Source organism: Rhincodon typus, chromosome 9, assembly GCF_021869965.1.
Source record: "Rhincodon typus isolate 14 chromosome 9, sRhiTyp1.1, whole genome shotgun sequence".
Lineage (NCBI taxonomy): Eukaryota > Metazoa > Chordata > Chondrichthyes > Orectolobiformes > Rhincodontidae > Rhincodon > Rhincodon typus.
In genome coordinates, this window is record NC_063340.1 from 51,169,581 (window position 1) to 51,222,521 (window position 52,941).

General features: G+C 41.1%; 2 protein-coding genes across 3 annotated transcripts in view; both read right to left on the minus strand.

Annotated features, from left to right (window-relative positions):
• Positions 1-11,470: 11,470 nt before the first annotated feature.
• Positions 11,471-42,390, minus strand: batf3 (basic leucine zipper transcription factor, ATF-like 3). Its single transcript, XM_020529865.2, has 3 exons — positions 41,773-42,390; positions 41,558-41,662; positions 11,471-13,929 (listed from the first exon to the last, which is right to left on the minus strand). The coding sequence occupies exons 1-3, from the start codon at positions 41,845-41,847 to the stop codon at positions 13,717-13,719; spliced, it is 393 nt and encodes a 130-aa protein (XP_020385454.1). The 5' UTR covers positions 41,848-42,390; the 3' UTR covers positions 11,471-13,716.
• An 8,993-nt stretch (positions 42,391-51,383) lies between these two features.
• The window catches only part of nsl1 (NSL1 component of MIS12 kinetochore complex), a 21,811-nt gene continuing 20,253 nt past the window's right edge, over positions 51,384-52,941 (minus strand). For both annotated transcript variants that reach the window (XM_048600777.1, XM_020529869.2), the window contains exon 7: positions 51,384-52,440. In XM_048600777.1, the coding sequence (XP_048456734.1) occupies positions 52,159-52,440 (282 nt within the window). In that variant the 3' untranslated portion in view covers positions 51,384-52,158. The remainder of the gene's footprint in view (positions 52,441-52,941) is intronic.

Consider the following 52,941-nt stretch of genomic DNA (forward strand, 5'->3'; position numbering starts at 1 on the left):
ACCTGCTCCCAACTTTGAACAATTATATGCTTTTTGTTTAAGTTTGATGTTTTTTCTTAATTTCTTTAGTTAATGACAGGTGATAGGATCCTACCATATAATTTTTCTTTGTAATTGAAATATATTTATTTTGAGTATTCTGAAATTAACCTCCATGTCTGCCACTGCTTCTTAATTGATCTATCCCCTAGCCTAGTTCGCCAGTTCACTCATGCTATCTTGACCTTCATGCCCATGTAGTTTCCCCCGTTTAAGTTTAAAATACTAATTTTAAGCCCAATTTCTCCTTTTCAAGCTGGATGTAAAATTAAAGCATATTATGGTTGATGCCACCTAGGGGTGTCTTTAGTCTGAGGTCATTAATAAATTAATCAATCCTGTCACATTGCACAATGCCAATTGTAATAACATAGAATCACTATGCATTCAGTCCACATGGCCCCTTCGAAGACCATCCTGCCCAGACACACCCCCCTCACTTATCCCTGTAACCCCGCAATTCCCTGGACACTATGGGCAATTTAGAATAGCCAACCTACCTAACCTGCACATCCTCCAACTGAGGGAGAAAACCCACATAGACATGGGGAGGATGTGCAAACTCTACACACAGTCACCCAAGGCTGGGATTGAACCCAGGTCCCTGGTGCTCTGAGGCAGCAGTGCTAACCACTGTATCACCATGCGATCTGCTTTTTCCAGAATGTGCTGCTTGAAGGAATTGTATTGAAAGCATCCTATGAACTCCTGTCCCAAGCCGCCTTTGCCAATCTGATTTATCCAATTTATACATAGATTAAATTGTGCATGATTATTGTCATATCTTTATCACAAGCACCCAAAATTCCTTCTTCTATACTTCAGCCTACATTGAGGTTACAAACTCTTCATTATTCCTCATCTCCACCAATTCTACATACTGATCACCTGAACCAAGGTCAGCTCTAACTGCTACACAGAAACTATCTCTGATTAACAATGATACCACTCCACTCCATCTTTACCTGACTTCTTCTTCATCTTGAATGTCATATATTCCTCAATATTTAGGACTCAATCCCTGTCAGTTGCATCAACACCTCTGCAATGTCTATCAGATCATATTTACTTAGTTCAAGATGATTACTTTGTTATACATGTTTGATGCATTCAGATACATAGCTTTTAGTTTTGTCTTTTTGTCATCTTTGCAACTTCAGTTTTGATTGTTGGTGTCCCAATAGGAGCTTGTTTAGCCTGACTGCAGTACGTTATGGCTGTGGAGAGTTGATATTCCTTCCAGGTGATGGGTGAGAAGTCTGAACATAGAACATAGAACATAGAACAATACAGCACAGTACAGGCCCTTTGGCCCACAATGTTGTGCCAACCTATTATCCTACTAAGATCAATCTACCGTGCATACCCTATATTTTACTATCCTCCATGTGCCTATCCAAGAGTCGCTTAAAAGTCTCTAAAGTCTCTAACTCCACTACCACTGCCGGCAGCACATTCCACACGCCCACCACTCTCTGTGTAAAGAACCTACCTCTGACATCTCCCTTATACCTTCCTCCAATCACCTTAAAATTATGCCCCCTCGTAATAGTCATTTCTGCCCTGGGAAAAAGTCTCTGACTATCCACTCTATCTATGCCTCTCATCATCTTGTGCACCTCTATCAAGTCACCTCTCATTCTTCTTCGCTCCAATGAAAAAAGCCCTAGCTCCCTCAACCTTTCCTCATAAGACTTGCTCTCCCAGGCAGCATCCTGGTAAATCTCCTCTGCACCCTCTCTAAAGCTTCCACGTCTTTCCTATAATGAGGTAACCCGAACTGAACGCAATATTCCAAGTGTGGTCTAACCAGAGTTTTATAGAGCTGCAGCATAACCCCATGGCTCTTAAACTCAATTCCCCTGCCAATGAAAGCCAACACACCATATGCCTTCTTTACAACCCTATCAACTTGGGTAGCAACTTTGAGGGAGCATTGGACGTGGACCCCGAGATTGAGAATCCTGCCACTAACCCTGTATTCTGCATTCAAATTCGACCTTCCAAAATCAATCACCTCACACTTTTCTGGGTTGAATTCCATCTGCCACTTCTTTGCCCAGCTCTGCATCCTGTCAATGTCCTGTTGCAACCTACAACAGCCCTCCACGCTGTCCACAACTCCACCAACCTTCGTGTCATCAGCAAACTTACTAACCCACCCTTCCACTTCCTCATCCAAGTCATTTATAAAGATCATAAAGAGCAGAGGTGCCAGAACAGATCCCTGTGGAACACCACTGGTCACCGAGCTCCAGGCTGAATACTTGCCATCTACCACCACCCTCTGTCTTCTATTGGACAGCCAGTTTTGTATCCAGACAGCCAAATTTCCCTGAATCCCATGCATCCTTACTTTCTGAATGAGCCTACCATGTGGAACCTTATCAAATGCCTTGCTAAACTCCATATACACCACATCCACTGCTCTATCTTCATCAACGTGTTTTGTCACATCCTCAAAGAATTCAATAACACTTGTGAGGTATGACCTGCCCCTCACAAAGCCATGCTGACTATTTCTAATCAAACTGTGTTTTCCCAAATAATCATAAATACTATCTCTCAGAATCCGCTCCAATAATTTGCCCACCACGGAAGTAAGACTGACCTGTCTGTAATTTCTAGGATTATCCCTATTCCCTTTCTTGAGCAAGGGAATGAATTTGCCACCCTCCAATCATCTGGTGCTACTCCAGTGGTTAGTGAGGACGCAAAGATCATTGCCAAAGGGGCAGCAATCTCTTCCCTCACTTCCCATAGAAACCTTGGATATATCCCATCTGGCCCAGGGGACTTATCTATCCTCACCTTACTTCAAAATTTCTAGCACATCCTCCTTCCTAACATCAACCTGTTCGAGCATATCTGCCTGTTTCATGCTGTCCTCATGAACGTCAAGGCTCCTCTCACTGGTGAATACTGAAGCAAAGTATTCATTAAGGACCTCCCCTACCTCCTCTGACTCTGCGCACAAGTTCCCTCCACTATTCCTGATTGGCCCTACCCTCACTCTGGCCATCCTCTTGTTCCTCACATAAACATTGAACGCCTTGGGGTTTTCTCATACCCCCTTCTAGCTCTCCTAAGTCCATTCTTCAGTTCCTTCCTGGCTACCTTGTAGACCCCTAGAGCCCTGTCCGATCCTTGCTTCCTCATCCTTAAGTAAGCTTCCTTCTTCCTCGTGACTAGGTGTTCCACGTGTCTTGTCATCCAAGGTTCCTTCACCTTACCATCCTTTCCTTGCCTCAGTGGGACAAACCTATCCAGTACTTGTAGCAACTGCTCCCTAAACAACCTCCATATTTCTGTCGTGCATTTCCCTGAGAACAATCTGATCCCAATTTATGCTCCATAGTTCTTGCCTAATAGCATTGTAATTCCCCCTCCACCAATTAAATACATTCCCATACCGTCTGCTCCTATCCCTCTCCATGACTATAGTAAAGGTCAGGGAGTTGTGATCACTATCACCGAAATGCTCTCCCACCGTGAGATCTGACACCTGGCCTGGTTCGTTATCAAGCACCAAATCCAATATGTCTTCCCCTCTAGCTGGCCTATCTACATATTGAGTCAGAAATCCCCTTCCTGGACGCACCTGAAAAAATCTGCTCCATCTAAATTATTTGCACTTAGGAGGTTCCAGTCTATATTAGGGAAATTGAAGTCATGCATGACAACAACCCTATTACTTCTGCACCTTTCCAAAATCTGTCTCCCAATCTGTACCTCAGTGTCTCTGTTGCTACTGGGGGGTCTATAGGAAATTCCCAATAAAGTGGCTGCTCCTTTCCTGTTTCTGACTTCCACCCATACTGACTCAGTGGACAAACCTTCCTCCATGACCTCCCTTTCTGCAGCTGTGATACCATCCCTGATTAGCAATGCCACTCCCCCACCTCTTTTACCTCTCTCCCTATTTCTTTTGAAACATCTATACCCCAGAACATCCAACAACCATTCCTGCCCCTGTGTTATCCAAGTCTCCGTAATGGCCACACATCGTAGTTCCAAGTAGTTTCAAGTACTGATCCATGCACATCGCAGTTCCAAGTACTGATCCATGCTTCCTACCTAATTTCCAGCCCATTGTTTCAGTCACTACCACTTTTCTCACATACAAGACAGTGGAAACCTGGAACTCTGTCGTCCCAAAATGCTGTAGAGCCTTGGTCAACTGAAAATTTCAATACTGAAATTAGTTTGACAATGATATTAAGGGTTACAAACAAAGATAGTTAAGGTACAGATGAGTCATGATATAATTGGCCTAGAGGTGGCAATGGCCTCCTGCTTTGATTTGATTTGATTTGATTTATTGTAGTCACGTGTACCTGAGTACAGTGAAAAGCTTTGTTTGCAAGCAGTACAGGCAGATCATAGTAGATAAGGGCATACAAATCATAGGCTGTTTAGACAGAGTGAGGCATATAGGTTACACTGCACAGGAGGGGCACAAAGCAAGATCAACATTAACAAGATTAAATTATTTGAAGCTAGAGAGTCCACTCATCAGTCTAATAACAGAAGGGAAGAAGCTGTTCTAAGAATCTGTTGGTACGTGTGTTCAAGCTTCTGTATTTGCTACTTGATGGAAGAGGTTGTAGGAGAGCATTGCCAGAATGGGAGAGGTATTTGATGATGTTGGCAGCCTTTCTATGGCAATGAGAAGTGTAAATAGAGTCCATGGATGGAAGGTTGGCTTCCATAATGATCTGGGTTGTGCACACCACCTTCTATAGTTTCTTACGGTCCCGGGCAGAGCAGTTGCTATACTAGGCCGTTATGCATCCAGACAGTATGCTTTCAATGGTACATCTGTAGAAGTTGGTGAGGGTCCTTATGAACGTGCTGAATTTCCTAAGCCACCTGAGGAAGAAGAGGCATTTTTGTGCCTTCTTGGCCATCACATCAACATGGGTGGTCCACAATAGATTGTTGGTGATCAACAGTCCTAGCAACTCGATGCTCTCAACCCTCTCAACCTCTGCTCCATTGATGTAGATGGGGCCATGTTCTCCTCCTTTCTTTCTGAAGTCAATGATCAGTTCTTTCGTTTGCTGACATTGAGATAGAGGTTGTTATCGTTTCACCATGACACCAAGCCCTCTGTCTCCTTTCTGTATTCTGACTCATTGGCATTTAATATCCGTCCTACTATGGTGGTGCCATCAGCAAACTTGTAGATGACGATCATTCATAATTTTGTAACACAGTCATGGGTGTACAGGGAGTACAGTAGGGGGCTGAGGACACATCCTTGGGGGCTCCAGTGTTGAGGGTTATTGTGCAGGAAGTGTAGTTACCTATCCTCACTGATTGCAGTCAATGGGTCTGGTATCGAGTTCAACAATTTTAGGACCTGAGCACCTTTCCCCATGTCCTTAACCCAATCCCATACACCAGGCTTTGTCATCATATGGACTGCTACCACAAGTTGCAGAAGGCAGAGCCGAGGCCTAGGTCTTGGAGTTTTGAGATCAGTCTGGAGGGGATTATGGTGTTTAAGGCAGATCTGTTCTTGATGAGTAGAAGTCTGACATCAGGAGACCACCTGTATTTATCGTTTAGACTGTATCCTGAAGGGGCTGGATCAGCTGTCAGGAAGATCCCAACAGCACTATAATCATGCCCCAAATAGCCCTTTAATGGTCCTTTTATGATCCTGGGTAGAGCAGTCGTCATACCAGGCCATTGGGCACCCAGATAGTATGCTTTCTATGGTGCATCTGTAAAAGTTGGTGAGGGTCCTTATGATCATGCCGAATATCCTAAGCCGCCTGAGGAGGAAGACGTGTTGTTGTGCCTTCTTGGCTGTTGCATCTACATAGGAAGTCCAGGACACGTTGTGGTTATTGTCACTCCTAGGAATTTAATAGGCTTTATTGGCTACCTGTCATTCTCACATTGACTCTACCACTGGTAAAATTTCTGAGGCAGGAATGTACTAGGTAGCTGACCCAATGTGCTAATATCCTAGTTATTTTTTCCAGTATTGTCTCCAAATCTGCTTACCTGAGTTTCTACAGGTATTTATAAGGGAAAAGAGTAAGTTATGTGAGCATCAGCGCTCTAGAGAATAAGCATGGGAAGTTAATATTAGATAATAAAGAAGTAGCAGATGAGTTGAACAAATATTTTGCTGATGTCTGTCTCCGTATGGATTCTCACCATTTCCAGAGTCTTCAAACTAAATATTCAGATTTTTTATTTGCACTTACAGACAATGTACATATACAACAATATAATTCATCTGTAAAGGGAGGCAGTGTAAAACTTCAGTTTGAAATTTTTAATTTAAGTCTTATTGGCCTTTTCAGTATTTGAACATACTGTTAGAACTCTGACTTAAATTGCTACAGAACTTAGAAGTTATACCCATGAGAAAAGATTGAACAGACTGAGGCTCTTTTTAGGAAAGGAAAGACTGAGGTGTGGCCCTGACAAAGATCTTTAAAACAAAAAAAGGTTTAACAATATAGGCAACGAACCGGACCAAGTGTTAGAGCTGTTGGCAGAAGAGCATTTTGGCGGTAGCGATCATAACTCTGTTACTTTTACAATAGTCATGGAAAAGGATAGGTACATTCAGCCGGGTAAGGTTTATAATTGGGGGAACGGTAATTACAATTCTGTTAGGCAAGAACTGGGTAACATAAAATGGGAATAGATGCTGTCAGGGAAGAGCACTATTGAAATGTGGAGATTGTTTAAGGAATGCATAGTGTGTGTGCTCGATATGTTTGTCCCTAGCAGGCAGGGGAAGATGCGGTCGAGTGAGGGAGCCTTGGTTCTCAAGAGAGGTTGAACGACTGGTTAAGAGGAAGAAGGATGCTTATATAAGGTTTAGGAAACAAGGATCGGAAAAGGCTCTAGAAGGATACAAGTTATCCAGGAAGAAGTTGAAGAAAGGGCTTAGGAGAGCTATAAGGGAGCATGAGAAAACCTTGGCAGATAGGATCAAGGAAAACTTCAAGGTTTTTTACACGTAAGTGAAGAATAAGAGAATGATCAGAGAAAGAGTAGGGCCGATCAAGGATTGTAAAGGGAATTTGCGCACGGAGCCTAAAGAGATAGGAGAGGTCCTTAATGAATACTTTTCTTCAGTATTCACAACTGAGAGGGACAGTAGAGGAGGGCCGTGTGAAACAGGCTGGTAGGCTAGAGGAGTTCGATGTTAGTAAGGAAGATGTACTAGGAATTTTGAGGAACTTGAAGATAGATAAGTTCCCCGGGCCTGATGGGATTTATCCAAGGATTCTATGGGAAGTGAGGGAAGAGATCGCAGGGCCTTTGGCGATGATCTTTTCGTCCTCACTGTCCACGGGTATAGTGCTGGAAGATTGGAGAGAGGCAAACATCATTCTCTTGCTCAAAAAAGAGAATAGGGATAACCCCAGAAATTACAGGCCAGTTAATCTTACGTCAGTGGTGGGCAAATTATTGGAAAGGGCTCTGAGAGATAGGATTTATGATCACTTGGAAAGGCACAGTTTGATTCGTGATAGTCAGCATGGATTTGTGAGGGGTAGATCATGTCTCAAAAACCTTATTGAATTCTTTGAAGAGGTGACCAAACACGTGGATGAAGATAGAGCAGTGGATGTGGTATACATGGATTTAAGTAAGGCGTTTGATAAGGTTCCCCATGGTAGGCTCATGCAGAAGGTAAGGAGGCATGGGATAAGGGGAAATGTGGCAGATTGGATTCAGAATTGGCTGACCCTTAGAAGACAAAGGGTGGTAGTGGACAGAAAATATTCAACATGGTGCTCAGTTACGAGTGGTGTACCATAAGGATCTGTTCTGGGTCCTCTTCTATTTGTGATTTTTGTAAATGATTTGGATGAAGGAGTGGAAGGGTGGATTAGTAAGTTCATGGATGATACGAAGGTGGGTCGAGTTGTGGATAGTGCGGAGGGCTGTTCTAGGTTACAAAGGGACATTGATAGGATGCAGAGCTGGGCTGAGAAGTGGCAGATGGAGTTTAACCCCGAAAAGTGTGAGGTGATTCATTTTGGTAGGGCAAGCTTGAAAGCAGAATACAGGGTTAACAGAAAGATTCTTGGCACTGTGGAGGAGCAGAGGGATCTTGGGGTTCATGTCCACAGTTCCCTGAAAGCTGCCACACAGGTGGATAGAGTTGTTAAGAAGGCATATGGTGTGTTAGCTTTCATTAATAGAGGGATTGAGTTCAAGAGCCGTGAAGTTATGCTCCAGACATACAAAAGCCTGGTTTGGCCACATCTGGAGTATTATGTCCAGTTCTGGTCGCCTCATTACAGGAAAGATGTGGAAGCGTTGGAAAAGGTGCAGAGGAGATTTACCAGGATGTTGCCTAGAATGGAGGGTTGGTCTTACGAGGAAAGGGTGAGAGAGCTTGGGCTTTTCTCTTCAGAACGAAGAAGGATGAGAGGTGACTTGATAGAGGTGTACAAAATGATCAGAGGTATAGAAAGAATGGACAGCCAGAGACTTTTTCCTAGGGTGGAGGTAGCTATTATGAGGGGGCATAGTTTTAAAGTGAGTGGAGGTAGATATAGGGGAAAAGTCAGAGGTAGGTTCTTTACACAGAGAGTGGTCAGGGTGTGGAATGCATTGTCGGAGAGGGTAGTGGAGTTGGCCTCATTACGGGCATTTAAGCAGCTATTAGATAGGCATATGGATGATAGTGTAAGGGAGGGGTGGAGGTTAGATTGACCTTAGGATTAGGGTAAAAGTTCGGCACAACATCGTGGACCGAAGGGCCTGTACTGTGCTGTACTGTTCTATGTTCTATTACAAAAATGTTGAATGCCTGGTCTGCCACAGTTCCAATATAATTAACAAAAATTACATGAGATGCTGGACTGCAAGGCCTCTTGATGCAGGGAGTGCTAATAACAGTTGTGTTGTTCACTGCAAGTAGTTGAGAATGGCTTTGTGGTAATATTCGACTTTGTAATATATATAATACTCAGGAAAATTTCATTTTTAAACGTCTTGAATAATTTGCAAATTTTAAACATTTTAAGGTCAAGGCTGTATTGCTTACAACTTTTATCTGCTACTTGCTGTTGCTTAATAGAAAGCAAATCCATATGTTAACCTAATGCTGAAACCCTTTCTAGGGATCTGCACTCCTTAGAACACACTCATGTTTTGCTGCTGGCTTTCCAGAACACCACTTCCGCCATGTCTTGGGGCGGTATTGGGGGTAGGGGGTTGTAGAAGTTCAAATGGGGGAGACCAAACAGAACAGCATTGGAAAACCTCCTCACTTTCAATTGCTCCGATAAAACCTCCTTTACACTCTACTCTGCATTTTGTGGTCTTACTTGTTGCCTCACTCCATGCCTTCTGACCTTTGTCATGAGTTTCTTATTTGATTTTCTGAAGATCTACATTGACCACAAATTTACACAGGTTTGAGTCAGCAACTAGTGTTATGAATATTGACACAGATTAGTTAAGCCAGAAATTTGGAGTGGTGTGAGCACATTACCAGTTAGACAAGATTATTCTTAACTTCTTGGGCAGGACCTATACTGGTTCCAAATTGTCTGAAATGGACTCTAATTGTAGGAATAAAATGGCTGGTATTTTAGGGAACTCCTAATTTGCAGGCAAACATGTTGAAGCAAATATTTATGACTCAGAGTAACTGTATACTTATGAAATGTGATTTGGATAAATAGAGAAAAACAACTTATCAGTAAAAGAAATTATAGTGATCACAGCATGTTTTAACATATATATATTATTCTCTCAAGGGCAGGAGAAATGAATTGCTTCACTCAGATTGTCTGGTAAAGTTACAAATTGTATAGAAACAAATAATCTTTTGCTTGAAAGCCAGCTACTTTGGGAATGGATCTTCTTTCAAATAAATCATCATAAATAGAAGCAATATGCCCCTTGAACTTTCTTTGCTGTTGATATGAACTTGGTTCATCTTCTGCCTCAGCTCTGCTTCCTCATATTAGCCTCATTGCTCGAATCCCTGAGAGAACACAATAATCTATCCTGGCCTTAAATATGTTCAAAAATGTTGCATCCATAACTTCCTAGAGTAGCAAATTTGAAAGGTTCACAACCCTATGAGTGAAGAAATTTCTCATCTCAGTCCTAAGTAATCAATCCCCTTCTGAAGCATATTCTTGAATCTCAGCAAGGAGAAACATGCTCATAGTATCTACCCTGTCAAGCCCTTCAGAATCCTGCATGTTTCAATGGTACCAACTCTCATTCTCTCTAACTCCAGAGATTATAGGCCTAATTCACGCAGTCAATCTCAATAGAATGACTCTCTCATTTAGGGAAACTTGCCGGCACTGCTTCCAAGGTAAATAGATCCTTCCTTTGGTATGGAGACCAAAACTGCCTACAGTACTCCAGGTGTAATCTCACCAAAGCCTTTGACATTTGGAGCAAGACATCCCTATTCCTCTAGTCTAACCCCCTTGCAGCAAATGCTGACTCTACACTTCCTGTTCGTTAACCAAGTCTCCATCCCAGTTAATATATTACCCGAACTCCATGAGTTCTTATCTTGCATATCTGCCTTTTTAATTGCACTTCATCAATTTCTTTTTGGAAATTACATAAATCACATCAATTGGTTTACTTTTTTGTACGGAAAAATGGAATACATTTTTCATTTAACATTTTATATTATTTGTCATTTATTACCATATTTTTTAGTCTACTTATCCAACCAACCTTAACCAGCTCTCATACCTTCTAATTAGCTTTAAGTCTATCTTTCTTGTCTTGGCTTGAGCATTTCACTCAAACATTCACCAGTCATTTGCACCAAATTTTTTTTATTTTTTTAATTTGCAAAATCTTTGTGATTGTATGTGAGTGACTTGATGCTTTGGGGAAGGTGAGATAAAAGCAAAAGAAAGGGAAATTTTAACGTGTCTAACTTTCTGTCACCAGATGTACTCTTCATCAGTTAAGCATTCACTAACATTAAGATAGACTGTATGTACCACAATGGTTACCGATCACCTGTCTTTAACAGAGGACACATGTTCATTGTTCAAAACAAAAACAATCACAGAACAGCAATAATTAAAGGAGTATCAAAAAACCATGGAGATTCAAGATTTGAGACGTACAACAACCACGTTTAAAGATTAAGCCATTAGTTACTTTCAGAAACCACAAAAAAGTGTAAGTCTTCATAATATGTCACAGATAAACATTTGGACCCTAAAATGTCATCGTATGAATACTTTACAGTTCATCTGAATTTTCTCTTAATGGATGCAAGAACCTATCACTGAGGTGAAGAATTGTTATTTTTTGTTTTGTGGACATAGTTATGTGCTGTTTCTTCATTTAGTGTAGGATATGATGTTGAGCTTTCTTCACCTTTTAGAGGAAATGAAACTCCCACAGAGTTCAAAACTCTGGCATGAGTAGCCACAAGAAATATAACTTTGTATTTGGTCAGTTTTATTTTTGTTTCAGGACAGAACAGACTTTACTACTTGCTGGTTTCAAAAATTATGACGATGTCAATACAGCTAAAAGGGAAGCGTAGGGGCAAGGTGTTGGGGATGCAAAGCTTTACTAAACAAATGCAAAATTTCAGAATGTTTCTCTCAAAAAGCTGACTTTCTTACTGTTCACTACAAAGCTTGTTAAATTGTGTAACCAATTATTATATTCTCTTGGCCTGCCTTTGTGCGGATGTGTTTAAAATTAAGATGCGTGCCAGGTTTCGGTTACGTGACTATCCAACTGCTAAGGATCTTATAGCATTTGATTTGAGAGGAGCATTATACACATATTCCCCGAACAATATGCAAAATAAAAAAAAATTTATGGGCTGAATTTCATACTTTTTGGCAAAGTGCCAACTGTGTTGAGATTTTTTGGTGGGTTTTTTACTATAGTCTAGCAAAATTTCTTACCGTGTCTTACCAAAATAGCCTCATCAACTACATACCCTGCCCCTATGACGTCCCTCTCGTCCAATTCTAGCCCTATCTTACTTGGCACAGTTCATAGGACAACTTGCCACTCCCAGGATATCCCAGAATTGACAAGCATTCCTGGCACTGGGGCCTATAAAAAGCTGCTGTGCACCAGGACAAGCGCGTCAAGTGCGATCTGCCCTGCATGGTTCCTGACATGTACCTTGGACATGGTAGACAACGGAAAGTGGGCACCCACATTGTGGGAAGGGACCTGTACGTCCTGCTGGATGGGGGTGGTTCACAGGCCTCTTCCTCCAGGACCAGCAGAGGAAGCCACAATAGCAGACCATTCCAGACTGCTCTGGCTTGAGTAGTGCAGTCTCAGCTGACTGGCGGAATGCCCAGAAGGAAGGTCCTTCTCCACATGGCCAGTGTAAGTGCTACCATTTTCCCTTGGATACCATACACTCACTGTGTCACTGTACTCAAGCCCATCAAGGCTCTGCCACTCTCACAATTGCCTGCAACATGTTCCCTCACTCGCTTGCTCTCGACCATTCCAACCCCTGAAAGCACTAGCCCTGTGTTCCCTCCCCACAACTGTGCTTTCCACTTTCATCTCCATTAATCTCTGTCTCTCAATCCAGGAGGAAAACAGCCCACAGTAGGGCAGAAAGAGTCAAGATGGGTGGTGACCTACCTGACATTTGGCTTCTCACCTTTTGCATGGCAAGTGTCCTGACCCTGACAGCTCCAAGTGGCTGATTGACCCTGACCAAGCCCCTGGACTGGTTTCGAAGGGTGCCCTTAACTTACTGTTCTGAGACACTCTGAGGGAAAGCTACCACCCTTGTCTTAACTGAGGACTGCTGATATCCATGACAGTTTTTCTGACTTTGTGTCTGCACTAAGTGGCAAGGCAATATAGCTGCACCGTAAACCTGGTATCTCTGGCTGAGGGGGCACAGTGCAAAAAGGGAAGGCAAAGCAATGCAAGACTGGGATACCAACAGCATTCAGAGAGGCTCAGAGCAAGTGATCACTGTGACAACAAGCACACAGTCCGGAGATGCAGCCAGGTCTGGTCCATGAGATGGCTGCTAGTCCCTGAATGCAGTGTCCCTGTAGCAGCATTGCAACCTGAGGTGCAGCACTGAAGTGCTGAAGTATTTTTTAAGTGAGTTGGAGGTGTGTCATTAACATTCATAGAGGTTGGCACATATTGGATGCCAATGTCTGTGGATATAGGGTGCTTAGAGAGTGCCCTGAGATATTGCCGCCAAGTAGCAAGCTGAAGTTGTCAAATACCCGTTCTGACCTCCCTAGTGCAATGTATTTAGGTAAGAGAGGAAGCTGAATATTAATGAAGTGAACTGTGGCATAACAAGGCACTTAATAATCCCTTTAATTAGCAATCCACTGGTGTCTAGTGAGAAACTTGCCACACCGCTCTGGAGATACATAAAAGATATAATGAATTGCTTGCAACACCATTTTCGGATTTGCTGACTTCTTGTCGTACTCATCCACAAGTCTCACCATACTGCACATTGCTCACGTCACTATAAGTGTGTCTATGTCTTCAGATTTGGCATGACAGTGCACAGGATCACAGCAGCATCAGTTCATAATATGGTCCAACATCTCATAAATAATGTCCTCACGACTCTCTATTTACAAAAAAAAATCAAACACATTCAAACATTTGACAATGTATCAGAATCTTCTGTGATAAAATTAAATTTTGCAATTTCAGTGCCATTTAAGAGACTTCACTTTGACCAGGACGTGGTAAACAGCTGGGAAGTCCATCTGAGTGAGGCCTAGGCATTGTGACAAAGTTCATGGCACACTGTATCAGTGGACAAATGCGTTCATGATCTTTCAAAGCTTCTGATAAATGTTTCACTTCTTCACTAAGTTTCCTTATTTCCCTTTTTAGAGCAGTATTTTCCTGTTCCAATCTTTCATATTCCTGTTAAAACAAAAACATATCTTAAATAGGGGGAACTCAAAGAAAAGGGTAAACTAAAGTATATTTATCATTAAACTTAATTTTGACAAGGTTGCCTGAGAATTCTCTCTCCTAATAATAATGCTGGAATCTCAAACGAGATGAGGAGGCTATGATCAAACATATATCTGTTGTGTAAGCGTTTTGCAAGTGAAGTGCTAAAGGTATGTAATATTTGATGTAAATCTGGGAAGGAGACAGAAATTATAAGATCATAATCATTAGCTAATTAGCTGCAGCTAATCATTAGGTTTCATCAGTGCAACAGAGAGAAAAAACAGAGAGAGAGAGACAACAATGAAAGGCGAGGTGGGGGATGGGATGGCTAAGCTAAAAGGGGAACAGATGAAAACAGTGAAATAAGTAGTTTCACAGGACAGAAGCCTTCCCCAATTTCTGAGTTACTTTTTTTGAATTCACACTTCAAAAGGGGCAACTGATTTGATCAAATTCAAATTTCCTCAGCCTTTCTGCTTGATTCCCACTGTAACTCTGGTGAACTCCCTTCGGAAAGGTTCAGGAATGCCAAGACCTGAAATTGAAGGAGATAAAGCCAGAACTCTCTGTGCTGTGAACTCTAGTTTCTCTGACCCCTAATGGAGCCAACTTAGAAACCAAGATACCAAGAACTACTGATGTTGGAGTCAGAATCAACACAGTGTTGAGGAAAACAGCAAGTCAGGCAGCAAAGGAGGAGTAGGAAAGTCGATATTTCGGGTCGGGACCCTTCTTGGTTAAGTCACATGATGCACCTCCCTTTAGGAAGACACAAATCAGGGGAGTAGGGAAAGGGATGCCAATCTGGCAGGGATAAAAAGTGCATCCCTTAAGGTAGCATAGTGTCAGTCCCATTTAACAGAGAGCAACAAATGAGATTTTGGGATTGTATCCTAGACCATCCCAAAACCCCACTCCCAAATAACTGGCAGATTCTAGTTACACTGGGTAAGCAGGTAGACATAGCATTCTGGCCACTGACAAGTCTATGTTAATAAGGTGCTCCTTCATTTTCCCCAAACTCCAGAAAGAATAACACTAGAGAAAATCAATTGTACAATCTTGGCATAACTGCCAGGAATGGAACCCATGAATTCTCAGTCAGTATTTTCTTGTAAATTAGTTGATAGTGAAATACAGTTTTAAAGTGTGATGGTACATAACAGAAGGGTATAGGTTTCCTGCCCTTACTAAACTTCCTAGATCCTCACTTTAACAGCAAGTGAGACCCAATGCACATGCTAGCAAGATGTGCAGAAGAGGAATCCTATTTCAGGTACTCATCCATTTTTCATGTTTTGTAGCAAATTAATACTACAGACTCCTGTTAACTGCAATGTCCAGATGAAGAAATGAAATGACTGTCATTCAATCAAATCTAATACAGAGAAAAAAGCAAAATAGCTTGTATTTTTATAGCATCATAAGACATACAGACAGAAGCAGGCCATTCAGCCCATCGAGTCTGCTCTACCATTCAATGAGATCATGGCTGATTTGATAATCCTCAACTTCACCTTCCTGCCTTTTCCCCATAACCCTGGATTCCCTTACTGGTTAAAAATCCATCTGAACATACTTAATGTCCCAGCCTCTACGTGCTTCTGTGGTAAACAACCCTCCGAAAGAAGAAATTCCTCCTCATCTGTCTTAAATGGGAGACCCCCTTATTCTGGGATTACGCCCTCTGGTCCTAGACTCGCCCACAAGGAGAAACAACTGCATTTAGCCTGTCTCAGGTCCCTTAGAATGTTGCATGTTTCAATCAGGTCACCTCTCATTCTTCTATATTCCAACAACTACAAGCCCATTATAACTCAACCTCTTCCCCATACCTGGAATCAGCCCAGTGAATCTGCTCTGCACTGCCTTCAATGCCAGCATAAACTCCTGAGGAGACTTGACTTGCCTAATCTAATACTAAAGTTTGTCCTTGTGGGAAAAACTAGAAGCAGGGTCAAAACTTAAAAGTAAGAGATCGCTCATTGAAGATGGAGATGCGGAGATTTTGTATTCCTCATAGTTTCATGAAGTCTGCGAAATTCTATTCCCCAGAGAGCAGTGGAGGCAGTGTCAGTGAAATAGGCAGCAAAATCCTTGGGATGTGTGCTTGACAATAGAACTGAAAGTGAAGAACCTGCACCTAGAAAGTATATAGCCAATTTCCATTACTAAAATTCCAACTGATGGTCATTTTACATTGACATTAGAAAAGGGAGAATACCGGCTAAATCAATGCATCCCCCCACCCAGTCAGAGTACAGGGGGGAATGTACTTGCTGATTTTTCATTACTTTTATTCCTTTATCAATTTTGAATTATAAGCTGGAAATGACTTGTGGACTTTGGGACAGTTTGGTAAAAGGAAAAGAACAGACCAAACAAACTTTGTTTGTTTGCAAACTATGGTCTAGCAGCTAACTGTAGGCTAAGCCTTGATTAAAAAGGTACAGAGACTCTAGGAAGAGCACAGAGTTTAAACAGATAGCAGAAGTTGACTATTAATGAGGTCAGTACCTGGAAATTGGTTCCGGCATGACTGGAAGAGACCCTCTGTTGAACAGATGTTGAATGGTAATTGAGGTCTCATGAAAAGTCAATCTATCAGGGTGGAGCCAGAATTAAAGTTGTTTTATTGAACGATATTTTCTAAGAAATGGTTCTGGGCTGCTGCTGAGACAGCGCAAAGATATGAAAGCTCCCTGCCGAAGCTGATACATCAGCTTCTGGAAACCCACAAAGCAGAAAGCTAAGTTAGAAGTATTGTTGCCTTTGCCTTGGTAAACTGCAATGGTGACCCTGGTTACAATTTCAGAAAATAAAAACAGACAAAGAGTCCATACTTAAGCCTATGAAACAAAGCAAAATTTTGAAGTGTACTCCTTCTTTCAACTGTTCCAAAGTTTCGCTAGACGTTTTAACTCTTCATTCAGCTGCGATTCCTTCTCAACACCAAAGTAGCTCCCGGAGCTGAGAACCTCAAAACAGACATTATTACAGAGTCATAGATTCATACACCATGGAAAGAGACCCTCCGGTTGAACTCATCCATGCTGGCCAAGTTTTCCAATCTAAACTAGTCCCACTTGCCTGCATTTGGCCTATGTCCCTCTAAACCTTTCTAATTCACGTACCTAACCAAAAGTCTTTTAAACGTTGTAACAGTACCTGCATCTACCACTTCCACTGGCATCCCACAGATGAACCACTCTCTATGTGAAAAAGTTGCCCCGCAAGCCCCTTTCAAATCTTTCTCCTCTCATCTTAAATATGCCTCCTAACTTTGAACTCACCCACTCTAGAGAAAAGACCTTTGCTATTCACCTTATCTATGCTTCTCATGTTTTTATAAACCTCTATAAGATCACCCCTCGATCTCCTACACTCCAATGGAAAAATTCACAGCCTACCCAGCCCATCCTTATAATTCAAATTCTCCAGTCCCGGCAACATCCTGATAAATCTTTTCTGAACCCTCTCCAATTTAATAATATCATTCCTATAGCAGGCAACCAGAACTGCACACAGTACTCCAAAAGTGGCTTCATTAACATTCTGTACAACTCAACATGACGTCCCAACTCCTATTCGCAATGGTCTGAGCAATGAAGGCAAGCGTGCTAAATGCCTTCTTAACCACCATGTCTACCTGTGATGCAACTCTCAAAGAACTATGTACCTGAACCCCTAGGTCTCACTATTCAACAACACTACCCAGGACCCTACCATTAATTGTATAAGTCCTGCCCTTGTTTGTTTTATCAAAATGCAATATCTCACATTTATTCAAATTAAACTCCATCTGCTACTCCTCAGCCCATTGGACCTATTGATCAAGATTTCTTTGTAATCGTAGATAACCTTCTTCACTGTCCACTATATCACTATGCCTCCTAAACTTGCATCCAAATCATTTATATAAATTACAAACAAAAGTGGACCTAGCACCAATTCCTGCAGAACACCACTGGTCACAGGTTTTGAGTCCAAAAAACAACCCTCCACCACCACCCTCTGTCTCCTACCATAAAGCCAATTTTGTATCCAATTGGCAAGCCCTCCCTGAATCCCATGTGATCTAACTTTACTAATTAATTTATCACATGGAACCTTATCAACAGCTTTATTAAAGTCCATCTACCACTCTTCCCTCATCAATCCTTTTCATTACGTGCTCAAAAAGCTCAAGTTTGTGAAACATGATTTCCCACACACAAAGCAATGCTGACTATCCCTAATAAAGCCTTGCCTCTCCAAATGCATCTAAATCGTATCTCTCAGAATCCCCTGCAATAGCTTGACTGCCACTGCTGTCAGACTCACAGGCCTCTCGTTCTCAGGCTTCTCCTTGCAGCCTTTCTTAAATAAATGCACATCATTAGCCACCCTCCTGACCCCTTACACTCTTCAAGAGATTCACTTGATCCTGGCTGTCTTTACCTAATAGATGACTTCTTCTTATTCTTGACCACAGCCTGAATATCTTTATTCATCTATTGTTCCCTACTCTTACTAGCCTTACCCTTCAATCTAACAGGAACGTAATGCCTCTGAACTCTCATTATCTCACTTTTAAAAGCCTTCCACTTGCCAGTTGTCCCTTTACCTGCAAACAGTCTATGTCAATCAACTCTAGAAAATTCCTATCTCATACCATCAAAATTTGCCTTGCTCCAATTAAGAAATTTTATACAAGATCTATCCTTTTCCATAACTATTTTAAAACTGACAGAATTATGACCACTGGTCCCAAAGTGCTTCCCCACTAACACTTCAGTCATTTGCCCTGTTTTATTTCCCAAGAGAAGATCAAGTTTTGCTCCTGCTCTAGTTAGTACATTTGCATATTAATAAATAAATTTTTCTTGTACACGTTTAACAAATTCCTCACCATCCAATCCCTTAACTCCATGGCGCTCCCAGTCGATGTTTGGAAAGTTGAAATCCCCCACTACTCTACTATTCTTACATATATCTGAGATCCCTGTACGTATTTGTTCTTCATTTTCCCCTCTGACTATTGGGGGTTGTGGGGGCTGGTGGGGGGAAGTCTATAGTACAATCCATCAAGGTGATCACCCCTTCTTATTTCTGAGTTCCACCCATAAAGCTTTGCTGGATGATCACTCAGAAACATCCTCTCTAAGTACAGCAGTAATGCTTTCCTAAATCAAAAACATCACTCTCCCTCTTCTCCTTCCCCACTTCTTTTCTTTCCTATAGCAACTCCAAACCAGAACACTGAGCTGCCAGTCCTGATCTTCACTCAGCCATGTTTCTTCAAAAGTTATGATGTACCAGTCCCATGTTTCCATACATGCCTTGAGTTCATCAGCCTTACCTGTAACACATTTTGCATCAAAATAAATGCAGTTTAATTCATCAGCATTACCTTGTTCTCTGACTTGCTCTTTTTTAGTTCAGAACCATCGTCATCTGACTTTCTATCCTCACTACAACTTAGGATCCCTGTACCCCTACTAACTTAAAGGCTCCCGAATTGAACTAGCAAATCTCCTCACCAGGACATTGGTCACCTTCCAGTTTAAGCGAAATTCATCCCTTTTGAACAGGTCTTTTCTGCCCCAGAAGAGATGCCAATGAGCCAAAAATCTGAATCCTTGCCCACTGCACCATCTCCTCGGCCATTGACTTATCTGTCTATCTTCTTATCCCCTCACTAGCATGTGACAGAATCTTCTGTCTGTGCCCCTGACAGGAGAGTCCCTATAACAATTACTCTTGAACCTTGATAAACCGCGTTTATAATATAAAATTCATTTTTGGTGCCCGAGATCTGGCTGCCACTTCTACTTTCCTCTGAGGGAATTATCTCCTTCAATAGTACCCAGAATAGTATATCTGTTTGAGACAGGAATAGTCACAAGAGAATCCTGAACTACCTTCCTACCTCTCCTGACAGTCATCCATCTATCTGACTGAACCTGCGGTAAACTACCTCCCTAAAACTACTAACCTTCACACTGTGTCTCCTGTATGCTTCACAGTGACTCTAAGTGCCTCGCTAGCCAATTCAAACAGTCTGATATGAGATGGATCCAAACACAACTTCTGCAGCCATAGTCTCCAGGGACAGTCAACTTTTCCCTTATCTCCCAGATCTGACAAGAGGAACATACCACTCCATTGGCTGCCATAATTACCCCCTAAGATTTGCCATTTTTTTATTACTTGTTCATCATTCTGTCCCCGCTTCTCTCAATATACACTTGTTTTGTTCTCACTATGAAATTAATAAAGGAAAAGAGAATGTGTGAAAACCAACAAGAAACATATAGCAAATCTTTCCACAGATATATAAAAAAGAGAGTAGGGAAAATAAACCAGGCCTCTTGAGGAAGAAACAGGAGTACTTAGAAAAAACAAGTGAATGGCAAAGCCATTTTAAAAATACTTGGTACCTTTCTTCGCGGTACTAGACACAAGGAACATTCTGGAAACAGTGTGAAACCAAGAAATTAGCATGAATCAGAAACTTAAAGAAATTGGTATTAATGAGAAAAAAAAACTGGAAAAATTACAGGCACTAAAAAACATCAAATCTCCCGGACTTGACAGCCTTCCTCCTAAAGTTTAAAAGATGTAACTACAGAAGTAACAGATGCATTAATTTGATATTACAGAATTTTCTAAGATTCTGCAATGGTGCAAAACAATAGAAAGCTAGCAGAGGTAACCCCAATATTTAAGGAGGTGGAGACAAAACTGGGGATTAATTAAAACCCAGTTAACTTGGCATTAATAGGCCAGAAAATGCTAAGTTCTATTATTAGAGAGCGGGGTAGAATTGTATCCTCCTTTGTATGGTGTGGGCAATGATGGGAAAAGATAGGAAAATACAGTGAGAATGAACTTGGTGCCGACAATCAATTTTTCAATTTTCCCCTATAGCTTTAAATGGCAATTTCAGAATCTCACTACTGAGCAGCAACTACCGTATTTCCAAGCATTTGCAACCCATTGTTATAAATAAGGTGAATTAAGCTAACAAACACAGAGAGTGCTGGAGAAACCCAGCAGATCTGGCAGCATTTGTAGAGAGAGAAACACCACAGAAGCTGCTACATCTCCTGAGTTTCTCCAGCATTCTGTGTTTCTTTCAGATTTCCATCATCTGAAGTACTTTGTTTTTACTCCTCATTTATACACTACTTTTCAATTCTCCACTCCTTCCCTCAGAAACTAGATGGCACAAAGTCCTAGGTACAGAGGTACCTTGGTATTCTAGTGCATGAGTCACAAAAAGTTAGTACACACGTACTGCATGTATTCAAAAGCTAGTGGGACACCATTCTTTATGACAAGAAAATATAAAATAAAGGGTGTTATGTTTCAGTTACATAGGGTATTGTTGAAACGACAGCTTAAATACTGTGTGCTGATTTGACTCCTTATTTAAGGTAAGAAGTGAAGATGTTGGAAATGGTTCAGAGGAGGTATAAGAGATTGATTTCTGGAATGAGTAGATGGTTTTATAAGGACAGGTTAGACATGCTGGGCTGTTGAGAATGTTTCCTATTGTGGGTGAATCCACAATCAGGGGCACTGTTTTAAAATTTGGAGTATCCTTTTCAGACAGATTTGAGGAGAATTTGTTTTCCTCTCAGAGGGAACTTTGGAACTTTGCCTCAGAGGGTGTGCAGGAGGGGTAAGTGAATATTTTTAAGGCAGAGATGGACGGGTTCTTGTTAGGCAAGGAAATCAAAGATGATCAGGGCAGGTGGGGATATTATATTTGTTAAACAAACATATCAGCCATGCAATAATTAAATGGCAGAGGCAGGTTTGAGGGACCAAATGGTCAATTTCTGATCCTCTCCCTTTATGTCTTATATGACATGCAAGTCCGTGTGGGTACCTGGTAGCTGCAACCCACCAATTATTTGTCCTGGCCATCATTCAACTGTGTCTTCACCACAACGTTTTCTGCATGGCCGCCAGCCTCCTCGATCCTTCAACCACAAAAGTCAGCAGTGGCAAACCACCAGCCTAACCACATCATCGTGCCGGCTCTTGGACCAATGTAACCACCACGTCAGCCCTTCAATAGTTTACTTTGGACCTCAGGGACACCCATGTCTTGCATGCTTCTGCCAAGTTGCTTTGTGCGCAGGGATGCAAATGTATCCATACAGGATCTTTTTATGGCTCTCCTTTTGATCCTTCCACCATTGGTAATTCATCAAAGTTTTCGAGTTTGTATAGACTGATGTACTGCCTTGAAATCACTGAGCATTGTCGAGGATAGTGATGAACCTGGCCTCAGTGACTACTAAGCTATGAGGGAAAATGGAGAGGTTAACTGCCCATTGAACATCTCCCAGCCTTGAATGGCAACATGCTCCCTTGAAAGGCTGATACATAGAACAAAATACACCTTCCCTACAAAAATGTGAGGAACCATCAGTGATTCTATAATCTACCTCACAAGGTGGGTATAAGTGCAGAATGATGTGTGCAGGCCAGGCCTTAGCACAATTCCTCCATGGTATATTTTGCCTCAGTGTTGTCCACACTAGAGTTCAACATCTTGACTGCAGTCATTAACATCATGGTTCGCCGACAGTGGGGGCTATCTGGAGTCAAGGAGCTGGTTACTTGAGAGAGATGAGCAATGCTGACTGATTGCAACTTCTTTCATCCTTAGAATGTCTCACATTGGCATGGCTCAATCAGGTCAGACAGCAAAGAAGACATTACAGCAGATATTTTGCAAGTGTAATGAAGACGTATTTACTAAAGTGCAAGCTTTTTGTTTGAGTGTAAGAAAAGGAACTTGTTGCTGGCTTTTCATGGTTCCCATTTCTTGGTCCAAAGACTGTCTGCTGGCGAATCTGGCTTGGGATTGTTGCTCCATATGGGATGTCGAGATGGAAGGTGGATTGAACAGGTCATAATGAGTGGTAATTATTGTGCAGAATGGATACGGATGGTTTCAACTGGCTCATGGGTTTTTGTCACACGGCAGATGTGTGGGAAGTGATAATTACAATGTCAAGAATCTAGGCGTGGGGTGTTTTGTAGAGGGTTCCAGTTATGATACACATTGTTATGGCCTGCTTAAGGGCCTCACTTGGCAATGGTATGGCAAGGATATCCATTAGCCTACCCCTAGGAGGAGTCAGAAGTGGCAGGGCCTCCATCTGCCACCCTTCTGCCCAATTAATTGCCACCCTGATTTCAAACTTGCATTAAATTCTGCTCATTAGCGCTGTTTCACTCTCAACAGATGCTACCAGACTTGCTGAGTATTTCCAGCATTTTCTATTTTCATTTTGAGCTTCCAGGATCTGCAGTATTGCTGTAGCATCTGTAATATTTTGTACTGTTCAACAGTAGCCCTCTGCAGCACCAAATACAGGACTGTAAATTGTAAATTGAAGGGTCTCGACCCGAAACGTCAGCTTTCCTGCTCCTCTGATGCTGCTTGGCCTGCTGCGTTCATCCAGATCTACGCCTTATTATCTGTAAATTGTTAATTTGGTTTTCTATTGCAAGATTAACATAATTTCCTTGAAAAGATTCGCTTTCTAATTGAGGGAAGCGGTTAATAATGAACATTCAAATTAGAGTCCCCAGTCTCTGATGAGAGGGAACCTCACTCACTGGCTGCGCAAACTGGAGAAACCACAAGCAGTACTGACAATGGGTGTGACTTCCGGCTGCAAGCATGTAAAGCAAGCTCTCAAACTTCCCCCAAATGTCAAAATCTATCAATAATATAACAAGGATCTCAAAACTACAAAAGCATTTGGCATTGGACTAGTACTACTTTTATTTCATGCATCATGTTTTATAATCTAAGTTTTCATAATTTATTGATAATGAAGTTTTGTGTCGCTGTGCTGATTTACATTTTGTAAAAGTAAAGTTGAATTTATTCATTCATTTCATTTCGCACCCTTATGTCAGGGAAACATTTTTTACCGCACTGCCTAAACTGGATTTAAACCCAAATTTCATAGCTAGCTCACCCATTAACACATCAAAAATATATAATTCACATGGCTCCCCATGGAGCTGAAAACATGTGGATCAGTTAGTTACTCAAAGATCTTATCCACTAGTGACCTCCACTAGAACATGTTGTGGGGAAGCAGGAGCCCGTGGCACTATTGTCATATCTGGGGTGACTTTCTGCCTCAGAAAGACACAGAATACAACACTGGTGGCCAAGTCTCAGCTACAGCACCACTACACTCTAACCATCACCAAGGCGGAGAAACTAGCCCATTTATCACAGTGCAGAACTAACGTGAAAACATCAAACAAAGTGCTAAGTGTATTGCTGAATGGCTGTGTGTCTAGGGTAGAGTCCACGTTTGCACAATGCTAGTTCCTTGCTTGCTCAATTCAGCATACAACTCTTAAAGGGGAGGCATATTCTGAATTGGTAGTTTACAGATTGCAAGTAAGAAATACAATGAATTATGATTCAATAAGGCAGAAAATATCGTCCAAGGTGTGGACACGTTGGTGGAAGAGAAGCAGAAAATTCCTCTGCCCCTAGGGGTCAAGAGGCCAGGTAGATAGACTATAACAGGACAGTGGGAGCAGAATACCATGATCAATGTCAGAAGTATAGCCTCAAGAAGCTGGATGTTGCAAGTTCAATCACACAATTGGCCATAGTTAATGAATTCACCTTCAAATATCATATCATACAACTGTACCATTAGCCGCACAAGCTGGTCAATTCACAACACCCCAAGACTCATTTTTCAACGATGATAATTCAACAATTTTTAAAGCTTTGCCTCACCCTTATGGTGCAAGCCTCTGACCTACAACACAGCTTGCGTGGATGACCAGGTTTTCAACTGTGACAGCACATCATCTAACAAAACATTCACCCATAGACCTCTCCCTCACCTGCAGGACAAGTGATGTGGTGGTTTACAACCCAACCTTGTACATTTTTAATTTCAGATACACAAGAACGGCAACTTGGTCAGGGAGTGATGGAAGAGAAAGATCAGGCGACATCAGTGCAGAGTAAAATCTTCAGGTTTCTGGTCAATGATCCTTTATCATGGCTCTGTTTCTCTTAGGTGCTGACTGACCTCCTGAGTATTACCAGAATTGTCTGTGTTTATTTCAAATTTCCAGCATCTGTAGTATTTTGCCTTTGTATAAGTGAAGGAAAAGCATCCTCACTTGCTTTCACTCTTTTTGGAGGACAGGTCAGAGGTAATAGGTATGATTGGGTTAAAGTCAGGGTAAGTCACAAAAGGTAACTCAGATACTGGATTGGCAGACAACATGTACTCTGTTACAGAGGATTCAGAGGAGAAGGTAGATTAAACAGCCTATAGAAGGATGCCAACAGGTAGGCACACAAAAATGCTTGGTATTTTCTAAATCTTAACCATTGCAAATGGTGATTTTAATATAAATTTAAATAAACTTAGGATAAATAGACAAGATCAGCAATGGTGACCACCAGATGGTGTTTGGGTACATGGCGACAAGAGTAGGCCTTTTAACCCTTTGAGAAATAAAAGAAGATAATGGATTGTCTGCAATTTAACTCTACATACTTGGCATTGCCACATATCCTTTAGGACCTTCTCTAATAAAAATCTATCCATTGTTACAAACTGTCCTTGGGGAAGGTTCCCCAATTTGTTATGGCTTCAGATGTGATACCCCAGATTGTCAAGCTCCCAGGTGAGGAGGGATAAACTTGCTCTCCTTTTTTCAACCACCTGCTCAGTTGGTTGCAACAAGTTTAAAGTTAAAAGGATCCTTTCCCTTGTGGATGCCTTTCTCCCAGGCCAAAGGAATTTAGAATTTTAAAGGATCCAATTTAACCAGGTTGTCTTGAGCAAACAGAAAAGACTGCTCTGAAGAAGGGTCACTGGATTCAAAATGCTAACTCTGTTTTCAGTCCATAGATGCTAGTTGCTGAGTTTCTCCAGCAATTTCTGTTTTTGTTTGAGAAGAAAGAGTTTATTAGTTATTAAATGCATGAAGAAATAATGATGCAACATACGTACATGCAGATTGGGAATAAGAAATGATTCCAAAGGAAAAGATAAAATTTTAAAAACCAAATGAGTTAGTCTCACAGTCAATCGTGAAGAATAGATGGAAGAACAATGAGGGCATAACAGTGGCTGTTAATGCAAGTATTGACATTGGTAGTTAAACAGTCAAATTGGGTGGTGAACGCAGCATTTGGCACACTTGCCTTTACTGGTCAGTGCACTGCGTATAGGAGTTGGGACATCATCTTGCGATTATACAGAACATTGGTTAGGCCACTTTCGGAGTACTGTGTAGGGTTCTGGTCTCCATGCCATAGGAAAGATGTTGTTCAACTTGAAAGGGTTTAGAAAAATTTACAAAGATGTTGCCGGGACTGGAGGGTTTCAGCTATAGGGAGAGGCTAAACGGGCTAGGGTTTTTTCCCCTGGAGTGTCGGAGGCTGAGAGGTGACCCTCATAGAAGTTTATAAAATCATAAGGGGCATTGGTAGGGTGAATAACCAAGGTCTTTTACCCAGGGTAGGGGAGTCCAAAACTAGAGGGCATAGGTTCAAGGTCAGAGAGGAAAGATTTAAAAGGGACCTTAGGGGCAACTTTATCATACAGAGGGTACTGCATGTATGGAACGAGCTGCCAAAGGAGGTGTTGGAGGTGGGTACAATTACAACATTTAAGAGGCATCTGGAAGGGGAAATGAATAGGAAATGTTTAGAAGGATATGGACCAAATGCTGGCAAATGGGACTAGGTCAGTTTAGCACATCTGCTCAGCTTGAACAAGTTGTGCGTAGGGTCTGGTTCCATGCTGTAGAACTAAGACTATGACTATGAATTCAAGCTTCTTGGTTTTGCAGGTCAATTGAAATTCTTTGGTGACTTTGATAGTGGTTGGCTAGCATCACTCACAGTAATAGAGTGCCCACTCCCTTTCTATACTTGAGGGGCAGGGGTGTTTAATGGCTGTCTCAAAGCTGTGATTTTCATAGCATACGAGTCCACAGTAGGACACACAACAGCACATACTCTAACAAAACATTCACTAACACACAAACCAGTTAACACTCATTTTTTACACCCCATTTTTTTGTATGTCCCTGGAAAGGTAAAGCATAAACCTGGTAGGAAGGAAATGCCTCCCTATTGAGAATGTCTTGAGTAGTCATTCCCGTGTTCTCCCTTTCTTTTTCATCCTTTTGTTTAAGTTTCCTTGAATCTGTACATGTGTGACATTCCAGAATTTCTCTCCAGGCAGCCAGTGGACTCATATCCAAAGTTATCTTAGCTCTATTAGTCCACATTTTAAAAAAATGCGGGAATTAAAGTTTAAAATATCCATAGGCTACCTGGGGTTGTTGTCAGTGATCATGACACCATCTAAATTTGGCCTTTTCAGAAGAAAAAGTTCCAAAGTTCCAAAGTCAAATGAATGAAGAATTATTTCTTAATTTCACTCCTCAACTGTCTGCCTCTAAAATTTTGACTGTATACCTCAATTTAGGAATGATGTGAAGGCTTTAGAGAAAAGGCAAAAATGAACTTTGAGAACAGTTCCAGGGATGAGTGACTTCAGATACATGGATAGAATGGAGAAGGTGGGGCTGTTCTTCTTTGCGAAGAAAAGATTCAGAGGAGATTTGATAGAGGTGTTGAAAAATAAAGAATCTGGACAGAGTGGCTAAAATAGAGATGCTGGGCCGGATAATGTGCAGTAGCTAGAAAAATCAGGTTGGTAGCAGATCTCAAGGAAGGAATTTGGGGAATATCTAAAAGATGTTTTTTTGGAGCAGCTTGTGGTGATACCGGCAATTCTGGATTTGGTGATGTGTAACGAGGCAGACTTAATTAGGGAGCCTGAGGTGGAGAAACCCCTGGGGAGCAGTGACCACAATATGATAGAATCCCCCCTGCAGTTTGACAGGAAGAAGCTGGAATCGGATATAATGGTATTACAATTGAGTAAAGGTAACGACAAAGACATGAGGGAGGAGCTGGCCAGAGTTGATTGGAAGCAGAGCCTAGCAGGGGAGATGGTGGAGCAGCAATGGCAGGGGTTTCTGAGGTAATTTGGAAAGCACAGCAGAAATTTATCCCAAGAAGAAACATACAATGTGATGAAGATTATTGGGAGGCCAGACGATTGGGGAGACTTTAAAAACCAACAGAAGATAACTAAAAAAAGCAATAACGATTGGAGGTGGGACGGGGCTGGTGGTAAAAGATGAAATAAACAAGTAAGTTAGCTAGTAATATAAAAGCAGATTGCACTTTTTTCAGTTTTTTAAATCTAATAGGAAAGAGAGGGGCAAGTGTGGACATTGGGCACTGAAAAATGTAATGTAAAATGCAAAATGAAAAATGCAATGGAAAATGCAAGTAGTAATGGGGAACAAAGAAAAGGAGGAACTAAATAGGTATTAGTGGAAGACACCAGTAGCATACCAGAACTTGAAGAGAATCGGAGGCAGCCGTGAGTGTAGTGGCCATTACTGCTGAAAGGTCTGAAGGTGGATAAATCACCAGGACCAAATAGACTACACCACAGAGGTCTGAAGGAGATAGTTGAGGAGATTATTGAGGCATTGGTGGTGATATTTCAGGAATTATTGGAGGAACACTGGCTAATGTAACATCCTGTTTAAGAAGGGAAGGAGGCAGATGACAGGAAACTATAGACTGGTTAGCCTGACCTCGGTCCTTGATAAAATTTTAGAGTATTATTAAGGGCAAGATCACAGATACTTGGAAGCGATTGGTAAAATAGGGCTGAATCAGCATGGCTTCATCAAGGGGGGGTCATGCCTGACAAATCTTTGAGGAGGTAACAGGCAGGTTAGACAAAGGATAGGCAGTGGACATGATCTATTTGGATTTCCAGAAGGCCTTTAACAAGGTATTGCATAGGAGGCTGCTAAACAAAATAAGACCTCATGGTGTTAGGAGCAAGGTACTGACATGGATAGAGGATTGACTGACTGGCAGAAGGCAGAGTGAAGGGATAAAGAGGTCTTGTTCAGAATGGCAGCCAATGGAGACTAGTGGAGTTCTGCAGGGGGGTCAGTGTTGGGATTGATAAGGGGAATAAGAGTTACAGGGAGAAGGCAGGAGAGCGAGTTTGAGAAACATATCAGCCATGATTGAATGGCAGAGCAGAGCAGACGCGATGGGCCCAATGGCCTAATTCTGCTCCTATGTCTTGTGGTTAGGGAGAAACTTCTCATTGGCAGAGGGTTGAGAACCAGAGGACATCAATTTATGATACTGATTAAGTTACTGATAAGAACCATTGCTGGCATGAGAAAATATGAATGATCTGGATGAAGGAACTGAGGGCCTTGTGTCACCTGCAAACTTAGCAACAAAGCTAAGAGGAGGGGGAGGTGTTGAAGAGGTGGGAGGCTGCAAAAGGGCTTGGACAGGCAAGAAGAGTGGGCAAATAAATGGCAGATGGAATACAATGTGGTAAAGTGTGAGGTTCTGCACTTTGGTAGAAAGAATGCAAAGAACAAAGAAAATTACAGTACAGGAACAGGCCCGTCAGCCCTCCAAGCCTGCACCGACATGCTTACCGCCACAACTAAAACCCCCTACCTTTCCGGGGACTGTATCCCTTTATTCCTATCCTATTCATATATTTGTCAAGACACCCTTTAAAAGTTATTATAGTATCTGCTTCCACTACCTCCCCCGACAGCGAGTTCCAGGCAACCACCACCCTCTGTGTAAAAATCTTGCCTCATACATCACCTTTAAGCCTTGTGCCTCGCATCTTAAACCCATGGCCCCTGGTAACTGACTCTTCCACCCTGGGAAAAAGCTTCTGACTGTCCACTCTGTCCATGCCCTTCATAATCTTGTAGACCTCTATCAGATCGCCCCTCAACCTCTGTCGTTCCAGTGAGAACAACCCAAGTTTCTCCAAACTCTCCTCATAGCTAATGCCCTCCATACCAGGCAACATCCTGGTAAATTTTTTCTGTACCCTCTCCAAAGCCACCACATCCTTCTGATAGTGTGGCGACCAGAATTGAACACAATATTCCAAATGAGGCCTAACTTCCCTCAAGCTGCAACATTACATGCCAATTTTTAAACTCAATGCGCCGGACGATGAAGGCAGGCATGCCATATGCCTTGTTGACTACCTTTTCCACCTGCATTGCCACTGTCAGTGACCTCTGTACCTATACACCCAGATCCCTCTGCCGATCAGTACTCTTTAAGGTTTTGCCATTTACTGTATATTTTCCATCTGGATTAGACCTTCCAAAATGCATTACCTTACATTTTTCCGGTTTAAACTCCATCTGCCATCTCTCTGCTCAAGTCTCCAACTGATCTATATCCAGCTGCATCCTTTGACACTCCTAATCATTATCCGCAATTCCACCAACCTTTGTGTCGTTGGCATATACTATTTTCTTAATGGGGAAAAGCTTTGGAAATCTGAAGTACAAAGGGACATTGGAGTACTAATTCAGGATTCTCTTAAGGTTAACATGCAGATTCAGGTGGCAGATAGGAAGGCAAATGCAATATTAACATTCATTTTAAGTGCTGAGATGTACTGCTGAGGCTGTTTAAGGCTCTGGTCAGATGCATTTGGAATATTGTGTGCAGTCATGGGCCCCGTATTTAAGGAAGGATGTGCAAGTGTGGAGGGAGTCCAAGACAACAAGGTGTCCAGAGCAGGTTTACAAGAATGATCCCAGGAATGAAGAGCTGGTCATATGAACAGCGGTTGAGGACTCTGGGTCTGTACTAGATTGAGGTTAGAAGGAGGGAGGGGGGAATCTGATTGAAACTTAGAGGATACTGAGGTCTGGATAGAGTGGACATGGAGAAGATGTTTCCACCAGCAGGAGAGATTAGGACCTGAGGGCACAGCCTCAGGGTGAAGGGCCAACCCTTTAGAACTGAGATGAGGAGGAATTTCTTCCCCAGAGGGGGGCTTAATCTGTGGAACTCATCACCACACAAGGCTGTGGAGGCCAAGTCATTGAATGTCTTCAAGAAAGAGATAGATGGGTTCTTGATTGGTATGGGCATCAAGGGTTAGGGAGAGAAAGCAGGAAAACAGGGTTGCAAAACATATCAGCCACGATTGAATAGCAGAGGAGAGCAGGTTTGATGGGCTGAATGGCCTCTTTCTGTTCCTATATCTTATGGTCAGGGACAACTGTTCTCATTGGCAGAGGGATTAAGAACCAGTAGACATCAATTTAAAAAACTGATTCAGTTACTGATTAAGAGCCAAAGATTGCTTGAAAAAATACTTTTCTATGCAGCGAGTGGTTGGGATCAGGAATGCATTGCCTCAGAGTGCGAGGCAGGTGGATTCTAATTTTTAAAACTTAGACTGAATCTGTATATATAGAAAAAAAATACTGGGCTATGGGAAGAGGGTGGTTGAGCAGAACTAGCAGAATTTCTGCTGCAGAGAGCCAGCACAGAGATTGGGGTGAAATTATTGTGCTGTAGTCATGCTATGACTCTACACTTCTAGTCAGCATAGTAGCAGCCCTCCGATTTGTCGTGGTGTCTTAAATGCACATGGCCTAGGACACTGGCCACTGACCTGCATGAGACTGCATGTTGCATTTAGTTGTGTACCAGCTGGAATTTGAGAGAGTGAAATCCATTCTGGCTGTAACGCATGTTATGGTTTACATACAGCACACGAAGTGATGTGCACGGAGTCAATAATGTCTTGTATGATAGGGAAGCCTGCAATCCTCATGAAGCTATGTGCTTGTTCTACCTTCTTCTATCTGGTGAAAAATTGAAATGTATTATGACCTGTTGGAATACAGAACCTCAGTGACATCCCTTACACAATAGTGGAAAGCAAACTGGGAGATATTACAAATGTTGCAAGCTCCAGGCTGGAGATACTCAAACTCCTAAAAGTTCATGGCCATGGTCACATTCACAGCCACTGTTTATCAGTGTCATATGTGGGTCCTCATCATAGGCTTTGCTGAAATCTATTAAAACTACATCAACGGCACTGGCCACAGCATCTTCTTCCTGCCCTTGGGTTGTAATGTGACTTCTGCGATGATGATGTCCATGCGATTGATCCTTTAACTAAGGGGAACACCAACTTTCTGTCCATACTGTCCATGCCCCTCATAGTCCTATATACCTCAAATCAGGTCCCTTCTCAGCCTTCTCTGTTCCAAAGAAAACACCTCAAACTTATCCAGCCTCTCTGATAGCTAAACTGCTTCATTCCAGACAATATCCTGGTGAATCTGCTCTGCAGCCCCTTTCCAGTGCAATTACATCCTTCCTATTGTGAGGTGACCAGAACTGCACACTCCAGCTGTGGCCTGACCAGAGCTTTTTACAGCTCAACATAATCTAACTACTCTTATAATCTATGCCACGACTGATGAAGACAAGTGTCCCATATGCCTTCTGAACTACCCTATGAACATGTCCTGCCACATTCAGGGATCTATGGACATGCATCCAAGATCCCTCCATTCCTCTGTGCTTCCTAGTTTTCTGCCATCCATTGAGTACTCCCTTGTCTTGTTACTTCTTTCAAATTTCATCACCTCACACCCTTCAGGGTTAAATTCTATCTGCCATTGATCTGCTCATTTGACCAATCCATCTATATCCTCCTGTAATCTAAGACCGCCTTCCTCACTGTCAACATGCAGCCAATCTCTTTTTCCAAATTTTCTTATCTTCTTTTCTTCTGTATCATTTATGAATATCACAGGCAATAAGGACTCAACACTGATCCCTGTGGTATGCTACTAGACATCGGCCTCCAGTCACATAAACATTCTATCACCACTTTGTATCTCCTACCACTAAAAGCCAACTTTGGATCCAACTTGGCAAGTTACCTTGGATCCCATGTGCTTTTAACTTCTTTATCAGTCTCCCATATGGGATCTTGTCAAAGGCTTTGCTGAAATCCATATAAACTATATCAATGGCAATACCCTCAGGTACGCACTTCGTCACTTTGCAAAATTCAATCAAATTTGTTAGGCATGACTTCCCTCTGACAAAGCCATGCTCACTATTCCTGATCAAACTTTGCCTCTCCAATGGGAGATTAATACACTCCTTCAGAATTTTCACCAACAGTTTCCCTACCACTGATGTGAGACTCGCTGGTCTATAATTCTCTGGTTTATTTCTACGATCCTTCTCGAAAAGTGGAAGCACATTAGCTGCCCTCTAGTCTTCTGGCATCGCCCCCTGACCATTTTAAAATTTGGTCAGACCTCTGTAATTTCCTCCCTCATTTCCTACAGCAGCCAAGAATATAACTCATCCGAAGCTAGGGATCTGTCCCCTTTTGAGTCTGCCAAAACCTCCAATACCTCTTCACTCCCTGTGTCGAACTTTCAACAACCTCACAGTCTCTCTTCCCAATTCTTTGTCCATAGTGAAAACAGATATGAAGTACTCATTTAACAACCCACCAATGCCCTGCAGCTCCAGACACAAAATCCCTCTGTGGTCCTTAATAGGCCATATTCTTTCTCTGGTTATGCTCTTCTCCTTGATAAACTGGGAAAAAAAAATCTAAGAATTCTGCCTAATCTTCACACCAGAGTTTTCTCATGCCTCTTCTCTGGTCTCCTAGTTGCTTTTGTAAGTTCCCCCCATGTGTTTATACTCCACAAGGGCCTCTGTTGATTAGCTTCCTCTGTCCCTGTTAAAAGCCTCTCTTTTCCTTCTTCTCCAGTCCTGAATAATTCTGGACGTCCAGGGTTCTGATAGCAAGTCTTTCTGCAGAATTGTTGCTTTACGTCAAACTTGTTCAGTGTTAGCCACACCACTCCCTGAAGACTTCAACTATTTTAAGCAACTATGTACCTAGCTCCAGGGTCTGCTTATGATGCTGATCTCCAGGGCCTGACCCATCACTGACATCTGTGACATTGTTCCAGAGCAAGAGCCTGAGTCAATGTTGCCATTGGTTCTGACATTCAGGATATATTCTGGGTGATCTAGTCTGCTCTTGGTCACACTTCCTCTCATGCAGGCATGATCCCACAAAAGGATAGGAGTTGCCAATGCTCAGAATATGCGCAAGGATCCCAAACAAGGGCACAGGAAAATTCAAGCATGGGGACTACCAAAGAAATGTTATCCCCAGCGCAGAATCGGTGAGTGCTTCTGCAATCATAGGCTGTTTCTGTCCATGCTTACTGCTGATTGGTTCAATAGTGAGACAATTAGGAAAGGAAGAACTGGCACAGAGAGAGAGAGAGACTGGGGGAGCTGAGGTTGCCTTTCACTAGGTGCCAGGAGCCTTTAGTCCAAAACTGGGGTTGTGGGAAGGACAAGGGCTGAGCAAGGGCAACCTTTGCCGAGATCGGATGTGAGTGCTGGGCTAGGAGAAAGCCATCCTTAGTCAGCAGGAGGTGGCCTTTTGCCAAGGCTTGGGTGGCTGGTGCTGTTAGCCAGGTCCAGGAGGAGGCCAGCTTTTCTATTTAGGTTTTCCATGTGTTCCAATGCTGGGGAGGGGTAGCATCTGCTCAGACTGTATGAAGAGTTTATATGAGGTGTGAAGGAACAGATGAAGGAGCTTGCAAGAGGAACGGGAGAAGAAAAGGAGGTTGTAAGAGATAGAGGGGAGAAGAAAGAGTCTGCAAGAGGAGTCATGGTGAGTGGAAGAAGGGAAAGGGCAAAGGAGGCTGCAAGAGAGTGGGTAGTGGGAGAAGGAGGCTGCAAGGGGAATTGGGAACAGGACTGTTGCATTGGGAATGGAAGGAAAGATAGGTTTTAGCCCAGGTTTAGGATGCAAGGGGGGAAAGAGGAAACAGGCAGGCTGCAAAAGGGGATAAAGTGAGTGAAGGAGTTGCAAGGTGTATTTTTTCTGTTATCAAGGTCCACTTGTGTGAATAGAAATAACTCAATATTGGAAGTGAGCGAGTTGGTGCTAAATTGGTGGAAGGTTTTTGCCATTTTTAAACTAGGAAGTGAAACCAGGAGTCACTGTTCAAAAATTCTCATTTATACATAGGTTTATTTTCACAACAATGCATAAAATTTAAGAGCAGGGAGGTTATGCAGGAACTGTATACAACACTGGTTAGGCTGCAGCTAGAATATTGTATGCAACTCTGGAAACCACATTATAGGAGGGATATGATTGCACTGTAGAGGGTGCAAAGGAGATTTACCAGGATGTTGCCTGAGCTGGAGAGTTTTAATTTTGAAAACAGATTGAATAGACTGGGGTCATTTTCCTTGGAGCAGAGGTGACTTAAGGCGAACATTACGGAGACGTATAAAGTTGACAGGAAGGAACTCTTGCCCTCTGGAGAACAGATTTAAGGTAAGGGACAGGAGATATAAAGGGAGTGGGAGGAAATATATTTTCACACCCAGAAGATGGTGGGAACCTGGAACTGACTGCCTGTAAGGGTAATAGAGGCAGAAATCTTCATAATATTTAAGAAGTGTACTTGCGATGCCAAGGCAAAGGCTTTGGGCCAAGTGCTGGAAAATAGGATTAGAACAGTTAGGTGCTAGTTTTGACTGGCAAAGACTCAATAAGCTGAAGGGTCTTTCTCTGTGCTGTAGACCTCGATGACTCTGTTGTGAGGTTCAAGTCATTTGGAAGTTGCTGCTGTCTGCAAATTACATACAGCCAGGTTCAAAGGACAGAAGCTGGTAAAAAGGACAACCAAGTTGTGAGACAAAGCTCTGGTCATAAAGTGCATCACACTGCAATCTAAGTTTTCGATGAACTTTATTTATAGAGGCAATGGGCCACAAGAGTCAAGAGGTTCAAAGACTTATATAAGACACTTAAACCCACTGTCACTATGGTTCCCAATTGTGGGCGCTTGAAGAATATGAAAGGAGGGTTAAATCTGGTAGAGGTGGTCATGATGGGACCAGAATCAATAATCTTTGCATCTGGCCCTGTCTAGCACCACTACACACTGAGCAACAGCTAGCAGAAATCAATTGGCAACTAATCTGAAAGTAGGTGATAGTCCTTGTTGCTGCACTGGTGAGGTTACCTTCCTGTTGCTGAATATATGTCCAGCTGTACAATGTTAAGTGAGGGAGACTGATTTCATGATCTACTTACCCTGCATACTTCTGAAGGACATTCCCTGCATTCTTGCTGTTGCTCCCACCAAAATGTTTGGCACAGCAAGCATCAGGGGAGTGTACATATACCACTGGCCTTCCTGTGGAGACAAATTAGCAACAGTCCTGCCAAAAAATTGACCACAATGGAGTAAGGTTTTGTGATCCTCATGTACCATTAGTTCTTATTAATTTACATATGAATGCGAGAATCCCATCCATTGCATGGAGATACACAAGGGAGATTTGTGCATTTATCTGTGGTCAAAGAGCAAGTGCCTATTTATCCCAGAAGGAGATACAATGAACCATACCAGACAAGTCAGTTAAAGAAGCATATCATCTTGAACACAATGTGAAATGGGCCATTATTGCCAAATAAGTAAGACATAAGCCATGCCAAAGGACAGTTTAAATCTATTTTCATTAAACCACACAATGCCCAACAAAAGGCTCCATATTTTCCTTTATGTTCCCTGGTTGGTACACAACCCATTTCCTGTGTATCTAGGTGCCACAGTGGACAGTACCTTGACTTTCAAACATGGGTTTATCAAGATCTTGTTGGAAATAAAGGTCAGAAAACAAGTTGATAACAAAACAGCTGGTTAAACTAGAGGAGCTAATGTTTGGAATCTTGCACCTTTGTGTATGTAATTCAGCTTGTCTCACACAGGACAGTAGATACTCTGCCCTATAAGAAGTATTATGAGACCAACTTACTAATATAGCCAATCCTGTCCAGTGTTACACTTTCTGGCAGGATGCCTTGCCAAAGCAGTTCCCTAAGGTGCAAAATATGCTACATCTACCACTACTTAAAGGCATGTTTAATCCACAGAATCAATGCCTTCTGCCTGCTCCAGGCATTCCTTTTTGGAAAATTTCTCTAAAAAACCTTTAGATAACTCCCATATGGCGTATTATATGGTAAGAACAAGATTCAAACATAACTCATATATATTTAGTAACAAGTCCAAAAGTTCAGCTGCCTGATTTTGGCCTTCCACGGAATTGGTGGGTCATTTTTGAAATGATCAGAAATGCTGTGAATTTAAGTGGAGTACTGGCTGCAGATATAGGTTGCAACCCATTAAGGAACTAGAGAGCTCCAGTAAAGGAATACGCACAATGCCCTTCACTCATCTGTTGATTGGTTAGCACACTTAGATGAACATGGGTGACTTGACATTTACTTCAGAAAGAAGGAGACAGCATTATGTTCACCTTTTAAACTCCACACTAATGAAGATGTCAGAATTTTTGATTTATCTTTTATTATTTCTAATTCTACATTATTATTCTAAATATTATTTCAATCACTCCCATAAAAAGTGAGGCACATTGTGAAGCTGGCCAATCTTAAACAGCATTAAATGTTCTGGATACTTACTATCTCTTAAATGTTCTGGACATCAGTTTATCTTTCTGCTGTGTAACTATTTATGGATCTGCCTTTCATGTATGCAACTTTCTGCAATATGCCACAAGCACATGAGTTGCGCTTCATAATTCTATGACATAGTCAGGCCTGCAACTATACAATTCATACGACGCAAGTGACAGGAAACGAACATCGCCAATAAGAGAATGTCACCATCTCTCCCTGATAATCAATAGTATTATCATTACTGAAACACCCATCATCATCGTACTACTGCTCCGTACCAGCCACATAAATACTGTTGTTATACAAGTAGATCAGAGGCTAGTTATTCTGCATGAATAACCCATTTTCTCATTCCCTAAAGCCTGTCCACCATCCACAGGCAACAGGACATGGATGTGATGAAATACTCCCCACATGCCTGATGGATGAAGCGAAACAACATTCAAGAAGCTCAAGACCATTCAGAACAAAGCAGCTGTCTTGTTTGACACCTCATACACAACCTTAAACATTTACTCCTCCACCACTGATGCACACTGGCTGCAAGATGCACTGCAGAAACTTTCTGAAGTTCCTTCAACAGCAATGCCTAAATTTATGACCTCCATTACTTGGACGGTAAAAGGCAGCATCACCAGCACTAAAACACCAACAGCTGCAAGATCCCTCCCTCACTGTTGTCTTACACCATCATGACTAGAATTATACTGCCCTTCTTTTATAGTGCCCTAGGAACACAAATAACTCCTTGAAGAAGTTCCTCTTTCCGTCACATTGACCACTGACAGTGGAAAGAGGAGGCAATAGATGCCTGGAGATGCTATATTAGGAGCGCTACAGAGACTTATAAGACTAAACAAACAACCAGCATGGAAGAGAAGTATAGATTCAATTATTCCCAGCAGTGACAACACCTTCATCTGCACCCACTGTTGGAGAAACTACAAGCCACGGGTTGGCCCAACTACCCACTGCAGGCCTGGGACCAATGAGTACAACCTTCCTAAAATCTGCATCCACACAGAAATGCCAAGAAGAGGATCACCGAGAAAAACAAGGGTAGGATCTCCATAATGGGAACACCACCACTTGCAAATTTTCCCCAAGTGAAGCACAATTGTGATCAAGAAATATATTGTTGTTCCTTCACTGTAGTGGGGTCAAGTTCTGGAGTTCCCGATGCTGGTCTTACTGCCTATGCCTACTTTCAATAAATGACTGGAAAATAATATTTCTATGAAGCTTCGGAAGTGGGAGATTCCTTTGCCTATATTATGTATCGATTATGCACTTTGTCTATACTACAATATTAATGATGTTCTTTGAGGAAAATGTATTTTGTCCCGATTTTACATAGGTAAAGTAAGACAGGCTACATATGCATTATTAAAAGTTTAAAGACTTGTCATGTAACATCTTATAAGGTGTCTAAACTCAAAGCATCATAAGTCCTCAAAGCAAAAATAACTGATTAACTGAAGTGAGGTCTTATATATGAAATAATCAAACATTAAATTAACTAAATATAAAACTAAAAAAGTAGAAATGGAAATATTCAGCAAGTCATGCAGCATCTGTGGAGAAAAGCAGAGTTAATGTTTCAGATTGATAACCTATCAGCAGAGCAAATACATTCATTCAGTTGATATTTTGCAATGGAATAAAGAGTAAATCACAGAACAGTCAGTTAGCAGATATTTACTGATGGATTGGAATTTATCAAAAGTAGCTCTGAAGACAAGGGGAGCTTCAGAAGTGTGATCTAACTAGCAACTCTTTCCTAAGCTGCATTGCAGTCTACCCTCCCATGCACTAATAAGACCTGAGAGATCATAACATGGGGAAAGATCGAACAAGGGGGTTGGCAGTGGGGTTTGGCATCTTTCCCCTTTAAAGAGAAGGGTTGGGGGGAGAAGGGGTAACCTGACAGAGGTTTTAAATCTATTAAAGGGTGTGCCAGTGTAGACAGTGCAGAAGCCCAGCGCGGACTCATAGTAAAGCCTTGTGTAGACCCGAGTTGAAGCCCAACGTGGACTCGAAGTGGAGCCAAGCCCTGCGCAGACTCGTCTCCTTCATAAGCTTTTCTTTCTTTCTCTGCTTTTTCTTTTACTTTAACCTTACTTACTTTCTGTGGACAGTACCCATCCCAGTGCGGTCTCATGGCAGCTACATCGTCAGTAGAGGCAAGATGGCACTGAAGAACAGCAAAAAAGTTCTGTGGCGTGGCATGGCGAGGGGACTCATGTTGGCGACAGTCTCAATGTTGGGGCAGAAGAGACTGGATCCATGCCTGTGGCTAAGCACTTAAGAAGAGCTGTAATGCTAAACTTTTAATTTTATTTCTTTATTTTCTACTTTATACCTAAGATGTTGTATCTAGATACCTTTGTGCCTAAGTTGGCACCAAAGAATGGCAAATTTATACACTTTTCACTGTTCTCCAGCATCCCTGCAATTGAGTATGTGACAATGAACCTAATTCTAATTCTAATATGAAGAAAATGCTTTCAATATTTGTGATAACGAAACTAAGGATGAGACAGTAGCCTATAAGACATTTAGGAGAAACCTCTTTATTCAGTAAACGGGGGAATATGGACCTTACCACAACACAGAAATGGTTCAATGGAACAGGTTCAATGCATTTAAGGGGAAGTTAGACAAATGCATGAGGAAGAATTTGAAATATGCTGACAAACTGAGACAGAGACAGGTGACAGGAAAACTGGATGCAGCATGGACTAGTTGAGCCAAATAATCACTTTCTGCGCTGCAATTTCTGTTGAAATGCTACATAAAAATGCCCTACTTGGATTAATATTAGACATTCCTTGTTATTTAATCTATGAACTACTAATTAACATTTCGATCTGTTTTAATACTTCCCAAGGCCATAACACTAGGTCCACAGAGATAAAGGCCTTGATTTTGCAGCCAGGTGCAAACCTTTGCTGCATTCCCTCTGGCAAGAAAATCCTTGTTTGGTTAAGGAGACCAAAACTGCACAGTTTCATGAAAGTCCTACATAACTGCTGTAAGATTTCTTTATTCTTATTTTCCAATCCCTCTGTGATAAAGGCAAACTTACTATTTGCTTTCCTAATTGAACCTGAATATCAACTTTCCGTCATTAATGTCCAAGAATGTCTGACAAGAGTAATAAGGTTTTCACACTGATTGTGTGGGTGGATTATGTTAAACTATACAGTGCATCTAACCCACACTTACGCAGATCTAGAAATGATTCACACAGCCATAAAAGCGAAAAAGATGAAAGATTCCCGCATCAGTGAAGATTTCACTCTGATGAGCACACATTTCTAAGAAATTGCATTTTTGTTAAATCCAAAAAGGAGATATGACTATACGTTTCGCATAACTCCAACCAACTTGTTAACATGTTATTGCCAGGCAGAGTGGTACACTTGGGTGTTTAATTTTGAATAAATAATATAAGCTCGATGAGGAATGAGAGAAGGCAAAACTTGCACAAACTGATACAGAAGGTGTAAAGAGCTCAGGATACTTTAACTGACAGCTCTGTACGAATGATAGAGCTGTGAACATTTGCCTCAAACGGACACATCTGTCGTTGGGGGTGAGTCAAGGTCATTTAAGCTACACGGCCATGGCAATCTTAGGCTTTGTTACTCAGCATCCAAGCTCGATTTGCATTTAACTCTTCCCAGAAATCTTTAAGTAGTTTGCAAATATGCAGTTAACATATCGTAAATCAGATGCAAGAAAATTCCTCACACAGGTTAGCGGGAAATGTTAAGCAAATCTCAGGAACAGTCAATGAAAGCAGTGTATTGATGTGCCTGCTTAAATTGGCACAGCAGTTCCGTTTCAGGTTTGCATTTTGATGAAATTTACTTAAATAACTACCAGTTAACCAAAATCTCAAATTTTTTTTTTGATATTAAAAGTTAGGTATCTCAGGATTCAAAATGCCAATAAGTGCAAATTAATTTTTTGATAACACAATATCTTTCGTTATGTCTAACCGTATCGTATTCACTATCGATTAGTTTTATTGCTAATCATTATTTGCATACTGTTATGAAGGAGTTAAAATTCAAAGGCCCGACCGTTCCTCTGCATTTTACCTCGTGTAGTTTATCTGCTTTCTGCGTCTGTTTCTTTCGACTTCTTTGCGCGGCAATTCGGTTTTTCTCTCTTCTTCGGAGCTTCTTGTTATCGCTTCCAAGGTCCTAAAGTTCAAACATGGGATTTTGACTTGAAAATATGCTTTCGAACACAGTGATAGTCGGCGCGGGTAGTGGAGAACTGCAACCAGATTGGGAACATATTTCCTACTGACCTGTGATTCTCGGTCTGTGGAGCTGTCGTTTGCTGGACTATGCACGATTAACCTTGGAGAGTTTACCTCAGACATGACACACAAGTGAGCACATATGTGCACAGACAGACAGCAGTAACCGAATGCAAAAGGAAATTCGAGAGTAGCTTGCTATCAAACGCCCGGATTTCCCATTGAACTGCTCTTTAGATCTAGAGGCGAGTACTGCTGCCTGTAATTGAGTTCAGGAAATCTTTTTTGTGTTGTGATGCAATTATAAAACTAAAAGCAGTTCTGAGAGTTTCACTTTGTCAGAAAACATTTTCTTCTTGGAATGTGCTCGCAACATTGCAGTAAGTCACGTGTCGTGGCTTATCTTTAAAGCCAGAAGGAATCTCAAAAAAAGATGGGGTGATCTGTCTCCCGTTAACAGACCCATGACTATTCAAACTTACTTAACAATAGCATGAGACAGCTACTGGAAGTCGTTGTTTTAACGGGCCACCCTCCAAATGTGAAGTAAAAACAGAAAATGCTGGAGAAACTCGGCTGGTCAGGCAGCATCTCGGAGAGAGAAGCGTTAGTAATTGGAGTCCAACGTGATTCGAAATATTAACTGTTTTCTCTCCACATGCTGCCGACCTACCGAGTTTCTGCAGCACTTGGCTTTATGTCAGATCTCCCTCATCCGCAGTATTTTGCTTTTGATTTACTCCAAGTATAAAGTCTAAGCCTTTTTATTTGCTCAAAAATGTCGCTATATTCCACATTACACTTCCAGGCAACTACAGCGCTTAGTTTAATTGGAAACATTTGAGTGACTGAATATTGGTCATTGTTTCGGAAACTATAAAGAATAACATGGAGATGAAACCTGCCCGTAACTGCTTCTTCATATAATACCTGTGAAATCACTCAAAATAACTACTATGAAAGTGATACCAGGGTCATCTCCAACTCAAAGCAGTCAGAAACACCGTAAGCATGTTCATTTATATTTTGTGCATCGGCCTTACATGTTGATAACTTTAAAAAAATTGTGGTGTCTGTGAGAGTTTAACGACGTTGACGTTACTTAGATTAAAAAGTCAACATGTATTATATATTTGCTCATTGCGCCTTCTGGCATTACACAGAACGTTGTCGAGTTTTTCTGTGTATCGGTAATTTATTAAAATGATCAGGGCGCGTCCAGAGCATGTCCTATCGGACTGAATGTACAGGAAATCCTGAAAAGAGGCGAGTAGTTCATAGGGGCAGTGGAACTTCATTTGGGAAATGAAAAATGACGGTAATTTTAAAGCTTGACAGCGGAAGCCTAAACGTGAATTTAAATAAATGAACGTTCTTGCAGTAATCCTAATTAAATGGAGTAACAGCCAACACACGGTCCAGGAGCAGGCCATTCTTCTCTGCGTTGATGTTTATGCTTTATTTCCTATTTCATCTGCTCCATATTGTCTGAGGTTTTTCTGCCATGGTTAAATGTGGTTCCATTTGGACCCTCCCGGTGCCTCAAAGGCATGTAAGTATAGTGTAGTATAAAGAGGAAATGTTTTTGGTTCGTTGGATAGATTCAACCTCCAATGTTTTTGTTTCCTTGATATGCTACTTGTTCAGAACCGAACTGCATTTGTGATTCTGTACTGTATGTACATAAAGATTTTTTAATGAATAAAGTTTATTTTTGAAATATAAAAAACTGACTCATTCATAGCTTTCCAACAATCACCAAGACTTAGTTTGGCTGGTGCTGAGAAGGGCACTAGCTCGAAGATTCTTCATGTACGCCTGGACTCTCTCCAGCACTGCACGTTGCCTTGCAAGCAACTGTGAGGGGGAAAAAGACTGTCACACACCACCTTGGAATGTGCCTTTGCAAAGAAGGTCCACAGAAAGATGCAGCTGACTTTCATTCCAAGCAGTTCTGTGATGCAGGACTCTGTATTCCACAGCCTGTTTCCCAGGACACACTCCAAGACAAACATTGACTGCATCTGGAGGACCATCAACTCAGTGAGAGATGCTCATTGGTCTGCCTGAAACTTGTTGGTCTTTCAGTGTAAAGAGTTGACCTCTACTGAGTGTTGCAGACTGGCACATTCCAAGACCCTAAACTATGCGCATTAATGCTTAGGGCAGCTGCCACAAAGGTGTAGTGGGGAAACACCATCATCTAAGGTGATCATCATCTCTTAATTTCTACATCAATTTTGATTCAGAAAGCTCTACCTTTCTGAGGGAATGCACCATGACAGTGCCTGAACTACCTCCTCTTTGAAGGAAGTCCATTATTCTGCTGCAGTTTTTCCCACCAACCTTTGCCTCCAATCTATTTCACCAAACTCTGTTTTCCCATTGATGTGACCTATTCCCCAACTAATTATTCTTACCCTGTTTGTCCATTGATCTTTTGCACCATCGTCCTTAACCCTATGACACAACGATCACTGCTCCCTAAATATTCCCCAACTGACACTTGATCTACTTGGCCCATCTCTTTCCCTAGAACCAGGAATAATGCCTGCATTCCTATCATCTGGACACATACTGCTATAGAAAATTCTCCTGAACATGATCTTGGAACACTTGCCACTCTCTGCCTTTTACACTACCACTCTACACAGTCTACATTCAGATAATTTCAAGGCTTCCATTGTAACACCTCTCTGTAACTTCCTTGCAGATCTTTCCCAGCATTTAGTAGCTTATAGATTACACTGAGCAATGTCATTGCACTGTTTTTTTTGTTCCTTAACTCTACCCAAAATTATTCTGTCCTTGAACTCTGCTCCCGAGTACCTTGTATTGTTGAGACCATCGCTGTTTTTGATTTGGATCTGTGAGCTTAAGTTGAGAATTGAACTTTGAACTGAATAGCAGCTTGATTAAAAAGAAAAAAACTGAAGCTTGAGTATTGGAACTAGCTTGGAAAGATAAATGCAGATTGGTTATCGTTCTAAAAACTCTGCAGACATTTTGACACCAGGTGTTATGCTGAAGGACTGGCAGCTGGTTGGCTGTTGTATTGGTCGAGATGAGACAGTTCTGGCCAACTAACCACAAAGAACTTTGGAAAAAAAGTGAAACCATGAATTGAACTGGCTCTGACCGGGTGTTTGGACAAAAGGTGTTTTGCTTTGAGAGTCTTCCGGAGACTGCTTCCTGAGTTTTACTTTGTTTAGTTTTACATCCAATTAAAGAATTGTTGCATGTTCGGAGAAAAGAATTCCAATTTCAAGAAATATGTGAATATTCCTTGGAGCCTGCTGGAAGCTGATTTAATTGACCAGTGACCTAAGAAATCAAGTAAGATAGATTTCTACATAATATACATTTTTCGAAGATTCCGTAAAGAACTGGTACTCACCATTGAAATGGTTATCTAACTGGCAAATTACAATTCTTTTATTTTCTTTTTAATGTATTCCTAACTGGCTGTCTTTGTGTGCGAAATGGAGGTTACGATCAAAGAGGATTAGGTTCAAATCATAGACCTTAATTAGATTGTATCATCGGTTAGCTTTGCTCTGCAAAGTTAGTGTATATGCTAAATATTAACAATATGTTAATTTCTGTATAAGATATAAATGTGTTGTTCTCAAAATCTAGTTACGAGCAATTGGCAATGAATCATTGAATACTTTAATTACATTATGTTGCAAATCCAGTGATAAATCTGTAAGGCAGTCTGCACCTGTAACTCACCAATCTTATATACTCTCTACCTTCACACACTTGCAATGGAAGCTTGGTTTAGAATATTTTGATTTCTTCCCTATTCCGACTTGATCTATTAGCCTACTATTTATTCTCTGTTCTGTTACTGTCTTTCCCAATGCTTTGTGCACCCTTGTATTACTGTCTGATAATTCTCTCCTGGCTCCCCTAACCCTCCTGATTTAGTTTAAAGTCTCCCCTACACACGAGCAAAAGGCCCTGCAAGGAACTCAGATCAAATGCTAGCAAACGGGACTAGGTCAGGTTGAGATGTCTTGTTGGTGCGGACGAGTTGGACCAAAGGGTGTTTCTGTGCTATATGACTCTATACAGCTGCAATACCAGGAAAGTTTTGCAACTTGAACAAAACAACTGGGATTGTCCACTATATATTTTTACTTGAGCAACATAATGTTACTTTTTGAAGCAGTGAGCGGAATACTTTGTGGCAAAGTAGCATCAAAAGTCTTTTGAGTTAAGGAAATTTTGCCTGATAACAGTCCTCCGATTGGTTGAGTTACAGTTTGGTGTAAAACTATAAGTGCAAGGACAACCAAAGATATCCAGAACCTGCAAACTGAAAATATCTATCTCTCTGTCCATGTGGGCAAACAGCAAAATCAAAAGAATGAATTTTAGGAAGAAAAGACCTAGATCCACTGGAACAACTACTGAAGTGAAGAACAATCTTTACTTTCCAGACAACAGCACGTGAGTATTGCTGAAATCAAAAGGAACAATGTAAAACAATTTAACCCACCCTCAATCTGGATACTCGATCTTTGGAATTTTGCTTAGCTTATTGTTGTTCTCTCATAATATGCAAAACTTTTTTTCTAAATTGTGACCAAGTCTTTGGGTGTATTGAGATTTTAAAGGGATATATTTTAAATTGCACAGTAATAGATTAGAAATCCATTCTTTTTTCTGCCATTTGTTAGTTAAGTCTGTTACAATAAATAGAATTACCTTCTATTAACAACGAAACCTGGTGGGAATAGTTTTTGTTCCGAATAATAGTCAGTCAGGCAAATTGGCCATCTTGGTTGTCAAAATGGGACGTTATACATTTTGTAAAGGCTTCTGAAACAGTGGGGCATGATGATTGGCACACTCTTTCCAGTTAACTTGTGACAAGATGTATCTCGCCCAGAGCCAGTCAGCGTGTCATAGGAATCTAAAGCATCAGTTTTACAGCTACACATTCATCTGTCTTGTCCCCTTATTTCTGTACTCACTTCACATGGTACTGTAAGTAAATCAGAGATTACTATTTGTGAGGTCCTAGAAGGTAGTAAGTTTTAAATTCCTCAGAGAATAACCTCTCCAAGAACTTTATACATAGTTTCACATTCTCATGCCCTTTCCCACCTGTCAAAATTACTTTGCTTAACCTTTCAAATTCAATATAGATTTGCCCAGCCTGCTTCCATAAATTCCAGAATTTTTGCCTGTATAACTCAGGTACTAACTCGTATGCAGTCACATTATAGGAAGTGCATAATTGATCAAGAGAGGCAAACAGAGCTAAGGATAATCAAGTCAGCCATAATGTCATTGAATTGTAGAGCAGACTCAATGGGAATGAATGGTTTACTTTGCTCCTATGTCTTATGATCAGTGTTGGGGTAATGTTAGTTGGGTCAACGGTGTTGGTGGTGTCAGTTATGGTGTTCAGTTCAGATACAATGGTTAATCGAGTTATATCAAGTATTATAAAGCAAAAATCATACTGTTTAAGTTGCACAAGTCTGGTCCAAATCCTTGACACAGTGATCGAGTTTGTAGAGGGTCCACAATGGATGTTTAAATTTCCTGGGCATCTATAGCACAAGTTTGTGGCAGGTCTTCTGCTGGGTCCTGACAACTTCTCTCAACTCAGATTTTGATGATACAAATATTGTAAGATTTGGGCCATTACATTCCATTATTTTGGAATCTCTACCATGGGAAATGGTTTGTATCTACCCTTTCACTTCCTTTAATCAAATTAAACATGTCAAGTAAATTATCTTTAATTGTCAATGCTCAAATGATTACAAACTTAGTCCAGTCAATTTATCCTGATAACGTAGCCCTTTTAACATTGGCATCATTCTGCTGAATCCGTGCTGCACCACAGATCAACATGGCCAATATCTGCTTCATAAGGTACAGTGCCCAGAACTGACTGCAGCACTCTAAATGGGATCCAACCAGAGCTCTGTACGATCATAACAACTTCCCTTTCTTTGCATTTCAGCTGAAATGAAATAAAAAAATCTTAGGCCTTTTAATTTTCATACAGAAATCACCAAAAGCTAGTGGATAGGTACTTTGACTGCTAAATGTCCCCTCTTTAGTTTCTTGCCATTTGGCCTATAGCCTGATCCATCTTGGGTTTAAAGTGGAAGACCTCACACTTCCCCACATTAAACATCTTTTAAGAGTTTTACTTGCTATTCCTACTTGTCTTCTATCCCCTAAGCAATCCCTTATTAGTAGGTTGCCTCCGATTCAATGCAATCATATTTGCTGTCTCTTCTGCTATGACCTGGCTTAGACTTTATGGTTACACACCTGATTGGATTAAGATATGCAGACATAAATCAATTTCCATTTTAATGGTACAAGCAAAATATTAGATGCTGGAAATCCAAAATAATATTGGATGTTCAGAGCCAGTCTGGACCCATCTGTAGAAAGAGAAGCAAAGTTAATATTTTGTTTTGATGCCTTTTCAGAACGCTAGTTCCATTTGTCTGCACAGAAGTTGCTAGAACTAGAGTAATCCACCATTTGCTATCAAAAGTCTTAGGTTTTGTATTTATTTTATATTTCCATCATTTATTCTTACAGCTAACATTGCTACTGAGACAATCTTGGTAAGTGTGCAATTATCTCCTCTTGCAAGAAGAGGTACCAAGTCTCATGCTATCCTCTGCATGGAATCTATGTTATTCTAAAAATAACCACAAAGGCGTCAGAACCAATGCCATACATTTATTCATATGTAATTACAAGTCTATTGTTCCACCACATCTATATTGTAATACCTAGAAAAAGTGTGCATTTTTACTTATGATTGCCCTAACTAACAGGTGTTAATTTGCTAGTTCACTCAAATGTAGACTAGACAATCTCAAGCCCTAACCCTCACACTAGTGCTGTTTTCTCCCCCAAGCTGACAAGAACTAGGAACTGTAGCAAAAGTAAAGTTAAAATGTTTGTCCTTAATTGGAACCATCAGGTTAAGAGGAGATAAATTATTGAAGGGGCAGTCACAGTCATACAGCATGGAAACAGACCCTTCGGTCCAACTAGTCCATGCCAACCATGTTCCCAAACTAAACTAGTCACACCCGTCTGCCTCTGGCCCATATCCCTCCAAACCTTTCCTATTCGTGTACTTATCCAAAGTGTCTTTTAAACATTAACTGTACCTTCATCTACCACTTCCTCTGGCAATTCATCCAACTATAAACCACTTAAAAATATTGCCCATCATGTACTTTTTAAATATTTCTCCAGTCACCCTAAATATACCCTCTAGTCTTGAAATCCCTCATCCTAGAGAAAGATGCCTAATCGTTAAGCTTGTCTACACAGCTCATTATTTTATAAACCTCTATAAAAGGTCACCTCTCAACGTTCTACATTTCAGTGAAAAAAAAAGTCCCAACCTATCCAAATAACTCAGACCTTTCATACCCAGTAACATCCTGTTAAATCTCTTCTGAACCCTCTCCAGCTTAATAATATTCTTCCTGTAACAGGGCAAGAATTTCACACAGTACTCCAGAAGAGGCCTCACCAATGTCCTGTACAACCTCAACATGACTTCCCAACTCCCACACTCAAAGGCCTGAGCAATGACAGCAAATGTGCTAAGCCCCTTCTTAATCACCATGTTTATATGTGATGCAAACTTTAAAGCATTATGTACCAGAATCCCTAGGTCCCTCTGCTCTACAACACTAGAAGGCCCTACCATTAATTGTAGAAGTCCTGCCCCTGCTTGTCATACCAAAATGCAATACCTCGCATTTATCCAAATTGAACTTTATCTGCCATTTTTCAGCCCATCTTGTGACAACATCTAGTCTTTGAATCAAAGTTCTGGTTAAAATCCCACTCCAATACTTGATAACCGAGGAGTGTCCAAATAAGTTAAGTACCAACTTATATCTTACCAACCTACGCCAACAGCATTTCAATGTTAACAGCAGGAGAGATACCTGCTCAGCCATATGATGGAAAAGGAATTGGGAGACTGTACCATCATTATCAAAAATTTTTGGACTAGAACATACACATAAAAGGTTGGAATGGGTTCAAGACCTATCTCTTTGCTCTACTTATGGTGAAGTTCATGGTGCTTTGGTTCAAACTGCCTTTGGACAGGAGAACTGAAGTGTATTGAAACAGGTCATGCAAATCCTGTTTGACAAGCTTGGTTGCTATGAGGACAATGATACAGATAGAGTTACTGGGAAGAAAGTGCAAGATGTTCACATCTTTTGACAATTGGAAGGACATCAGTGATAACTCTAAACACACTTGGCAATTTTCAAACATTTTAGAAGTTAAATGGAGAAACTTTTCTATAGTTTAGAATATAGTCACCCAATGAAATAGAGTTTAGTCAATTTGCCTTTTAGTTTATTTTATTGAAAAGTCTTAAGTCTAAATCATGTGATAATTTAGTGGCTAACTGGAAGTAATTTTTTAAAAAGTCACTACAGGGTTCATAACAACAGTCCAACATATTCACTGGGACAAAATAAATTTTCCTAGAACTTGCATTCTTCAGCTGGATAGTCCTCCTAATTTTTTTGCAGGCCTCTGCACACATGACTACACATTGACCAGCATTATCCTGCTACTTGCCCAAATTGCCTGTATACCCCTAGCAAAGGTGAAGTCAATGGAAAACAGTGGGAAAACTCTTCTTGTTAATCATATCTAGCATAAAAAGAAAGATGGTAGTTGTTGGTGGCCTAATGGCATCTCAGCCCGAGGACATCACTGCAGGGGCTCTTCAGTCATTTCTAAAGCCAACCAAATTGGTTGCTTTACCAATAGCCTTCCCTCTAACACATGGTCAGAACTGAAATATTCAGTGATAATTGCAGTATTCAGTACTATTTGCAACTCCATAGTTGATATGCAACAATATTAACTGCTGCCTCTTACAAGTCACAAGCAGTATTTGCTCCATTCAAGTACCAGGCAACGACAAGGTCTAATATAAAAGGATCTAAACACCTCTCCTTGATATTCAACAGCATTAACATCACTGAACACCCCCAAATGCATAAACCACAAGATACAAGTCACCGGTGTGAAGAAGTACACTCCAATTACTTGGTTAGGTATGGGTCTAACGCAAGATGCTCAACACCATCGAGGAAAAAAAAAAAACAGCCTGCCTGATCAGCCTCCATCCACTAGTTTAAAAACACAGAGTCCCTTCAACATTAGTGTACAGTGGTACTAGATATCATCTACAAAGGTGTACTGCAGCAACTTGCCCCCAAGGTTCCTTCAACAGTAACTTCCATCAGGTAAAACAAGGTCAACAGAAACACAGGAGCACACCACACTTGCAAGCTCCTCCTCGTCCTGACTTAGACATATATTCTTCCACCACTGGGTCAGAACTTTGTCACCCCTTTACGGGCACTGTAGGTGCAACAGCACCACATAGACCGCATGAGTTTAAGAGTGACTCAGTACCAAATTCTCAAGTGCAATTAAAGGAGCTGCAATACATACTGGCCCTACCAGTGATTCTCTTGTACCATGTACAAGTTAGAAAAAGCTACATTGTTCCTTCTAGAAAGCATTGTCTAGTGCCATGAAAAATCTGCCAGCTTTTAAAAAATATAGCTTTACAATATATTTATGCATCTTCAGTTTATTTAAAATTAAGGAAACATGCAAAAACAGACAGTAAATATTTACAACCTTGAACTTTACAATATTCAAAGGACCAATAGGTATATGTTATTCCACATTTTTAAAAATCAATGTTATCTTACAGAAGATAGTTAAAAGTAGCCAAACAATTCACATTTCATTGTCCATTTATAAAAATTTCATTTCCATTTCATTTTCAATACATTCATACAAGTTCACTTTAACTGAGTCATCATTTGTTAGATGTGAAGTAACTGAATCACAATTGTATATTGCTCTGTAACAGAATACCAGACTTGTTCATTTAAGAAGTAAATGAACAGAAAGCAGAGGAAAAAAAAATTAAAAAGTAACCAATACAAAAATCAAGCTTTTTATATACAATTTAAGAAATCTTTTCTGGAGATTTTAAGCACTAAAACAGGAATGGAACTCTATAACAGAGTCAGCTTCTGAAATACAAAAATCTGAACAAAATCAACTTTCTTTCAAAGTAAATAAGGTGGCAAATCTGTTTTAGGTTCCACCTATTCAAACAAAATATTTTAAATCTACTTAATTTTCTCTCACTTTACAACCTCTCGTCAGGGCTGGGCATTATCACAGTATCTAATTATACGAATAGACAACTTGGGATAAATACCTTTGCAGATAGTTTGCAAGTGGTTAGAGTACAAAGATGCAAAAGACCTAACTTTTCCACCAGATCTGACTAGAAACACTTTTAAAAAAAACATGCTATACAAAATGTACAAGCTGTCTGTTGACACTGAATACTGCACAGGATTACTGACCAAGATGCAATCTTCGTTTTGGATATTTTCGGTTAATGTAAGAATCTAATTTTCTTTTCTGTGACTTACGACACTTCAGCAAATTTTTTTCTTCAGTTTCTGTGGGAGTGACATCAGATTTTTCAAACAGAAGAGCTTGTTCATTGCTATTTTGGAAGTATGTCTCTGGGTGGGTGGAGAATATTGCCTTATTTGTCTGGGATTGCTTCATAATGGGAACAAGAGTTAGAGTTTGCAAAAGTCCTTCAGCTTTCTCCATAAATGCTGGTAAATGCTTGGGGAACAAAATTGCATTAACATTAGTTCCTGTACATCACAGTTACATTCTCCTGCAAAATGAGATTAAAAATATGTACATTCTAGGAAATCCGTCAATGACTTTCAGACTTAATATTCTACTAACATTATCCACTGGTTATATACCTGTAAACATCAGGTGATAACAACCAGTTGCTGTTAAACATTCCCAAAATTAATCATAATCTAATTTTACATTTTACTGTCTGCTCAAACTCAATCGTTGCACCTTCCTGAAGCCATTTCTTCCTCACTGGTACAGTTGCAAAGGTGTCAGCCAGATTTAATTAGCCTTTATTCACGTACATTTCAGAATTTACAGAAGGCATGGTTTGTCTCCTTGAGGCGAGGCAATATTGACCAGTGGCTTACTATCCGTCAGTAAGGGGAACAGACAGGTCTTTGTGCTGCTGCAAAAGAGACTCCAGGATGGTATAACAAGGAGTAGAGCTGGATGAACACAGTAGGCCAAGCAGCA

What these genes read in the sequence shown, in the direction of transcription:
- batf3 (XM_020529865.2), bottom strand. Translation starts at nt 41,847, where the DNA reads ATGTCTGAGGTAAACTCTCCAAGGTTAATCGTGCATAGTCCAGCAAAC. An exon ending in CCACAGACCGAGAATCACAG is followed by an intron (nt 41,663 to 41,772) that starts GTCAGTAGGAAA and finishes TTTGAACTTTAG; the next exon opens with GACCTTGGAAGCGATAACAA. An exon ending in AAGCAGATAAACTACACGAG is followed by an intron (nt 13,930 to 41,557) that starts GTAAAATGCAGA and finishes TTGTTTTAACAG; the next exon opens with GAATATGAAAGATTGGAACA.